Below are 68,128 nucleotides of genomic sequence, written 5' to 3'. Positions count from 1 at the left end.
TCACCCTCCTCTGCTGTCCTGTCTCCTCCCCTTGCTCCATCAGCTCCCCGGTGCCTGCAGCCCCCAACCCCTCACCCTCCCCTGCTGCCCTGTCTCCTCCCCTTGCTCCATCAGCTCCCCGGTGCCTGCAGCCCCCAACCCCTCACCCTCCTCTGCTGCCCTGTCTCCTCCCCTTGCTCCATCAGCTCCCCGGTGCCTGCTGCCCCCAACCCCTCACCCTCCTCTGCTGCCCTGTCTCCTCCCCTTGCTCCATCAGCTGCCCTGGTGACTGCTGCCCCCAACCCCTCACCCTCCTCTGCTGCCCAGTCTCCTCCCCTTGCTCCATCAGCTCCCCGGTGCCTGCTGCCCCCAACCCCTCACCCTCCTCTGCTGCCCTGTCTCCTCCCCTTGCTCCATCAGCTCCCCGGTGCCTGCTGCCCCCAACCCCTCACCCTCCTCTGCTGCCCTGTCTCCTCCCCTTGCTCCATCAGCTCCCCGGTGCCTGCTGCCCCCAACCCCTCACCCTCCTCTGCTGCCCTGTCTCCTCCCCTTGCTCCATCAGCTCCCCGGTGCCTGCAGCCCCCAACCCCTCACCCTCCTCTGCTGCCCTGTCTCCTCCCCTTGCTCCATCCGCTCCCCGGTGCCTGCAGCCCCCAACCCCTCACCCTCCTCTGCTGCCCTGTCTCCTCCCCTTGCTCCATCAGCTCCCCGGTGCCTGCTGCCCCCAACCCCTCACCCTCCTCTGCTGCCCTGTCTCCTCCCCTTGCTCCATCAGCTCCCCGGTGCCTGCAGCCCCCAACCCCTCACCCTCCCCTGCTGCCCTGTCTCCTCCCCTTGCTCCATCAGCTCCCCGGTGCCTGCAGCCCCCAACCCCTCACCCTCCTCTGCTGCCCTGTCTCCTCCCCTTGCTCCATCAGCTCCCCGGTGCCTGTAGCCCCCAACCCCTCACCCTCCTCTGCTGCCCTGACTCCTCCCCTTGCTCCATCGGCTCCCCGGTGCCTGCTGCCCCCAACCCCTCACCCTCCTCTGCTGCCCTGTCTCCTCCCCTTGCTCCATCAGCTCCCCGGTGCCTGCAGCCCCCAACCCCTCACCCTCCTCTGCTGCCCTGTCTCCTCCGCTTGCTCCATCAACTCCCCGGTGCCTGAAGCCCCCAACCCCTCACCCACCTCTGCTGTCCTGTCTCCTCCCCTTGCTCCATCAGCTCCCCGGTGCCTGCTGCCCCCAACCCCTCACCCTCCTCTGCTGCCCTGTCTCCTCCCCTGGCTCCATCAGCTCCCCGGTGCCTGCAGCCCCCAACCCCTCACCCTCCTCTGCTGCCCTGTCTCCTCCCCTTGCTCCATCAGCTCCCCGGTGCCTGCTGCCCCCAACCCCTCACCCTCCTCTGCTGCCCTGTCTCCTCCCCTTGCTCCATCAGCTCCCCGGTGCCTGCTGCCCCCAACCCCTCACCCTCCTCTGCTGCCCTGTCTCCTCCCCTTGCTCCATCAGCTCCCCGGTGCCTGCTGCCCCCAACCCCTCACCCTCCTCTGCTGTCCTGTCTCCTCCCCTGGCTCCATCAGCTCCCCGGTGCCTGCAGCTCCCAACCCCTCACCCTCCTCTGCTGCCCTGTCTCCTCCCCTTGCTCCATCAGCTCCCCGGTGCCTGCTGCCCCCAACCCCTCACCCTCCTCTGCTGCCCTGTCTCCTCCCCTTGCTCCATCAGCTCCCCGGTGCCTGCAGCCCCCAACCCCTCACCCTCCTCTGCTGTCCTGTCTCCTCCCCTTGCTCCATCAGCTCCCCAGTGCCTGCAGCCCCCAACCCCTCACCCTCCTCTGCTGTCCTGTCTCCTCCCCTGGCTCCATCAGCTCCCCGGTGCCTGCAGCCCCCAACCCCTCACCCTCCTCTGCTGCCCTGTCTCCTCCCCTTGCTCCATCAGCTCCCCGGTGCCTGCAGCCCCCAACCCCTCACCCTCCTCTGCTGTCCTGTCTCCTCCCCTTGCTCCATCAGCTCCCCGGTGCCTGCTGCCCCCAACCCCTCACCCTCCTCTGCTGTCCTGTCTCCTCCCCTGGCTCCATCAGCTCCCCGGTGCCTGTAGCCCCCAACCCCTCACCCTCCTCTGCTGCCCTGTCTCCTCCCCTTGCTCCATCAGCTCCCCGGTGCCTGCTGCCCCCAACCCCTCACCCTCCTCTGCTGTCCTGTCTCCTCCCCTTGATCCATCAGCTCCCCGGTCCCTGCAGCCCCCAACCCCTCACCCTCCCCTGCTGCCCTGACTCCTCCCCTTGCTCCATCGGCTCCCCGGTGCCTGCTGCCCCCAACCCCTCACCCTCCTCTGCTGCCCTGTCTCCTCCCCTTGCTCCATCAGCTCCCCGGTGCCTGCAGCCCCCAACCCCTCACCCTCCTCTGCTGCCCTGTCTCCTCCGCTTGCTCCATCAGCTCCCCGGTGCCTGCAGCCCCCAACCCCTCACCCTCCTCTGCTGTCCTGTCTCCTCCCCTTGCTCCATCAGCTCCCCGGTGCCTGCTGCCCCCAACCCCTCACCCTCCTCTGCCCTGTCTCCTCCCCTGGCTCCATCAGCTCCCCGGTGCCTGCAGCCCCCAACCCCTCACCCTCCTCTGCTGCCCTGTCTCCTCCCCTTGCTCCATCAGCTCCCCGGTGCCTGCTGCCCCCAACCCCTCACCCTCCTCTGCTGCCCTGTCTCCTCCCCTTGCTCCATCAGCTCCCCGGTGCCTGCTGCCCCCAACCCCTCACCCTCCTCTGCTGCCCTGTCTCCTCCCCTGGCTCCATCAGCTCCCTGGTGCCTGCAGCTCCCAACCCCTCACCCTCCTCTGCTGTCCTGTCTCCTCCCCTTGCTCCATCAGCTCCCCGGTGCCTGTAGCCTCCAACCCCTCACCCTCCTCTGCTGTCCTGTCTCCTCCCCTGGCTCCATCAGCTCCCCGGTGCCTGTAGCCCCCAACCCCTCACCCTCCTCTGCTGCCCTGTCTCCTCCCCTTGCTCCATCAGCTCCCCGGTGCCTGCTGCCCCCAACCCCTCACCCTCCTCTGCTGTCCTGTCTCCTCCCCTTGCTCCATCAGCTCCCCGGTGCCTGCAGCCCCCAACCCCTCACCCTCCCCTGCTGCCCTGTCTCCTCCCCTTGCTCCATCGGCTCCCCGGTGCCTGCTGCCCCCAACCCCTCACCCTCCTCTGCTGCCCTGTCTCCTCCCCTGGCTCCATCAGCTCCCCGGTGCCTGCAGCCCCCAACCCCTCACCCTCCTCTGCTGCCCTGTCTCCTCCCCTTGCTCCATCAGCTCCCCGGTGCCTGCAGCCCCCAACCCCTCACCCTCCTCTGCTGCCCTGTCTCCTCCCCTTGCTCCATCAGCTCCCCGGTGCCTGCAGCCCCCAACCCCTCACCCTCCCCTGCTGCCCTGTCTCCTCCCCTTGCTCCAACAGCTCCCCGGTGCCTGCAGCCCCCAACCCCTCACCCTCCCCTGCTGCCCTGTCTCCTCCCCTTGCTCCATCAGCTCCCCGGTGCCTGCAGCCCCCAACCCCTCACCCTCCTCTGCTGCCCTGTCTCCTCCCCTTGCTCCAACAGCTCCCCGGTGCCTGCAGCCCCCAACCCCTCACCCTCCTCTGCTGCCCTGTCTCCTCCCCTTGCTCCATCAGCTCCCCGGTGCCTGCTGCCCCCAACCCCTCACCCTCCCCTGCTGCCCTGTCTCCTCCCCTTGCTCCATCAGCTCCCCGGTGCCTGCAGCCCCCAACCCCTCACCCTCCCCTGCTGCCCTGTCTCCTCCCCTTGCTCCATCAGCTCCCCGGTGCCTGCAGCCCCCAACCCCTCACCCTCCTCTGCTGCCCTGTCTCCTCCCCTTGCTCCAACAGCTCCCCGGTGCCTGCAGCCCCCAACCCCTCACCCTCCCCTGCTGCCCTGTCTCCTCCCCTTGCTCCAACAGCTCCCCGGTGCCTGCAGCCCCCAACCCCTCACCCTCCTCTGCTGCCCTGTCTCCTCCCCTTGCTCCATCAGCTCCCCGGTGCCTGCAGCCCCCAACCCCTCACCCTCCTCTGCTGCCCTGTCTCCTCCCCTCCTCACCCTCCCCTGCTGCCCTGTCTCCTCCGCTTGCTCCATCAGCTCCCCGGTGCCTGCTGCCCCCAACCCCTCACCCTCCTCTGCTGCCCTGTCTCCTCCCCTCCTCACCCTCCCCTGCTGCCCTGTCTCCTCCGCTTGCTCCATCAGCTCCCCGGTGCCTGCTGCCCCCAACCCCTCACCCTCCCCTGCTGCCCTGTCTCCTCCCCTTGCTCCATCAGCTCCCCGGTGCCTGCAGCCCCCCAACCCCTCACCCTCCTCTGCTGCCCTGTCTCCTCCCCTCCTCACCCTCCCCTGCTGCCCTGTCTCCTCCGCTTGCTCCATCAGCTCCCCGGTGCCTGCAGCCCCCAACCCCTCACCCTCCCCTGCTGCCCTGTCTCCTCCCCTTGCTCCATCAGCTCCCCAGTGCCTGCAGCCCCAACCCCTCACCCTCCCCTGCTGCCCTGTCTCCTCCCCTTGCTCCATCAGCTCCCCGGTGCCTGCAGCCCCCAACCCCTCACCCTCCTCTGCTGTCCTGTCTCCTCCCCTTGCTCCATCAGCTCCCCGGTGCCTGCTGCCCCCAACCCCTCACCCTCCCCTGCTGCCCTGTCTCCTCCCCTTGCTCCATCAGCTCCCCGGTGCCTGCAGCCCCCAACCCCTCACCCTCCCCTGCTGCCCTGTCTCCTCCCCTTGCTCCATCAGCTCCCCGGTGCCTGTAGCCCCCAACCCCTCACCCTCCTCTGCTGCCCTGTCTCCTCCCCTTGCTCCATCCGCTCCCCGGTGCCTGCAGCCCCCAACCCCTCACCCTCCTCTGCTGCCCTGTCTCCTCCCCTTGCTCCATCAGCTCCCCGGTGCCTGCTGCCCCCAACCCCTCACCCTCCTCTGCTGCCCTGTCTCCTCCCCTTGCTCCATCAGCTCCCCGGTGCCTGCAGCCCCCAACCCCTCACCCTCCCCTGCTGCCCTGTCTCCTCCCCTTGCTCCATCAGCTCCCCGGTGCCTGCAGCCCCCAACCCCTCACCCTCCTCTGCTGCCCTGTCTCCTCCCCTTGCTCCATCAGCTCCCCGGTGCCTGCAGCCCCCAACCCCTCACCCTCCTCTGCTGCCCTGTCTCCTCCCCTTGCTCCATCAGCTCCCCGGTGCCTGCAGCCCCCAACCCCTCACCCTCCTCTGCTGCCCTGTCTCCTCCCCTTGCTCCATCCGCTCCCCGGTGCCTGCTGCCCCCAACCCCTCACCCTCCTCTGCTTCCCTGTCTCCTCCCCTTGCTCCATCAGCTCCCCGGTGCCTGCAGCCCCCAACCCCTCACCCTCCTCTGCTGCCCTGTCTCCTCCCCTTGCTCCATCAGCTTCCCGGTGCCTGCTGCCCCCAACCCCTCACCCTCCCCTGCTGCCCTGTCTCCTCCCCTTGCTCCATCAGTTCCCCGGTGCCTGCAGCCCCCAACCCCTCACCCTCCTCTGCTGCCCTGTCTCCTCCCCTTGCTCCATCAGCTCCCCGGTGCCTGCAGCCCCCAACCCCTCACCCTCCTCTGCTGCCCTGACTCCTCCCCTTGCTCCATCGGCTCCCCGGTGCCTGCTGCCCCCAACCCCTCACCCTCCTCTGCTGCCCTGTCTCCTCCCCTTGCTCCATCAGCTCCCCGGTGCCTGCAGCCCCCAACCCCTCACCCTCCCCTGCTGCCCTGTCTCCTCCCCTTGCTCCATCAGCTCCCCGGTGCCTGCAGCCCCCAACCCCTCACCCTCCTCTGCTGCCCTGTCTCCTCCCCTTGCTCCATCAGCTCCCCGGTGCCTGCAGCCCCCAACCCCTCACCCTCCTCTGCTGCCCTGACTCCTCCCCTTGCTCCATCGGCTCCCCGGTGCCTGCTGCCCCCAACCCCTCACCCTCCTCTGCTGCCCTGTCTCCTCCCCTTGCTCCATCAGCTCCCCGGTGCCTGCAGCCCCCAACCCCTCACCCTCCCCTGCTGCCCTGTCTCCTCCCCTTGCTCCAACAGCTCCCCGGTGCCTGCAGCCCCCAACCCCTCACCCTCCCCTGCTGCCCTGTCTCCTCCCCTTGCTCCATCAGCTCCCCGGTGCCTGCTGCCCCCAACCCCTCACCCTCCTCTGCTGCCCTGTCTCCTCCCCTTGCTCCATCAGCTCCCCGGTGCCTGCAGCCCCCAACCCCTCACCCTCCTCTGCTGTCCTGTCTCCTCCCCTTGCTCCATCAGCTCCCCGGTGCCTGCAGCCCCCAACCCCTCACCCTCCCCTGCTGCCCTGTCTCCTCCCCTTGCTCCAACAGCTCCCCGGTGCCTGCAGCCCCCAACCCCTCACCCTCCCCTGCTGCCCTGTCTCCTCCCCTTGCTCCATCAGCTCCCCGGTGCCTGCTGCCCCCAACCCCTCACTCACCTCTGCTGCCCTGTCTCCTCCCCTTGCTCCATCAGCTCCCCGGTGCCTGCAGCCCCCAACCCCTCACCCTCCTCTGCTGCCCTGTCTCCTCCCCTTGCTCCATCAGCTCCCCGGTGCCTGCAGCCCCCAACCCCTCACCCTCCTCTGCTGCCCTGTCTCCTCCCCTTGCTCCAACAGCTCCCCGGTGCCTGCAGCCCCCAACCCCTCACCCTCCTCTGCTGCCCTGTCTCCTCCCCTTGCTCCATCAGCTCCCCGGTGCCTGCTGCCCCCAACCCCTCACCCTCCTCTGCTGCCCTGTCTCCTCCCCTTGCTCCATCAGCTCCCCGGTGCCTGCAGCCCCCAACCCCTCACCCTCCCCTGCTGCCCTGTCTCCTCCCCTTGCTCCAACAGCTCCCCGGTGCCTGCAGCCCCCAACCCCTCACCCTCCCCTGCTGCCCTGTCTCCTCCCCTTGCTCCATCAGCTCCCCGGTGCCTGCTGCCCCCAACCCCTCACCCTCCCCTGCTGCCCTGTCTCCTCCCCTTGCTCCATCCGCTCCCCGGTGCCTGCAGCCCCCAACCCCTCACCCTCCCCTGCTGCCCTGTCTCCTCCCCTTGCTCCATCGGCTCCCCGGTGCCTGCAGCCCCCAACCCCTCACCCTCCTCTGCTGCCCTGTCTCCTCCCCTTGCTCCATCAGCTCCCCGGTGCCTGCAGCCCCCAACCCCTCACCCTCCTCTGCTGCCCTGTCTCCTCCCCTTGCTCCATCAGCTCCCCGGTGCCTGCAGCCCCCAACCCCTCACCCTCCTCTGCTGTCCTGTCTCCTCCCCTTGCTCCATCAGCTCCCCGGTGCCTGCTGCCCCCAACCCCTCACCCTCCTCTGCTGCCCTGTCTCCTCCCCTGGCTCCATCAGCTCCCCGGTGCCTGCAGCCCCCAACCCCTCACCCTCCTCTGCTGCCCTGTCTCCTCCCCTTGCTCCATCAGCTCCCCGGTGCCTGCTGCCCCCAACCCCTCACCCTCCTCTGCTGCCCTGTCTCCTCCCCTTGCTCCATCAGCTCCCCGGTGCCTGCTGCCCCCAACCCCTCACCCTCCTCTGCTGCCCTGTCTCCTCCCCTGGCTCCATCAGCTCCCTGGTGCCTGCAGCTCCCAACCCCTCACCCTCCTCTGCTGTCCTGTCTCCTCCCCTTGCTCCATCAGCTCCCCGGTGCCTGTAGCCCCCAACCCCTCACCCTCCTCTGCTGTCCTGTCTCCTCCCCTGGCTCCATCAGCTCCCCGGTGCCTGTAGCCCCCAACCCCTCACCCTCCTCTGCTGCCCTGTCTCCTCCCCTTGCTCCATCAGCTCCCCGGTGCCTGCTGCCCCCAACCCCTCACCCTCCTCTGCTGTCCTGTCTCCTCCCCTTGCTCCATCAGCTCCCCGGTGCCTGCAGCCCCCAACCCCTCACCCTCCCCTGCTGCCCTGTCTCCTCCCCTTGCTCCATCAGCTCCCCGGTGCCTGCAGCCCCCAACCCCTCACCCTCCTCTGCTGCCCTGTCTCCTCCCCTTGCTCCATCGGCTCCCCGGTGCCTGCTGCCCCCAACCCCTCACCCTCCTCTGCTGCCCTGTCTCCTCCCCTGGCTCCATCAGCTCCCCGGTGCCTGCAGCCCCCAACCCCTCACCCTCCTCTGCTGCCCTGTCTCCTCCCCTTGCTCCATCAGCTCCCCGGTGCCTGCAGCCCCCAACTCCTCACCCTCCTCTGCTGCCCTGTCTCCTCCCCTTGCTCCATCAGCTCCCCGGTGCCTGCAGCCCCCAACCCCTCACCCTCCCCTGCTGCCCTGTCTCCTCCCCTTGCTCCAACAGCTCCCCGGTGCCTGCAGCCCCCAACCCCTCACCCTCCCCTGCTGCCCTGTCTCCTCCCTTTGCTCCATCAGCTCCCCGGTGCCTGCAGCCCCCAACCCCTCACCCTCCTCTGCTGCCCTGTCTCCTCCCCTTGCTCCATCAGCTCCCCGGTGCCTGCAGCCCCCAACCCCTCACCCTCCTCTGCTGCCCTGTCTCCTCCCCTTGCTCCATCAGCTCCCCGGTGCCTGCAGCCCCCAACTCCTCACCCTCCTCTGCTGCCCTGTCTCCTCCCCTTGCTCCATCAGCTCCCCGGTGCCTGCAGCCCCCAACCCCTCACCCTCCCCTGCTGCCCTGTCTCCTCCCCTTGCTCCAACAGCTCCCCGGTGCCTGCAGCCCCCAACCCCTCACCCTCCCCTGCTGCCCTGTCTCCTCCCTTTGCTCCATCAGCTCCCCGGTGCCTGCAGCCCCCAACCCCTCACCCTCCCCTGCTGTCCTGTCTCCTCCCTTTGCTCCATCAGCTCCCCGGTGCCTGCAGCCCCCAACCCCTCACCCTCCTCTGCTGCCCTGTCTCCTCCCCTTGCTCCATCAGCTCCCCGGTGCCTGCTGCCCCCAACCCCTCACCCTCCTCTGCTGCCCTGTCTCCTCCCCTTGCTCCATCAGCTCCCCGGTGCCTGCAGCCCCCAACCCCTCACCCTCCTCTGCTGCCCTGTCTCCTCCCCTTGCTCCATCAGCTCCCCGGTGCCTGCTGCCCCCAACCCCTCACCCTCCTCTGCTGCCCTGTCTCCTCCCCTTGCTCCATCAGCTCCCCGGTGCCTGCAGCCCCCAACCCCTCACCCTCCTCTGCTGCCCTGTCTCCTCCCCTTGCTCCATCAGCTCCCCGGTGCCTGCAGCTCCCAACCCCTCACCCTCCCCTGCTGCCCTGTCTCCTCCCCTTGCTCCATCAGCTCCCCAGTGCCTGCAGCCCCCAACCCCTCACCCTCCTCTGCTGCCCTGTCTCCTCCCCTTGCTCCATCAGCTCCCTGGTGCCTGCAGCCCCCAACCCCTCACCCTCCCCTGCTGCCCTGTCTCCTCCCCTTGCTCCATCAGCTCCCCGGTGCCTGCAGCTCCCAACCCCTCACTCACCTCTGCTGCCCTGTCTCCTCCCCTTGCTCCATCAGCTCCCCGGTGCCTGCAGCCCCCAACCCCTCACCCTCCCCTGCTGCCCTGTCTCCTCCCCTTGCTCCATCAGCTCCCCGGTGCCTGCAGCCCCCAACCCCTCACCCTCCTCTGCTGCCCTGTCTCCTCCCCTTGCTCCATCAGCTCCCCGGTGCCTGCTGCCCCCAACCCCTCACCCTCCTCTGCTGTCCTGTCTCCTCCCCTTGCTCCATCAGCTCCCCGGTGCCTGCAGCCCCCAACCCCTCACCCTCCCCTGCTGCCCTGTCTCCTCCGCTTGCTCCATCAGCTCCCCGGTGCCTGCAGCCCCCAACCCCTCACCCTCCTCTGCTGCCCTGTCTCCTCCCCTTGCTCCATCAGCTCCCCGGTGCCTGCAGCCCCCAACCCCTCACCCTCCTCTGCTGCTCTGTCTCCTCCCCTTGCTCCATCAGCTCCCCGGTGCCTGCTGCCCCCAACCCCTCACCCTCCCCTGCTGCCCTGTCTCCTCCCCTTGCTCCATCAGCTCCCCGGTGCCTGCAGCTCCCAACCCCTCACTCACCTCTGCTGTCCTGTCTCCTCCCCTTGCTCCATCAGCTCCCCGGTGCCTGCAGCCCCCAACCCCTCACCCTCCTCTGCTGCCCTGTCTCCTCCCCTTGCTCCATCGGCTCCCCGGTGCCTGCTGCCCCCAACCCCTCACCCTCCTCTGCTGCCCTGTCTCCTCCCCTGGCTCCATCAGCTCCCCGGTGCCTGCAGCCCCCAACCCCTCACCCTCCTCTGCTGCCCTGTCTCCTCCCCTTGCTCCATCAGCTCCCCGGTGCCTGCAGCCCCCAACCCCTCACCCTCCTCTGCTGCCCTGTCTCCTCCCCTTGCTCCATCAGCTCCCCGGTGCCTGCAGCCCCCAACCCCTCACCCTCCCCTGCTGCCCTGTCTCCTCCCCTTGCTCCAACAGCTCCCCGGTGCCTGCAGCCCCCAACCCCTCACCCTCCCCTGCTGCCCTGTCTCCTCCCCTTGCTCCATCAGCTCCCCGGTGCCTGCAGCCCCCAACCCCTCACCCTCCCCTGCTGCCCTGTCTCCTCCCCTTGCTCCATCGGCTCCCCGGTGCCTGCAGCCCCCAACCCCTCACCCTCCTCTGCTGCCCTGTCTCCTCCCCTTGCTCCAACAGCTCCCCGGTGCCTGCAGCCCCCAACCCCTCACCCTCCTCTGCTGCCCTGTCTCCTCCCCTTGCTCCATCAGCTCCCCGGTGCCTGCTGCCCCCAACCCCTCACCCTCCTCTGCTGCCCTGACTCCTCCCCTTGCTCCATCAGCTCCCCGGTGCCTGCAGCCCCCAGCCCCTCACCCTCCTCTGCTGCCCTGTCTCCTCCCCTGGCTCCATCAGCTCCCCGGTGCCTGCAGCCCCCAACCCCTCACCCTCCTCTGCTGCCCTGTCTCCTCCCCTTGCTCCATCAGCTCCCCGGTGCCTGCAGCCCCCAAACCCTCACCCTCCTCTGCTGTCCTGTCTCCTCCCCTTGCTCCATCAGCTCCCCGGTGCCTGCAGCCCCCAACCCCTCACCCTCCTCTGCTGCCCTGTCTCCTCCCCTTGCTCCATCAGCTCCCCGGTGCCTGCAGCTCCCAACCCCTCACCCTCCCCTGCTGCCCTGTCTCCTCCCCTTGCTCCATCAGCTCCCCAGTGCCTGCAGCCCCCAACCCCTCACCCTCCTCTGCTGCCCTGTCTCCTCCCCTTGCTCCATCAGCTCCCTGGTGCCTGCAGCCCCCAACCCCTCACCCTCCCCTGCTGCCCTGTCTCCTCCCCTTGCTCCATCAGCTCCCCGGTGCCTGCAGCTCCCAACCCCTCACTCACCTCTGCTGCCCTGTCTCCTCCCCTTGCTCCATCAGCTCCCCGGTGCCTGCAGCCCCCAACCCCTCACCCTCCCCTGCTGCCCTGTCTCCTCCCCTTGCTCCATCAGCTCCCCGGTGCCTGCAGCCCCCAACCCCTCACCCTCCTCTGCTGCCCTGTCTCCTCCCCTTGCTCCAACAGCTCCCCGGTGCCTGCAGCCCCCAACCCCTCACCCTCCTCTGCTGCCCTGTCTCCTCCCCTTGCTCCATCAGCTCCCCGGTGCCTGCTGCCCCCAACCCCTCACCCTCCCCTGCTGCCCTGTCTCCTCCCCTTGCTCCATCAGCTCCCCGGTGCCTGCAGCCCCCAACCCCTCACCCTCCTCTGCTGTCCTGTCTCCTCCCCTTGCTCCATCAGCTCCCCGGTGCCTGCAGCCCCCAACCCCTCACCCTCCTCTGCTGCCCTGTCTCCTCCCCTTGCTCCATCAGCTCCCCGGTGCCTGCAGCTCCCAACCCCTCACCCTCCCCTGCTGCCCTGTCTCCTCCCCTTGCTCCATCAGCTCCCCAGTGCCTGCAGCCCCCAACCCCTCACCCTCCTCTGCTGCCCTGTCTCCTCCCCTTGCTCCATCAGCTCCCCGGTGCCTGCTGCCCCCAACCCCTCACCCTCCCCTGCTGCCCTGTCTCCTCCCCTTGCTCCATCAGCTCCCCGGTGCCTGCAGCTCCCAACCCCTCACTCACCTCTGCTGCCCTGTCTCCTCCCCTTGCTCCATCAGCTCCCTGGTGCCTGCTGCCCCCAACCCCTCACCCTCCTCTGCTGTCCTGTCTCCTCCCCTTGCTCCATCAGCTCCCCGGTGCCTGCAGCCCCCAACCCCTCACTCACCTCTGCTGCCCTGTCTCCTCCCCTTGCTCCATCAGCTCCCCGGTGCCTGCAGCCCCCAACCCCTCACCCTCCTCTGCTGTCCTGTCTCCTCCCCTTGCTCCATCAGCTCCCCGGTGCCTGCAGCCCCCAACCCCTCACCCTCCTCTGCTGTCCTGTCTCCTCCCCTTGCTCCATCAGCTCCCCGGTGCCTGCAGCTCCCAACCCCTCACCCTCCCCTGCTGCCCTGTCTCCTCCCCTTGCTCCATCAGCTCCCCGGTGCCTGCTGCCCCAACCCCTCACCCTCCTCTGCTGCCCTGTCTCCTCCCCTTGCTCCATCAGCTCCCCGGTGCCTGCAGCCCCCAACCCCTCACCCTCCTCTGCTGCCCTGTCCCCTCCCCTTGCTCCATCTGCTCCCCGGTGCCTGCAGCCCCCAACCCCTCACCCTCCTCTGCTGCCCTGTCTCCTCCCCTTGCTCCATCAGCTCCCCGGTGCCTGCAGCCCCCAACCCCTCACCCTCCTCTGCTGCCCTGTCTCCTCCCCTTGCTCCATCAGTTCCCCGGTGCCTGCAGCCCCCAACCCCTCACCCTCCTCTGCTGCCCTGTCTCCTCCCCTTGCTCCATCAGCTCCCCGGTGCCTGCAGCCCCCAACCCCTCACCCTCCCCTGCTGCCCTGTCTCCTCCCCTTGCTCCATCAGCTCCCCGGTGCCTGCTGCCCCCAACCCCTCACCCTCCCCTGCTGCCCTGTCTCCTCCCCTGGCTCCATCAGCTCCCCGGTGCCTGCAGCCCCCAACCCCTCACCCTCCTCTGCTGCCCTGTCTCCTCCCCTTGCTCCATCAGCTCCCCGGTGCCTGCAGCCCCCAACCCCTCATCCTCCTCTGCTGCCCTGTCTCCTCCCCTTGCTCCATCAACTCCCCTGGTGCCTGCAGCTCCCAACCCCTCACCCTCCCCTGCTGCCCTGTCTCCTCCCCTTGCTCCATCAGCTCCCCGGTGCCTGCAGCCCCCAACCCCTCACCCTCCCCTGCTGCCCTGTCTCCTCCCCTTGCTCCATCAGCTCCCCGGTGCCTGCAGCTCCCAACCCCTCACTCACCTCTGCTGCCCTGTCTCTTCCCCTTGCTCCATCAGCTCCCCGGTGCCTGCAGCCCCCAACCCCTCACCCTCCTCTGCTGCCCTGTCTCTTCCCCTTGCTCCATCAGCTCCCCGGTGCCTGCAGCCCCCAACCCCTCACCCTCCTCTGCTGTCTTGACTCCTCCCCTTGCTCCATCAGCTCCCCGGTGCCCCAATGCCCTTCCCCCCTCCTCTCCCCACATCACCCTGTCCCCCTCCCACGGACACCTCCCCTCCTGCCCTTTTCCTCAGTGTCTGCACTTGGCCCCCTGGCATTTCTCTCTCCTCCATCCTGTCCCTTGGTGCCTCCCCCTTTCTTCTCCTGACCTGCCCCGTCCCCTCCACACAAGCCCCTTCCTCTTCCCCCCCTTTCCCCTGTTTTTCCCCCTCCCCTACCTTCTGCCTTCCACTTTGCGGGGCCGCGGGGCTGGAGTCTGCGATCAGGCCCTGCCGCCCCTCTGTCTGTCGAGGGGGCGTAGGCTGCTCTGGCGTCCGCTGCCCGTTCCTTCTGGGGCTGCGGAGTCTGGGCGTCCCTGGCACCCCTGTGATTCTCAGCGTGTTTGTCTCCTGCAGGTGATCAGGTCCATCAGCAGCATCCTGCTGCTCAGTCGTGCGCCTGGCCGACGGGGGATTTGGCGCCCTGGGCTTTGCTAACAGTGGGCGTGGGGGGCTATTGACGGGACCCACATCCCCATCCGTGCCCCAGGGCACCGGGCATCACTCGACACCAATGGGAAGAGACTCTCGGTGGTTCCGCAGGCCGTGACGGGCCACAGGGCCCATTTTACAGACCTCTAGGGCGGGCGCTGGGGGAAGGCGCACGCCGCACGTGTGTTCCTTCATTCGAGCGCATTCGGGAGGCTGCACGCTCCAACTTTCTTCTCCGTCTGCAGCAGCAGGGTGGGGCCGCGGAGATGCCCATCAGCCTGGTGGGAGGTGCAGCCCGTCCCCTGCAGCCCTACGCTGGCCACCTCAACACCTCCCGGGAGGTATTTAATGGCCGGCGGAGCGGGGCCCGCAGGGCGCTCCAGGGCACCGTCGGTCACTTGAAGGGGCGGGTCAGATGCCTGCTCCTCCCCCCGGACCTCGGGGAGCACAACACCCCACATGTGGTCGCTGCGGGCTGTGTCCCCACACCGCCTGCAAAGGGAACGGGGAGGCCGTCCTGCCGGGGGAGGTGGGCTGTTTAGGCAGGGTCTATGAGCAGCCATGCTCGGCTCCCATCCGCAGAGCCACCGGGGGCTGGGCACATCTGGGAGGCCCTGACACTCTCACCTGGGCTGCCCCGTACGGGAGCCTTCTGCGTCATCCCCCCGCCCCTCTGCCCCCTTCACCGATGACAAAATGAAGGGCACATCTGCTTTGGGAACACTCAGAGCTCTGCATTCACTGTGGGGGGCCACAGAACTGGGGAGAGCCTGGGAGGGGGGGAAGCGAGAGGGGACTGGGGGGTGAGAACCTCCATGGAGGGAGGAGGGAGCCGGAAGGGGGACTTGCTACCTGCCAGCCCTGTGCTCTTGGGGGGCCAGGCAGTGACACTCGGGGAAACCATCCCCCTCCCCCAGCCGCTGCTGGAACCAAAGACAAAGCAGGGAACAGGCCGGGGAGACCCAGCTGAGCCCTCCAGACAAGGGCGATGGGGCTGAGACACACCCCAGACTCAGCTGCACTGGGATGGAGCAGAGAGACCTCCCCACTAGCAGACAGCGCGGAGACCAGCTCTTCCGGAGCAGGGACCGCACTGAACTCTGGGATAGCGAAAGGGGAGAAGCACGGCATGATGGGAAATCTCTGCTCCAGGGGCTAATGAACCCAGGCCGGCTCCCCCCCAAACGAGCCGTTATCAGACCAGCTCTAGATTGGATCCTATTGGCCCCCCAGCACTGAGCCTGCCCCGCTGCGTTGTGAGCTCCTTCCTGGGGCACCCCCCAGCCGGGCGTGACCAGACTCAGGTGTGTCACCTCCGTATGCCCAGGGACAAACCCAGTGTCCCCCTCTCCCTGCAAAAACACCCCCCCTTGCCCAGGGAAACCGGTTCTGGTGCCAGGATGTGAACCCTGCATCAGATCCATTGAGACTCCATCCTCCCCTGCCTGATCGTCTGGGGGCTCCCTCCAGACCCCCGGCTCCCATCACCCCCTGGGAACCCCGACCAGTGCAAGGTCTGCAGAGGGGTGAGATCTCTCCCGCCCCACCTCTCTCTAGGCCTCCTGACCCTGACTGGTGTTACCAGGTCTGTGGGTCGCCGTCTCGAATGTCATTAGATTTCGTATTGTCACTCTTGGATCTCTCCCGGCCTCATCTCTCTCTAGGCCTCCTGACCCTGACTGGTGTTACCAGGTCTTTGGGTCGCCGGCTCGAATGTCATTAGATTTCGTATTGTCACTCTTGGATCTCTCCCGGCCGCACCTCTCTCTAGGCCCCGTGACCCCGCCTGATGGAACCAGTTCTATGGGCTGCAGGCTCTGAATATTTTTCATCGGATTTAATATTATCACAAAATATTGTGTGTGTGTTTGGCTCCCCGTCCGCAGATCCACTCACTGCCCCGACGCCAGGAACTGTCCTGGTTACGCTGGTGGCTTCGCTCTCTTTTCCTTTCTCTCTCGCTCTCACTTCCTCAGGGGAGGTTCTGGCTTCCACACTCGCTCCCCAGGAATGCTCCTTGTGCCCCAGCTGAAGATCCCTGCGGTGCCCAAACACCCCAGGGGGTTGCTCTTCCCGTGGGTTACCCTCAGGACGACTGTGGGGTGGGAGTGGGGATCGGCAAGTGCTGAACCCGGGGGCAGGGGAGGACGGCAGTTGAAGGTGCTGTGAAAGCAGCCCATGGAGTCCAAGGGCGCCTGAGCTTGGCAAAGGGCCACGCAGGGAGAGGCAGGGACGCTTTGTACAATCATGCAAGTGGTGCATGCCAGCGCCAGACTCCTCCAAGAAGTCCTGCAGTCAGCTCGTCGTGGGACGTTATCTCTGATCAGAAGAACAACCCCACCCAGCCAGGGAACCACCAGCTAAGCACAGTTTGGAAACATCCTAAGTAAGAGGACGCGCCTACCAGGTACCCCACCCAACACGTGATCCACTGGCGCAGCGACCAATCTGGCTCTGTTATACAATGAGCTCAGGATACCTCTATTCTGCAGGTTTCTTCCCGAAGACGCTTTTCCGGAAGGTAATTCCAAAGAGACTTCTTCCGGAAGAGCGCGTCTTGGCAGGGATAGTGCATCACAAGCGAGCCTCCGCGCGGATTGGAGGCTCTCTTGCATAGAAGGTCCCTGGAACGTCTTCAGCCAGGGAATTCGCTCACCAGTGCAACGATGCAGAGTTAGCTCACCAGTTGTTTCTGGGTGCTGTTGCCACAAGCTGGCTGAGAGACACACTTAAAGGGATCCCAGGGTATGTCTACACTACAAAGTTAGTTCGAACTAACGGACGTTAGTTCGAACTAACTTTAATAGGTGCTACACTAGCGCTCCGTTAGTTCGAATTTGAATCGAACTAGCGGAGCGCTTAGTTCGAACTAGGTAAACCTCATTTTACGAGGACTAACGCCTAGTTCGAACTAGCTAGTTCGAACTAAGGGCTGTGTAGCCCTTTAGTTCGAACTAGTGGGAGGCTAGCCCTCCCAGGTTTCCCTGGTGGCCACTCTGGCCAACACCAGGGAAACTCTATGCCCCCCTCCCGGCCCCGGACCCCTTAAAGGGGCACGGGCTGGCTACGGTGCCCGTGCCAGGTGCAAGCCTGCCAGCACCCAGCTAGCAGACCCTGCACCTGGCACGGCACAGAGCCACCCACCCGATGCCCCCCAGCTCACCCCCTCTTGCCGGGACCAGGCTGGCGGCTCCCGGGAGCTTCCCCTGGACTGCAAGAGGCGGGCACCTTCCTGGGCTAGTGCGGACATCGTGGACCTCGTCCACGATCTCCGCACTAGGCACAGGAAAGTGGCCGTCTAGGGCAGGAGAGCTGCCAGCCTGGCCACCCAGGACCAGGTGTGCATGAAAATCAAGGGGGTCCACTGAGACCCCCGACACTGAGCCCTGAGCTTACAATGGCCGTCCTGGGTCAGACCAAAGGTCCATCTAGCCCAGTAGCCTGTCTGCCAACAGCGGCCAACCCTAGAGACCCTGGAGGGGATGGACCGAAGACAATGACCAAGCCATTTGTCTCGTGCCATCCCTCTCCAGCCTTCCACAAACTTTGGGCAGGGACTCCACTCCTACCCTCTGGCTAATAGGACTCCATGGACCCAACCTCCATCACTTTATCTCACTTCCCTTTAAACTCTGTTCTAGTTGTAGCCTTCACAGCCTCCTGCAGCAAGGAGTTCCACAGGTTAACTATTTGCTTTGTCAAGAAGAACAACAACTTTCTCTTACTAGTTTCAAGCCTGCTACCCATTCCTTTCCTTTCGTGGCCTCTAGTCCTTCTTTATGGGAACTCAGGAAGAACTTTTCTGAATGCACCCTCTCCACCCAACCCCTGCTTTTAGAGACCTCTATCCTGTCCCCCCTCCGTCTCCTCTTTTCTAAGCTGAAAAGTCCCAGTCTCTGTAGCCTCTCTTCATCTGGGACCTGTTCCCAACCCCTGATCATTGTAGTTGCCCTCCCGTCTCCCAGCCTCTCTCTTCCCCTCTCCCACCTCCTTTTCCCAGTCTCCCCCAGTTTTGTTCAATAAAGAGAGTTTCTATTTTTGAACACAATTGTCCTTTATTTTGTACATCAATAAGAAGGGGGGCTAGGGAAGGGTAAGTGGAAGGAGGTGAGGGAGGAATGGGGTACGTGCCCCCGATGGGGAGGACTGGGCTGGCTCTGCGGTCTTCTGGGGGTGGAAGCTCTCCTGCAGCCCCGCAATTGCCCCCTCTCCCCAGATGGCAGCCTGCGGCAAGTGCAGCCGGGCTGATGGCCGAGTGGTGTGATGTGCCCAGTGTGGGCACTCAGGGCACTCCAAGCCAGAACTTCTTTGCAAGCGGGGCACCCCTTAGAACTGTGTGTCCGGGGTGGGGGTCGGGACCCTTTAAGCGCAGCCCTCGGCTAGCCTGAGACAGCATCTCCACGCTCTAAGTCCTCCTCTGATGCCCTGCCGGCACTGCTTCCGGCCATCCTTAAGCCCTGTTCAGAGTCCACTCAATGTGGACTTACTAGTTCGAACTAGCAAAACGCTAGTTCGAACTAGTTTTTAGTTCTAGATGCGTTAGTTCGAACTAGCTTAGTTCGAATTAACTAATTCGAACTAAGTTAGTTCGAACTAGCGCTGTAGTGTAGACGTACCCCCCGGGTGCTCCCGGGCTGCCTCCCGGTGCCGTGTGGTGCACACGGGTGCTGCATGCGGTTCCATGTGCACAGACGGCAGCACAATGTCCAGGCTTTGCTCATCCCCTGGATTACCCGCAGAAGGACTGTGGGGTGAGAGTGGGGAGGGGGAGGTACTGAGCCTGGGGGCACGTGAAGATGGCAGCTGGCAGTGTCGTCAAACCAGTCCACAGAGTCCAAATGCACAGGAGGGGTGTCATCATCAGGAGTGCTGACCAGCACCCAGAGACTAAGGGGTTCACTCATGTCCCTAGCCCAGGTGTCGGGTGGTCAGCCAATAGCAGTGCAGGTAGGAATTTCAAGCTGGGAAAGGGGTTTTCTCTCTCTCCCTTGTCTGAGATCAGAGCAGTTTCTCCCGGGGATCAAGGGAGGTGGGAGGCGCGTCTCTCTCCATGCACGGACTTCTTGAAACGTGTGAGCAGGGAAAGTTCACCTCGTCCCTCAGGGTTTGTTGTTTTCCTTGTCTGGGCATTTGGAAATCATGTCTGAGCTGGCTAGTTGGTTTTTCTCTTTTGTAACTGAGTCTTCAGCCCAGGGACTTTTCCTAAGTCTCAAATGGTGTCAAGTATCAGAGGGGTCGCCGTGTTAGTCTGAATCTGCAAAAGCGGCGAGGAGTCCTGTGGCACCTTAGAGACTAACCGAAGTGTAGGAGCATAAGCTTCCGTGGGCAAAGACCCACTTCGTCAGATGCATGTAGTGGAAATGTCCAGAGGCAAGTATAAATATGCAGGCCAGAATCAGGCTGGAGGTGACGAGGTGGATCCAATCAGGGAGGAAGAGGCCCACTTCTCGTAGCTGATCTGGGGGTGTGAACACCAAAAGAGGAGAAGCTGCTTTTGTACTTGGCTAGCCATTCACAGTCTTGGTTTAATCCTGAGTTGATGGTGTCAAACGTGAAGATGAACTGTAGCTCAGCAGTTTCTCTTTGAAGTCTGGTCCTGAAGGTTTTCTGCTGCCGGATGGCTACTTTTAGATCTGCAATTGTGTGTCCAGGGAGATTGAAGTGTTCCCCTACAGGTTTTTGTATGTTGCCATCCTAATATCTGATTTGTGTCCATTGATTCTTTTACGCAGGGACTGTCCAGTTTGGCCGATGTTTATAGCAGTGGGGCATTGTTGGCACATGATGGCGTATACTACGTTAGTAGATGTGCAGGAGAATGCACCAGTGACGGTATGGCTGATCTGGTTCGGTCCTGTGATGGTGTGGCTGGTGTATAAATGTGATATCAATGGTGGCTCTTTCCATCTAGCCAATTTACTGTGCTTGCAACTGTGCTTTTGTTTTGGTAAGAAATGATTGTTTCTTTTTTGTAATTAGCCTGCACTGGTTGAGTCTTGTGTCCTGGAAGGTCCGTCTGCGTGTGGCTGGAAGCCTCTGACTGAGAGGTCGGCTGCCGGAGATTGCAGCTCGTTTTTCTCTTCTCCTTTTCAAGCTGTTTTGGGGGAAAAGGGTTTGGGAGGTCCCTGGGGTGAGTTCAAGTGTTACCCCATTTGTGTGTGTTTGTTATTTGAGGTTCAAAGCACTTGACGGTGGCAGCGAGCCCCCCAAAATCCGGGTATTAGGGTTTGGGGGAAGTGTTTGTAGCAGAGCCTCTAGAAGAAAGGTTTTGGGGTGCTCTCGTGGGCCCCCAACTTCTGCTTTCGTCATGCCAGAGCGGGGAAAAGCCTTGAGAAGGGCGCAGAGCGGCCGTGCTGTTACACCAGCCCATGGAGCCCAAAGGCACCTGAGGGCACAGCGGGGCACTGCTGTGAAACCAGGCTGCTGGACCAGGGACGTCCTAGGGTCAGCGTGTGCGTGCGGGTGAACCGGTCCCCTCCGTTGTGCTCTGGCAGTGGGTGAGTGCCCTGTCAGCTGATGGTCAGGGCAGTGTGTGCGTGTGTGTTACACCCAAGTCTTCAACTGCTGAGACGCAAGGTCTCGTCGCAGTGGGCAGCCTAGGAGGCTGGAGGGCGCCCCGAAAAAGGGTTTAACGTCTGTGACTTTACTGCTAGGACCGGGGTCCCGTCGCAGAGGGCAGCCAACAGGCTCTCAGACGCCCCGAGTTTATAGGAAGAGCTTATTACACCTCAGATTTTAGCTGCTAGGATACAGGATCCCTTCGCAGCGGGTAGTCTGGGAAAGACTGAGAGATGCCCCAACGGATCTGTCACCTGGGAGTGACATGATCCAAACGCCCAAGCTCTTCCTATACCTGTCCCTCATGACCGGCTGAGGTTCTTTTAAATTGTGCTTGGTTCTGGTACAGCAACTGAAGGAGTCAGGTTAAAACTTAAACAGTTACAGGTTTATTGTTACAGGGTAAACTTAGCTGTTAAATGCTACTACTGTGTTACAGATAACACAGCCACTACAAAGGACAGGACAGAAATTACACTAATAAGTCACTTACAGGTACCATGAAACCCTTTGGTTCTCTGAGCTCTTATTAAATGCATGCAAAATAGACACCTAGCAGGTATAATTCTCACCCCTGCGTTCCAGACTTGGCGTGGCCAGCGTCTTTCTCTCAATCCCTTGGGAAGAAGTAGGACGAGGTTGGGCGTCCCACAGACCTTGGGAGACAATCAATACCTGCCAGCAAGTGTAGATGATTGGAGCTCCAATGGGGTGGGCTACTGAACACCTCTTTATACCCATTGGGTCACGTAGGCTTCTTCCTGGTCTCAAGTGACCAATTAGGAAAAATGGCTTTGAACACCAAGTTTCCCACGAAGGGTGCAAAGCAGAATTCACACCTGGGAAAATGCAGACAATGGGCACCTCTGGTATGTGAGGGGCGAAGATTCCTCTCCTGGGACAGTGCAGGCGTGTCAATTACTGGTACTAGCCATCAGGGCGACGGGAGGCCCCGGGTCGTCAGCTAGCCCATTTACTGTCTGGTTTCTGTTTATGGTAGAGTCAGGGACAGGCAGCCCACCTGCGTTCCCAGGGCATCAAAGGCTGACGGCCTTTCTCTTGCTCCCTGGGGCAGTGGGGGCAGAAAACAAGATGGGGTTCATGTCTGGCTACATGCCCGGGTGTGTCTGAGGGGGAAGATCCCGCCCTGAGGATCATCGCTCCGGCAGGAGAGCCCCACAGGGGAGGTGGGGAATTGGCAGGAGGGAGGATTCAACCAAACCCACAACATCACCTTGTCAGGCCTGCTCTGGCCTTGTCGAAAGCCCGGCTCTGTGACCCGGCAACCCCCCGACATGACTCACGTCTGGGGCGTGTCGCACGCGGGCCAAGCAGGGGAGCGTGGACAGGCAGGGATGCTTTGCACAATCGTGCCAATGGTGCATGCTGCTGCCAGACTCCTCCACAAAGACGTGGAGTCACCTGGGACCGGAATGTTCTCTCTCTGATCAGATAAACAACGCCTCACCCAGCCAGGAAACTGCCACCCAGGCACAGAGTTTGGCAAGAGGCAGAGTAGCAGGATGTCTTCCAAGGATGGGCGACCAGGCACCTCTCCCCACATGTGATCCACTGGGAAAACAAACAAGTCTGGCTTTGCTATGCAATAGACTGCAGGCTTCCTTCCGAAAAATGTTTTCCAGACGAGACCTTCCAGAGAAACGTCTCCCGGAGGAGGGCGTCCGCCCGGCCAAAGCGCACCCACCAAGCGACCTGCTTCTTTGCAAGAGAGCGTGCGCACTGATTGGACGCTCTCCCAGATAAAAGGCCATGGGAACCAGTTCCGCCAGGGCTTAGGTCACCGGTTGCTTCCGAGGGCTGGTGCCGGAGCCGTGCAGAGACACGCGCTTAAAGGGCCCCCGGACAGCCGCTTCTCTGCTGCTCCTGCCTGCTCCCTGCCTCTGCGAGGGAGAGCCAAGCTCCTGCAGTGCCGGGCCTGGTCACCCAGCTTTTGGATGCCTCAGCTTTGTTCTCCGTGCCACGGAGCCGGAGCTGCCCCTGGGCATGAGCTGGCTCCACACGGCCATGCACTTTGTGCTGGCTGCCTTCCTGGCCGTGGAGGTGAGGCCCTCTGGGGCTGCAGACCCTGCAGTGGGGGGAAAGGGGGACCCATGGAAACAGGGGTTGGAGGAAGTCCTGCTGTGCAGGGTCATCTGCCTGGCAGACCTGGACCCAATTGTCACTGGATTTGCCGCCTTGTGGTTCCCCACCTGCAGTGGCGCCATCGATGGAACCCACAGCCCCGTCCGCGCACCACAACATGGAGCGGCCCAGGATATTAACAGGAAGGGCTCCTTCTCCGTGGTGCTGCAGGCCTGGGTCGACCACCGTGGACAGTTCAGGGACCCTTTTGTGGGGTGGTGGGGCAGGGCGCACGAGGCCCGTGGATTTCACAGCTCCAGCCTCTACGGGAAGTGGGAGGCTGGAACATTCTTCCCCCACCGTGACTTTGTGATTGTGGACGTGCAGATGTCACTGAGCATCCTGGGGGCACAGGCTACCCCCCCCCCCCCCCATACTGTGGCTGGTGAAGCCGTACACCAGCCAGGACGGATCAATGTAATTCCCACCTCAGCTGGGCCCGCATGCAGGTGGAGCGTGACTTCAGCCGCCTCCAGACACGATTCAGGTGCCTGCTGACCTGCCTCAACATTGGTGTCAGCGTGTTGTGTCCTTCACCACGTTGCGGAGAGGAAGGGGGAGGCCTTCCTGGGGGTTTACATCCGGGAGGCCCTGAGGGAGAGTTTGTCTCAGGACCCCAGTAACTTTCCCCAGGGCCTCCCTCCTCCGGGCCTGGGCCTTGCTCCACGATCCTTTTCCCACCGCAGCCCCTCCCTTCCCTGAACACTCAGTAAACACCTGTTGTGATTTCAACACAATGAACTTTGTGTTTTTCTTTCAGTAAATAAACTGGGGAGGAGGAGGAGTGAGAGCCTGGAGGGGGGACGGAGAAGGGGGCTCAGGGCTGGGGGGTGGCTGGAAGTGCCACCTTGGGTGGCGAATTTGGGGTTGGGCAGGGATGGGACCACAGGGTGGGTGGGTAGGAGGGGGACAGGGTAGGGGGAGGGGGCATAGGCATAGCAAGGGGACAGATAATAGGTGTAGCAGGGGAGGGAGCAGAGGCATCACTTGAGGGGCAGGGTGAGGGGGAATAGGCAGAGCAGGGGGGCAGCAGGCTGGGGGGCAGGAGCCGGTCCCACATGAGGGTCTGTCACTCGGCGTCCTCCTGGACCTAATGCGCCAATTTCGGCTGCGTGTCGCGCAGGACACCCACATGCTGCCCCGTCAGGTTCTCCTGGATCCTGGCCCGCTGCCGGGTCCCCTGGGCTCTGGGGGGTGGGGCGGTGGTGCAGCTCGCCCCTCTGCCACAGCTGGTCCGGCTGTGGAGAGCACACGAGAGGGAGAGGGTTTCGGTCATCCCTGGGAACACCCTCCCGGAGGCCGTGCCCTCCTCTGTGAGCAGCAAGCAACAGTCCTCGGGCCAGAGGGGCAGCTCCCAGGAGCAAGGCCACGTGTGGCCAGCACAGCAGTCCCTGCCTCACAGGGGCCCTCAGGTGCCCAGGGGACCGTGTTTCCTCCACTACCACCCCCGTCCTATGGGCGAGCCGGCATGGGAAGCGGCCACAGGGGGACCCCATGGGCAGCAGAGGGGCCCGCACACACACCTGTGCCCGGCAGCGCTGTCCGTGGGAGCGGGTGGTGCCTCGTGTAGGCAGCCATGCCCATGTGCTGTGTGCGGCACTCCTCCGTCTGTGCCCTTCCGCCCAGCCCCCCTCCAGCAGTGACTGGTGGTCGGAGGGCCCCCCCCATGTGCATGGCCTCCCCTGAGCCAGTGAGCAGGATCCTGGGGGTGCCCCCCATCCTGAGGCCGCGTGGCGCAGACTGGCGCTGCACACGGTTCCACCTGCACCGACGGCAGCCCGATGTCCAGGGCGAGCGACGATCACACCCCATCCCCGCTGCGCCCGCCTCCCCGCCCTGTGTGTGTGGAGAACTGAGCATCGTCGCTCCCCACCCCCAGAGGATGCCTGCAGCACGTCTAGGCCCTGGGGTACCCGCCTGAGGATCAGGGTGACCGGCCAGGCGTGGCGGGCGAGGCGTGGGAGGGGAAATCCAGGAAGCCAGAAGAACTGGGTCAGCCGCTCTTCCTGGTCTCCTCTGATGCCAAGCTGCAGCCCAGCAGGTTGGGCCTGGCCAGGGAGCCGGCAGGACACGGGCTCCCCCGGCACAGAGAATCATAGAACACTAGGACTGGAAGGGACCTCGAGAGTCATCGAGTCCAGCCCCCGCCCTCACGGCAGGACCCAGCACCATCTAGACCATCCCTGATAGACGTTTATCCAACCTGCTCTTCAGTATCTCCAGGGATGGGGATTCCACAACCCCCTGGGCAATTTATTCCAGTGTTTGACCCCCCGACAGGCAGGAAGTTTTTCCAAATGTCCAACCTGAACCTCCCTTACTGCAGTTTAAGCCCATTGCTGCTTGTTCTATCCCCAGAGGCCAAGGAGAACAAGTTTTCTCCCTCCTCCTTGTGACACCCTGTTAGATACCTGAAAACCACTTCATGTCCCCCCTCAATCTTCTCCTTTCCAAAATGAACAAACCCAATTCTTTCAGCCTTCCCTCACGGCTCGTGTTTTCTAGACCTTGAATCATTCTCATTGCTCTTCTCTGGGCCCTCTCCAATTTCTCCACATCTTTCCTGAAATGTGGTGCCCAGAACTGGACACAATCCTCCAACTGAGGCCTAACCAGCGCAGAGCAGAGTGGAAGAACGACTCCTCGTGTCTTGCTCACAACACGCCTGTCCATGCCGCCCAGAATCATGGTTACTTTTTTTGCAACAGCATCACACGTCTGACTCATATTCCCTCATCTCAGGGCGCGCCCAGGAATGGCAGAGTAGTGCGGGTAGCAGTGGCAGGCACAGACTTCACCCCTGGGGAACTGCCTCGGTGCCAGCCTGCCAGGACCCTGGGAACTTCCCGAGGCCGGCGGCCTGGTCCGACATCCAGGCCTCTTTGTCTCCACTGCTGGTTTGGCCTGTGCTAGCCCTGCTCTTGCGGTGTCGTGTGTGTACGCCGAGGACACTCCCCGACCCCGTCCAAATCCTGGAAACTCGCAGTTCTCCTGTGCCCCTCACGCCCGACCCGCAGCCCCCTGCCAGCCCAGCCCTGCCCCCCCCCATCCCCACAGCCTCATCTGTCCCTTTGCAAAGGATTCCCAGAATTCCGTTGGCTTTCCGGCCGGCCGCTGCCCCCTGCACCGAAGCTTTCCCGGACCGACCCACCGCCAGCCCAAAGTCGCTCTGTACGTGTGCGGGGCAGGAAACGTGCGCAGGTACCCGCCCCACGTTCTGCCTGGGGTTTGTCCCGAAGAAGCTCTAAGGGGCTGGGACGGGGCGGCCCTGAGGTACGTGGGGTGGGGTGGGTCAGACGTCACATGGGACACTGTCCTCCTCCAGCAATTGCCCCAGGAACCTCCCTGCACCGTGCTGGGGACCCCCCATAGTTAGTGCTTTTGGCCACGCTAGGGGCTCGGACTCTGCTGGGCCCGTTCAGTGCTGCTCTGGTACACGATGGCACCTTGCCCGCAGAGGAGACAGACGGGTACTCCGTGGCTTCGTGCCAAAAGGAGCTGGGGGTGGAGTGGTCAACTCCGTGTGGTGAGGCGCCAGCGCAGAGCCTACGTCGCGACTACAGTCCCCCTTGGACAGAGGAACGGAAACCAAGGGCTTGGGAGTTGCAAACGAAGCGCTGATTTACAAGCCTCCCCCTTCACTTGCATCCTCGCACCGAGCGCGTTTTCGGAAGAGCTATTTTCCCCAAAAAGCGTTCTGGACGGGGTGCTTTAGAAACCCCCTTTTGTGAAAGATCCCCCGGAGCCCGATGTGTTCAGGGGAACGGGGTCTTTGGAAAAAGGGTGCGTGTCTCTCCGGACGCGCCTTGTCCACAACGCTTCCCCCCCGACAATATCTCGTCTGAAAAAGCGCTCGGCCGCGGGTCTGCAAACGAAGCGGGAGATTTGTAACTCAGCGCTTCACGTGCAGTTTCGAAATCCTTCATTTCCATTCCTCCGTCCAAAGGGGACGGGTCCGGGCGTGGCCTGAGGAGAACAACGGGCTTCCCTCCGCACGGGCGAGGTGATAAAAGTCTCCTGGAGCTGCCTCCATTTCGTCTTCGCTCCTGCCCTCAGCTCCCCAAGCGCCTTTGCTAAGGACAGGGGCCCGGACGGATTCGCTGACCCACCTGACACAGGACGCGCCCCAGAGACTTTTAAACTGGCTCTCGTCCCATCTTTGCTAAGGGCCTGCCCCAGGAAGTTGGGGATTGCTGTGTGTGGTGCCCTCTAACAGCTGGGATTTGTCCTTCCCAGACACGGCGTGCGGTCCGCCTGCCTCTTTGGGCATGGCTCCCAGGTCTGGCCCCTGGCTAGATCAGACCAACCCACTGTCCCTGCTCACAGGCTGGTTACTTCCTCCCGGAGCCCTCCTTCCCCGCAGGCTTTATGCAGCGCGGGGCGCACAGAGAAGGGCCGGCAGGGCCCAGAGTTCAAACTGCTGACGGGAAACCCTGAGACACAGGAACCAGAACACGGGGGCTGTTGGGGAGAGTCCAGATTTATTCAGAATTCACAGCTCCAGCAGCGTGGGACCAGGGGCTGCTGCTTAACTCAAGGGCAAAGTCTGGGATGGACCTTAGCTTGGAGCACCCAGGAAATGACATGGGGCAGCCGAGGGTGGGCGGGGAAGGGGCGGCTATACTGTATAATGGGCACTAGGGGGCAGCAGAGAGTGGGGAGGGAAGGGGCGGCTATACTGTATAATGGGCACTAGGGGGCAGCAGAGGGTGGGCGGGGAAGGGGCGGCTATACTGTATAATGGGCACTAGGGGGCAGCAGAGAGTGGGGAGGGAAGGGGCGGCTATACTGTATAATGGGCACTAGGGGGCAGCAGAGGGTGGGCGGGGAAGGGGCGGCTATACTGTATAATGGGCACTAGGGGGCAGCAGAGGGTGGGCGGGGAAGGGGCGGCTATACTGTATAATGGGCACTAGGGGGCAGCAGAGGGTGGGCGGGGAAGGGGCGGCTATACTGTATAATGGGCACTAGGGGGCAGCAGAGGGTGGGCGGGGAAGGGGCGGCTATACTGTATAATGGGCACTAGGGGGCAGGAGAGGGTGGGCGGGGAAGGGGCGGCTATACTGTATAATGGGCACTAGGGGGCAGCAGAGGGTGGGCGGGGAAGGGGCGGCTATACTGTATAATGGGCACTAGGGGGCAGCAGAGGGTGGGGTGCGGAAGGGGCGGCTATACTGTATAATGGGCACTAGGGGGCAGCAGAGGGTGGGGGGGGGAAGGGGCGGCTATACTGTATAATGGGCACTAGGGGGCAGCAGAGGGTGGGTGGGGAAGGGGCGGCTATACTGTATAATAGGCACTAGGGGGCAGCAGAGGGTGGGTGGGGAAGGGGCGGCTATACTGTATAATGGGCACTAGGGGGCAGCAGAGGGTGGGCGGGGAAGGGGCGGCTATACTGTATAATGGGCACTAGGGGGCAGCAGAGGGTGGGCGGGGAAGGGGCGGCTATACTGTATAATGGGCACTAGGGGGCAGCAGAGGGTGGGCGGGGAAGGGGCGGCTATACTGTATAATGGGCACTAGGGGGCAGCAGAGGGTGGGCGGGGAAGGGGCGGCTATACTGTATAATGGGCACTAGGGGGCAGCAGAGGGTGGGCGGGGAAGGGGCGGCTATACTGTATAATGGGCACTAGGGGGCAGCAGAGGGTGGGTGGGGGAGGGGCGGCTATAGTGTATAATGGGCACTAGGGGGCAGCAGAGGGTGGGGGGGGGAAGGGGCGGCTATACTGTATAATGGGCACTAGGGGGCAGCAGAGGGTGGGTGGGGAAGGGGCGGCTATACTGTATAATAGGCACTAGGGGGCAGCAGAGGGTGGGTGGGGAAGGGGCGGCTATACTGTATAATGGGCACTAGGGGGCAGCAGAGGGTGGGCGGGGAAGGGGCGGCTATACTGTATAATGGGCACTAGGGGGCAGCAGAGGGTGGGCGGGGAAGGGGCGGCTATACTGTATAATGGGCACTAGGGGGCAGCAGAGGGTGGGCGGGGAAGGGGCGGCTATACTGTATAATGGGCACTAGGGGGCAGCAGAGGGTGGGCGGGGAAGGGACGGCTATACTGTATAATGGGCACTAGGGGGCAGCAGAGGGTGGGGTGCCGCCCCCTGTACCTGGCCCCTGCTCAGAGGTAGGTGAGGCGTCCCCGGTGGCCGGCTGGGGGGAGCGGACTAGGGTACGGGCATGAGGTCAGGCTGCACGTGTTTGATGTAGAGCGCCGGGAGCCCCTTCCAGCAGGAGAGGACGATTTTCTGTTTGTCCTTGAGGCCGGTGTAGGAGAGGGTGAAGTGGTTGTAGATGCAGACGATGATGTCGAAGGGGTTCTTGCTCTCGTAGCGGTAGGGCCCCTTGGCCAGCCCCTCCGTGCTGCAGACCTTGTTGATATCCTCGGGCTTCGCGATGATGAAGGTGTTGGAGAGGCGGCCGTACAGCGCCCGCCTCCACATCATCTTGCTGCAGTAGGCGTTGATGCTGGCGACGTTCAGGATGGGAGAAGAGTCCACGTGGCGCTTGCGGAACAGGTCGTTCAGCGGGTTCCAGTTCTGCCCCGCGCTCAGGGCCAGGCTGGCGGCCAGCAGCAGCAGGAGGGGCAGCAGGGAGGCCGGGCGGGGGCCGTGCAGAGCCATGGCTGGGGCGGGCTGCGGGGGCACGAAGGGAAGAGGCATGGAGTCAGTGTGGGGCGGGCAAAGGGGGCAGGTGCTTAGGAGTCCCGGGATTTCATAGGCCCCAGGGTGGGGCCACCAATGCTGCTGAAGGAGGCTGGGGGGGGGGGGAGCAGCAGCATAGGGATTGAGGATAATCGGAAAATCAGGGCGCACACACACAGACAGAGACACACACACACAGACACACACACACACACGCACATACACACACACGCACAGACACACACACACACAGACACACAGACACACACACACACACACGCACACAGACACACCCCAAGAAGGAACTTCCTGACTCCTGCACCCCCGGACCCAAGCTCCCCGCCCCGACTCCTGCACCCCCAGCCCCGAGCCCCCGGCCTCGACTCCTGCACCCCCAGCCCCGAGCCCCCGGCCTCGACTCCTGCACCCCCAGCCCTGAGGCCCCCGCCCCGACTCCTGTGCCGCCAGCCCCGAGCCCCCCACCCCGACTCCTGCACACCTGGCCCAGAGCCCCCCGCCCCGACTCCTGCACCCTCGGCCTTGAAGCATGCTGCAACGCCAGGGAAACCTCCCCGTCACAAAACACGGGGTGGACAAGTGCGATGTGGTGAGACCTTTCTATGTGCTTCATGCTCCCGATTCTGGGGAGAGCCAAGACCCCCCCTTCCGCCTTCCCAGGCCCTGCCCCCACCCTTCTTCCCCCAAGCTCCCTGCAATGCACCTGGGGGACGAGGGGGGCAGGGGTCTGGCACCAGCAGCAGGAGTCGGACTTCCTCACACGCTGGGCACTGGGGGGACCACAGCGAGCGAGGCCCACACTGCCCCACATTCCCCTGCCACTGCTGGTGAGTGTGTGTGTGGGGGGGGGGGTTGGATCAGGCCACACACACACACACACACACACGCACGCACGCACACACACTCACATTCATGCACGCACACAGACACAGACTCACTCATACACATACACTCACTCTCACACATGCACACACTCACTCTCACTCACACACACATGCACACGCACACAGACTCACTCACACACACGCACACACACACACACTCACTCTCACACATGCACACGCACACTCTCACTCACACACATGCACACGCACACAGACTCACTCACACACACATGCACACAGACACACTCACTCACACACTCACACGCGCACACACACAGGGACACAAACACACAGCAGCCGGGGGTCACCTTCCCCCTGGGCCGTCTAGAGGCAAGTTTGGGCGTTTCCATGTCCCCTGGTCCCCCCTTCCCTCCCGTGGCTCCCCACCCCACGGCAGAGCCAGCACCCAGACGTCCTGGCTCTGAGCCCCGCCGCCATAGCCACTAGCTCACGCTGCCTCCCTGCAAGGAGCCCTGGAGAGGCAGCCCCAGGCCAGCTCCCCCCTCCCGCCTGACGGGATCCCCTGCCCCTCACCGGAGTCCTTGCTTGGCTGCTGCGGGTGCGACGGGTCCTGGCCTCTGCAGCGCTGCGCCTGCCTCTGTTCCTCCTGGCCGTCGGCAGCGGGCCATATAGGGCCGGCCGGCCGGGGGAGGGGGTGGAGTGGGAGGGGATGCTAATCAGCAGCTGGGCAGGGCTGCACGCTTGGTATCTGGCAATTAGAAGCCGTGGCCCAGCAGGCAGGGCCGGCGCCAGTCCTGCCAGGGACGTGGGCTCCCCACAAAGCCGCTGGGTGTGTCGGGCCAGCCGGGGCAGGTGCAATCGCTGTGTGGGGGGGCAGAGCCTTCGTCCGCCCGGCCAGGAGCAAGGGGCTCACGTTGCAGGGGGGAGCTCGAGGTGGGGAATTGGGGAAAACGATTTCCCAAGGCGGGCGGGGAAGCGCTGGGCCGGGTTCCCGGGGAGGGGGTGGAGTCTCCGTCCCTAGAGGTGTTTACGTCCCGGCTTGACCACGCCCTGGCTGGGCTGGTTGAGTTGGGTTGGTTCTGCCAGGGAGTCCAGGGATTTCCAGTCCCGCGCTTGGCTTGTTTACCAGGCACGAGCCAACCGCCGCCCTGGCGCGATGGCCGGGGTCCTGCGTGTTCGGGCCCGGTTCGGTCACCTCGCGTTGCACCTTTTCTGCTACGCCTTGATCGCAGGGTGGGCCTGGGCGTTCGGCAAAGGGGTCACTCTTCACCGCAGGGGGATGGGTAGGCCCAGTTTTCCCAACACCTCAGCCAGCGTCCCTCCATCCTGACCCACAACCTCCTGCCAGGGGGATAAAGAAACTGGTTGGAAAGTGGGTGTCTAAATCCCTTTGAAAGTGGCAGACCACGCACATGAACCCCTTGGGCTGCTGTGCTGTCATCAGCGGATGAACGCTCAGCCAGCACTGCTAGACCAGACCCCTCAGGAACTCGTGACCGCGATTGCCGGAGCTGGCATGTGACTCACCGGCCCAGCGAGAGGTGCAGCTGGAAGAGGAGTATCACAACACGGGGGCGAGCTGGCAACATGCATTTCCCCATCCTGGCATCTCCGGGCCGACCTGCTCTTCCGCTGGAGGAGAGGAGAGTTTCTCCGCAGGAAGGACTCCGCCCGTGGACGGCCCTGGGCCTCTCCCCTGTTTCCCAGAGCTCTTGGGATGGGGAGAATGAGCGTAGGAGCTACAGGGAAGGGCCAAAGGACGGGGAGAGATTTGCAGCTGAGCTGTGTCCGTGGACCACGAGCGGTGGCTGGGATTTCCAGAGACAACGTGCTGGTTAGGATGTGGGTCTCGGCAAGGGAGGGAAGGTGGGGTGTGGAGAGAGACACTCAGAACAACGCACTGAGGGGGCCATACAACACCCCCCCCCCCATGAAACCAGCCCCAGAGACTGACGGGGCTCTCCGACTCCCCCGAGCGAGAGGCACAACACGCACACCACACAACAGGCCATGACGGAGAGGCAGGCAAGAGGCGCTTGTGTGCAACACACACTCGCACTCGCACAGGAGAGCCCCCCCACGCCTGGGATTCACGCGCACAGAACCCACAAACTCACGTCACTCAAAACGTGACACACACAAGACAACGCTGCACATGTAACCCCCAAGGAGACGACCTAGATTCCCGGGGCTGTCGGCTGGCAGCTCAGGGGGAGGCGCACTGTCCCTGGTAGGGAGCGGGGAGCCAAGGCAAACTCAGCCGGCAACCAACAGGGAGCGAGATGCCCCTCCCGGGGAGTTAGGAGAGGGGAGAAGCCATTTGGGGGAGTGAGTGTGGCGCCAGCCAGGGCAAGGGGAGGGCTGGCAAGCCCCAGGCCCGCATGCAGGGTTCCCCGACAACTGGCCTCTAGGGACCCAAAAGCAAGATCCCTCTGCTGGGTTTTTCCTTTCTCCACTGCTGTTCCCAGTTTGTAGAGTTTGCTGGGAAACGCCCCCTGCCAGGCTCAGTTAGCCCCCAGCTCCCTCGGTGAGACCAGTCCCGCACGGCCAGCGCCGCTGTCGGCTAGGTCAGGGCTGCTGGGTGTGTTGGGTGCTGGGCTGGATTGTAGCACAGGCGTGCCATCTGCCCCTCGAGCCCGGCGCCCCTTGGCGGGGAGGGGAAAGCCTGGGACGGATGGCGCCTGATTCCTGCCTGAAGAGGATCCCTGCCACAGAGCCCACCCTCGGCAGCGACTGAGTCCAGAGTCCTCTCCGAAGCTGGGGATCGTGAATGGAGGTTGTGGGTGCACCATCTTCTAGCTAGTCAGTCAGGGGATTTGTTTTGGGGGCCCCCTACACCCTGAACGGTGTCCTCACGCCAGGGAGGAAGGGTTTGGGGATTTTATAACCTGCTGCATCCCTGTGGAGGGATCTCCCGCCTTCTCCCGCTTGTGAGTCCTGCGGGCTGTGCCGAACCCCACCAGCCCCACTGCTCCACCGCTGCAGAGAGGAATGTTGTGGTCATAGGTCAAGCGCCCCAACCAAGTACACGGACCCACGGGACACTGACCTTACATTGGCTACATCAAGGCACGTGATTGGAGCAAGTCACCGGTGTCACATTACCGAATTGGAGGGAAGCAGCCAGATCGCTGCTGCACCCCTAAGTGGGGGTGTTGGCACCAGAAATTGGTATGAAAGGGAGCCATGTGGGGTATTGAATGGGAGCTTGTTGTTTGCTGATCCTGTGTACACTGTTTATGTGAGTGTATAATGTCTGTGTGTGTAGGTAGGAATCTGTAATCTGTGTGGAAACTGAATATTTCTCTGAATGTGGTTAAGCATGGCTATGGACAGGCTGAGTAGCCAGGCCCTGTAGGACAATGGCACTCGATGGGCCAAGGACACACCCAAAGAATGGGGGCTGTCACCTGAGAGCAGCCAGCAGGGAACACAGAGATTGGCCTCTGACCAGGTGACCTGCTGCATACCAGAAGAGGCCAGGAAGGAGTATAAAGAGGCCATGTGGTCGATGCCATTTTGTTCTCAGCTCAGCACTTCATCCCAGAGGCAGCATTGCAGGGATTGAAGAGCCCGGAAGACCTGTGAACCCATCCTGATCGTAGGATGTGCAACAAGAACTTCTAAACCAGCAGCTGTAACATCTCTGCTAGAGCCTGCATCGAGAACTGGGAGATTCGGTGCATGTAACGTACTGTACTTTAATAACCTTACTCTCAGGAACATCCCCCATAACCAGGGGTGATCAGTCTCTATTGTCTCTCCTCTTTCTCTTTGAACTATCCCTATAAAAACTCCTCTCCTTGCCCCAAGAAAACTGTTCTGATACCTGGACTTAAACTGCATCAGTTCCATTGAGACGTCTTCATCTCCTGTCTGATCGTGCTGGGGGCTCTGTCCTGCTTCTCTCCTGCCCTCTGGACCCCCGGCTACCATCATCATCTGGGAACCCCGATCAGTGCAAGCTCCGTGGAGTGGTGAGGTCTCTCTCTCTCTCTCTCTCTCTCTCTCTCTCTCTCTCAACTATCTCTCTAAGCATAGCCTCCTGACCCTGCCCTGTGTAAACTGTTATATGGTTACCTAATATTTGTAATCAGCTTCAATTTAGATTTAATATTGTAACTGTTTGATATCTATTCACTACTCAGAAATAAATCACTTTCATTGTTAAGCTGGTTGCTTCTCTCTCTTTCTTTCTCTTTTGCTCACTCTTCCTTAAGGGGTGTTGTTTTGGCTTCCCCATTCGCTCTGCAACAACGCTTCTTGTACCCAAGCAAAAGATCCCTGGAGTGCCCAAAATCCTGTGGGGTTTGCTCATCGTGTGGTTTACCTGTGAATGACTGTGGTGTGACAGTGGGGATAGGGGGTGCTGAACCTGGGGGCTCATGAGGATGGCAGCTTAAAGTGCTGTTTAATCCAGCCCACGGAGTCCAAAGGCACATGAGGGTGCAGTGTGGCATTGCTGTGAAACCCAGCCAGCTGAGTCCAGGGACATATGAGGGGGTCAGCTTGTGAGTGCTGAGTAACCAGTCCTCTCAGACGTGCTCTGTTAGTGGGGGTGAGTGTCTGTGCGTGTTGCTAAGGTGGGAAGAACCCGTCCTGAGGAACCTAGTTCCTGCAGGAGAGCTCCAGTGGGAGGGGGAATTGGCAGCAGGGAGAATTCAGCTCCATATGAGAGCCCAAGTAAGCACCAACAGCACCCTGATAGAACTGTCAACCTCCCCCCAGTCCCATAAGGGTAACCCTGATAAATGAGCATACCCCAGAGTACTGGGCAAATCTGGTAACACTGTGTGCCTGAGAGGGGATTGTCTGTGAATCCACCAGAGGGGCCAGAGATGACTCAGGGAGTAAGGGAATTGCAGGAGGAGTTGGTTGTGGCTCAGCAGGGCAAGGCTGCTGCAGAGCCAGGGAAGGGTGAACTGCTGCTTAAGGAAGCCCATAGGGAGGAGAGTCCTGGCAGTGCTTGTAGCAAGCAGTTTGCTGTGACTGAGGGAGGTGACAGGACCTTGCTGGGAGAAGGCATTCAGGAGAAAGCTCTGCCTGTAAACGGCAGCAGTTTGGTGTGTGAGGCACTTGTTTTGGTGCCTGAGGGACAGAACTTGTCTGTTAGCAGTGACTCCACTGACTTGGGTTCAGGGAAACCCAGTGTGGATGGTGTTGGAGAGGTCTCAGAGGGACTGAGGGTTGTTCCAGATGAGGCAGGAACATCCAGAGAACTGGAGGAGGCTGCTAATCCAGTGACTGTGGGTGACCAGTTTGCTGGGAAGTCAGTGTGTGTGGGACAGGATTGTTCCCAGGTGAAGGAGGAGAGTGGGAAGTTAGTGTCTCAGATTCAGGGGAAGGGCTGTGTAGCCAAGTATGCAGAGCAGAACAGCTGTGTGGTCACTCTCCCTAGGATGCAGGAGATGGCAGTTAAGCTCCCATCTCTGGACACAGTGGACACTCATACTCAATCAGGGAGGTTGATACCTGGTTCCATGTGGAAACAGAGGTTGGAGAGGGACAGAGGAGAGACTTGGGAGTCTACAGCTCACTGCTGTTACCCCACTGAGTGGGGGAAGGGGGAGGATTCCAGGGCCATTGTGAGCCAGGGAGTCACGCCCAGCCAGCCCTTTGTCTTGGTCAGGCCAGAGGTTTCAGGCCTGGAGCCCAGAGGACAAGGGGGAGGGGCAGGACTTGCTTTGGCCAAGAAGATTTGCAGTTTAAACCTGAAGGGCCAAAACTGCAATGGTGTGGGGCCAGAGAAGGGGCATGATGGAGAATTTCAGTATACACCTGGTATAGGATTGTTCTTGTTACTGACGTTAATTCCTGTAACCAATGGATTATTGTTGCAGAGAATTGTAACGGTATACAGGGTGCATGAGCTTATGAAAATACCATGTAATCTGTCTGGAGATGTACCAAACGACAGACGGTATGTAAGGGGACATTGTGATGTTGCTATTTCGTGGTTAACACTTGTAACAGGTCTTGGAACTTCTTACAGGACAAAAAGGGTTCCAGCCAGAAGGTCCAGTGTAAGAAGGGAAACTGAGGCACACCACCATTTTGTTGGGGGAGGCCTGTGATGCCCTCAGTGATGTTACTGGCATCACTTCCTGCATCAATTTTGCGTTGGGGGTGTCACGTTGCTGAATTGGAGGGAAGCAGCCAGATCGCTGCTGCACCCCTAGGTGGGGGTGTTGGCCCCAGAAATTGGTATGGGGGGAGCCATGTGGGGTATTGAATGGGAGATTATTGTTTGTTGATCTTATGTACGCTATTTATGTGAGTGTATAATGTCTATGTGTGTGGGTAGGAATCTGTAATCTGTGTGGAAGCTGAATATTTCTGTGAATGTGGTTCAGCATTTCTATGGACAGGCTGAGTAGTGAAGCCCTGTGGGACAATGGCCCTTGATGGTCCAAAGTAACACCTAAAGCAAGAGGGCGGAGACCCAAGAGCTGCCAGCAGAGAGAGGCTGAGGACCAGGTGTTACCAGATTTGCCCAATACTCTGGGGTATGCTCATTTATCAGGGTTACCCTTATGGGACTGGGGGAAGGTTGACAGTTCTATCAGGGTGCTGTTGGTGCTTACTTGGGCTCTCATATGGAGCTGAATTCTCCCTGCTGCCAATTCCCCCTCCCACTGGAGCTCTCCTGCAGGAACTAGGTTCCTCAGGATGGGGTTCTTCCCACCTTGGCAACACACACAGACACTCACCCCCACTAACAGAGCACGTCTGAGAGGACTGGGTACTCAGCACTCACAAGCTGACCCCCTCATATGTCCCTGGACTCAGCTGGCTGGGTTTCACAGCAATGCCACACTGCACCCTCATGTGCCTTTGGACTCCGTGAGCTGGATTAAACAGCACTTTAAGCTGCCATCCTCATAAGCCCCCAGGTTCAGCACCCCCTATCCCCACTTTCACCCCACAGTCATTCACAGGTAAACCACATGATGAGCAAACCCCACAGGATTTTGGGCACTCCAGGGATCTTTTGCTTGGGTACAAGAAGCGTTGTTGCAGAGCGAATGGGGAAGCCAAAACAACCCCCCTTAAGGAAGAGTGAGCAAAAGAGAAAGAAAGAGAGAGAAGCAACCAGCTTAACAATGAAAGTGATTTATTTCTGAGTAGTGAATAGATCTCAAACAGTTACAATATTAAATCTAACAATTACAATATTAAATCTAAATTGAAGCTGATTACAAATGTTAGGTAACCATAGAACAGTTTACACAGGGCAGGGTCAGGAGGCTATGCTTAGAGATAGTTGAGAGAGAGAGAGAGAGACACCTCACCACTCCACGGAGCTTGCACTGATCGGGGTTCCCAGATGATGATGGTAGCCGGGGGTCAAGAGGGCAGGAGAGAAGCAGGACAGAGCCCCCAGCACGATCAGACAGGAGATGAAGACGTCTCAATGGAACTGATGCAGTTTAAGTCCAGGTATCAGAGCAGTTTTCTTGGGACAAGGAGAGGAGTTTTATAGGGATAGTTCAAAGAGAAAGAGGAGAGACAATAGAGACTGATCACCCCTGGTTATGGGTGATGTTCCTTGAACGAGCTCACAATGCAACTAGGCAGTTTCAGTATTTTAGGTGTCAATAGGATCGTTACTAGAATTGGTCTGATAATGACTAATTTGGGTGTGAGCAGGCCTAGGTTCATTAGCATCTGGAGCAGGGATTTCCCATCAGGCCGTGCTTCTCTGCTTTCGGTGTCCCATAGTTCAGTGCGGTTCCTGCCTTGGAAGAGCTGCTCTCCATTCTGTATGCTAATGAGATGTCCCTCTGTTCCATCTTTAATGCAAATGAGGCTGGGGTGTTTCCTTAATTGTATCACCCTTGTCTGAAGCAGTTTAGGTGTGTCTTCCCCGGCCTTGTCATTGCTTTGTCTTTGATTCTAGCAGAGGCCTGAGGGAGGGGAATGGTTTTCCATGAGTGTCACTCCCTGACTCCCCAAGAGCACAAGGCTGACAGGCGACCATGTTCTGGTTCCCCAAGAATCACAGAGCTGGTGGGTAACACAGGTGACCTGCTGCATACCAGAAGAGGCCAGGAAGGGGGTATAAATAGGCCATGTGAGTGATGCCATTTTGTTCTCAGCTCAGCACTTCATCCCAGAGGCAGCACTGCAGGGATTGAAGAGCCCGGAGGACCTGTGAACCCATCCTGATCGTAGGATGTGCAATAAGAACTTTTAAACCAGCAGCTGCAACATCTCTGCTAGAGCCTGCACCGAGAACTGGGAGATTCGGTGCATGTAACGTACTGTACTTTAATAACCTTACTCTCAGGCTTTTCTTTCCTGTAATAATAAACCTTTAGCTATATATTATAAAGGATTGGCCCAGCGTGATTTGTGGGTAAGGTCCAGAGGGTAAATTGACCAGGGATCTGTGGCTGGTTTCTTGGAACCGGACAGGACTTGTTTGGGGTAGGTGGGATTGGGTGCTAGGACCCCCCACCTGTGTATAGGCCTGGGGCCATCTGGGGCACGGATATTGCTGGGGTGTCAGAGGGGTTTTGCTCGGGAGGCTTCAGGCAGGCAGCTGAAGCGCTCTGTGGGACTGGTTTGTGGCCTGTTTGGAGAGGTTGCCAGTCGGGGGCTGTAAGGAGCCCCGGATTTGAGCAATTCGCCCTGAGCGGACGCCCTCAGCTGTGCCCAGACACGGCCCGGTCCGTCACAGCCCTGCTCCTGAGGGCAGCCTTGTGGGGCTGTGCAGAGAGAGGGGCCTGCCCGTGGGGAAAGCGACCAAGGCCCAGCTGATTGCCTGGCTGGAAGAGAGTGACCCATCCAGGGGCCTGGATCCTGTCCCAGCGGGGAGCAGCCAGACGCCGCCGGAGAGCATCTCAGGCTCTCAGACCGGAGGGAGGACTGGAGCCCACCAGAGGGTTGCGGTGCCCACCAGGCCACGCGCCGCCAGCCGCGGTTCATCCAGGGCGGGTCCATCCCGGCAGAGCTGCCTGTGAGCTGCACCAGATCCCCCAGCGGGCCGGCTGCAACAGCTCCCCCCTTGCTGGATCAGGAGGCCACAGGGGGTTCAAGCAGCTGGAGGATCTGCAGCCGGGCGACTACGAACGGGTCAAACAGGCCCTGCTGCACAAGTCCGGGCTGAGCCCTGAGACGTACAGGAAGAGGTTCCAGGGGGTGCAGAAAGGGCCACGGGAGACCTGTGTGGACCTGGCCTCCCGCCTGGCGCAATCCTGCCGCAAGTGGGTGTGCGGGGCCGGGTCCCAGAGCGCAGAGGAGCTGCTAAGCTGATGATGCTGGAGCAGTGCTATGGAGCGTGCCTGCCCAGCCTGAGGCCAGAGGACCCCCAGGAGGCCGGGAGGCTGGTGGACGAGTTCACGGAGAGCCGGTCCGGGTGTGAACGGGAGTCCTGGGGAGAACGGGAATCGCGCAGGGACCGGTTCTCCGCTGAGCGACGGAGGAAATCACCTACAGGGCGAACCCAAGAGACTGGGGCCAGCCATCCACGCCCCAGAGAGACAGGCAGGGCCCAGACGGAACCGGCCCAAAGTGACCTGCAGGCAAAGGGGCCACAAGAGGGCTCAGTGCCCCAGGCACCAGGGCAGGTCCCATGACCCGAGACTTTCCGGGGTAACTGGCTGGGGCTGGGGAAGGGCAGACTGCCCCGGGGCAGGGGCCGGCAGGCAAACCTCAGCTCAGAGCGGGGGGAAGGCTTCTCATGCCGACCCCTCCCAGAGACCTGATGCTCCGGAGGCAGGTGTCTCCGTGTACCGGGTGGGGGCAGGGCGGCCCCTGCGGAGCGAGAGCCTCGTGCTCCTGGAGGTGGACAGCAGGGAGGTGACGGGTTTCTGGGACACGGGGGCAGAGGTGACGCTGGCCCGGCCCGAGGTCGTAGCCCCAGACCACATGGAGCCCAGCACTCAGCTGACCCTGAGGGGCATAGACGGGTCCCCGTTTAAGGTGCCTGTAGCCCGGGTGCATCTGAAATGGAGGCCAAGGGGGGCCCCAGGGAAGTGGGGGGCACTGGCACTTGCCCACGGACGTGCTGATGGGGGGTGACCTAGAGCAGTGGCCAGATGGACCCCACAGGGCCCTGGTCACCACCAGAGCCAGTGAGGGGCTGGTGACCCTGACCCAGGGGAGGGCTCCCTGCAGGGGGCGCAGGGCCCCATCCCAGCAGACACGGAGCCCGGCCGAGCTGGGACTCTGGACCCAAGTGGGGAGTGGGGGAACAGGTCCCCGTCCCTGCCCCAGCCACTGAATTCCAGGCTGAGGTGCAGGCAGACCCCTCCTTGCGGACCCTGTGGGATCGGGCCGACCTGGGCGCAGCTCAGCCCCTGGTGGGAGGCTGCCAGGAGAGGTTCCTGTGGAGGGGGGATTCCTGTACCGGGAATGGCTTTCCCCCGGGAAGGTAGGGGAGTGGGGGCTCCAGCGGCAGCTGGTGGTTCCCCAAAGGTATTGCCGCAAGCTGCTGTACCTGGCCCATGACATCCCGTTCTCGGGACACCAGGGGATCCGGCGCACCCGGCTGAGGCTGCTCCAACACTTCTACTGGCCGGGGATGTTTGCAGCTGTCCAGCGGTACTGCCGGTCCTGCGACTCCTGCCAACGAGTGGGGAAGGCCCAAGACAGGAAGAAAGCTGCATTGAGACCCCTGCCCATCATAGAGGAGCCTTTCCAGAAGGTGGCGATGGATATTGTGGGGCCCTTCAACAGAGCGAGCCGGACAGGGAAGAAATACATCCTGGTGGTGGTGGACTTTGCCACACGCTACCCTGAGGCCGTGGCCCTGCCCTCCATCGAGGCAGACACGGTGGCAGACGCACTGCTGACCATTTTCAGCAGGGTGGGGTTTCCCCAGGAGGTTCTCATGGACCAGGGGTCCAACTTCATGTCGGCCCTGCTCCGGTGCTTGTGGGAGAAGAGTGGGGTGCAACACACCTGGGCCTCGGCGTATCACCCCCAGACCAACGGGTTGGTGGAGAGGTTCAATGGGACTCTGAAGCAGATGCTAAGGACTTTTATGCACAGGGTTATAATCTCTCCCCTGTGTAAGGGGGCTGGGGGGGCACAGGGAGCACTGGGGTGTGTGAGGGGAGGTGGGGGATGGGTTATAACCTCTCCCCTGGGTGAGGGGGGCTGGGGGGCACAGGGAGCACTGGGGTGTCTGAGGGGAGGTGGGGGGATGGGTTATAACCTCTCCCCTGTGTAAGGGGGGCTGGGGAGCACAGGGAGCACTGGGGTGTCTCAGGGGAGGTGGGGGGATGGGTTATAACCTCTCCCCTGTGTGAGGGGGCTGGGGGGCACAGGGAGCACTGGGGTGTCTGAGGGGAGGTGGGGGATGGGTTATAACCTCTCCCCTGTGTAAGGGGGCTGGGGAGCACAGGGAGCACTGGGGTGTCTGAGGGGAGGTGGGGGGATGGGTTATAACCTCTCCTCTGTGTAAGGGGGGCTGGGGGGCACAGGGAGCACTGGGGTGTGTGAGGGAGGGTGGGGGATGGGTTATAACCTCTCCCCTGTGTAAGGGGGCTGGGGAGCACAGGGAGCACTGGGGTGTCTGAGGGGAGGTGGGGGGATGGGTTATAACCTCTCCTCTGTGTAAGGGGGGCTGGGGGGCACAGGGAGCACTGGGGTGTCTGAGGGGAGGTGGGGGATGGGTTATAACCTCTCCCCTGTGTAAGGGGAGCTGGGGGGGGCACAGGGAGCACTGGGGTGTCTGAGGGGAGGTGGGGGGATGGGTTATAACCTCTCCTCTGTGTAAGGGGGGCTGGGGGGCACAGGGAGCACTGGGGTGTCTCATGGGAAGTGGGGGATGTGGGAGGCTGGGGGGGGGCAACCCAGAGGAACAGGGGATCTCCGGGGGTTGCTCATGAGGTTTCTGGAGATGTGGGGTCGATCCGGGGTCTCTGTGTGAGGTTTGAGGGCTTACAGCGATGGACCCCCAGGCTTGGGCAGGAAGTGGCCATGTCTCTGAGCACTTTGCCTGGTTTAACCCTCTCAGTGGATCCTCCAGACACATCCCCCCCTGGGTTCCTGTGGCAGACGCGCCGCCGGGTGCCAATGGGTCTCATGCTGTGGGAGGGGAGGGCACTTGGGAGGCCCTGGCCCTGAGCCCCGACCCCCTTCCCTCTGGGGCCCTCCCCCCCCCCCCGCCCCACACACACAAATTCGCCCTCGTGCTGCGTGCGCAGGGAAGGGTTTTATTGGCAGGAGCCGCGAGAAAATTCAGCAAAGCGGCAGCTTCCCCCGGGCTCAGCAGAGCCAGCGGCTGTCGAGCAGGCTGGGGGGCTGGGGACCCCGGCTCAGGACAGGTACTGCGGGTCTAAGTGCACCGGCAGGTTCTGGGTACAGGCCACGCGGACGCGGGTGTTGCGGCCAGAGGCCCGGTACCGGCACCGCCCTGGGCGGGAGCCCGGCACCTCGCGACAGATGGTGACCGGGAACCTTCTCAGGCTGTCGCGCAGGTTCCTGAAGACGGGCCTCCCGCCGCGGCCGCACACGGCCCGGAGCTGGCCGGAGGGCGCGTGGATGAAGGTGTTGGTGGGTTTGCAGCTGCGACGGGTCAGGCCCCGGCGCGCCATCAGGATATCGCAGTAGTTCCGGTTGCCGGGGACTCTGGACTTGGGGAAGTCGATGTGGCGGTTCACAAAGTCCTGGTAGCTGGCCCCTTCGCTGGGCTGGGCCAGGCAGGCGGCCAGCAGGGCCAGCGGCAGGAGGAGCCAGGGCCGGGGTCCTCTCGTGGCCATGGCGGGTGGGTCACTGGATCCTCCTGTAAGGAGATGGAGGGAGATGGATGGAGACAGGACGGGGCGGGATCTGCCTCCTGCATGGACCCTCCTGGCTCCAAACCTCCTGCTATCCAGAGGCAATTTGCCCTGATTTGTAATATAATCCCACCTCCTGCCTCCCTGTAATTTAATCCCACCTCCTGCCCCCTGTAATTTAATCCCACCTCCTGCCCCCTGTAATTTAATCTCACCTCCTGCCCCCTGTAATTTAATCCCACCTCCTGCCTCCCTGTAATTTAATCTCACCTCCTGCCCCCTGTAATTTAATCTCACCTCCTGCCCCCTGTAATTTAATCTCACCTCCTGCCTCCCTGTAATTTAATCCCACCTCCTGCCCCCTGTAATTTAATCCCACCTCCTGCCTCCCTGTAATTTAATCTCACCTCCTGCCCCCTGTAATTTAATCTCACCTCCTGCCTCCCTGTAATTTAATCCCACCTCCTGCCCCCTGTAATTTAATCCCACCTCCTGCCCCCTGTAATTTAATCCCACCTCCTGCCCCCTGTAATTTAATCTCACCTCCTGCCCCCTGTAATTTAATCCCACCTCCTGCCCCCTGTAATTTAATCCCACCTCCTGCCCCCTGTAATTTAATCTCACCTCCTGCCCCCTGTAATTTAATCCCACCTCCTGCCCCCTGTAATTTAATCCCACCTCCTGCCCCCTGTAATATAATCTGCCAGCTGCCCCCTGTAATTTAATCTCACCTCCTGCCTCCCTGTAATTTAATCCCACCTCCTGCCTCCCTGTAATTTAATCTCACCTCCTGCCTCCCTGTAATTTAATCCCACCTCCTGCCCCCTGTAATATAATCTCACCTCCTGCCCCCTGTAATTTAATCTCACCTCCTGCCTCCCTGTAATTTAATCCCACCTCCTGCCTCCCTGTAATTTAATCTCACCTCCTGCCCCCTGTAATTTAATCCCACCTCCTGCCCCCTGTAATATAATCTGCCAGCTGCCCCCCTCAGCTCCTCCACAGCCCGTGGTCCCGTCCCGACGGAGCGCCAGGGTCTCATGCCTGCCAGCCCGCCCTGCCCCACACAAGGCGGAGTCATTATTCTATTCACAAGGCAGGTGACTATCCTTGGGAAGACGTGAACCCCATGGCACAAGGCGCTACACAGAGCCCCAGGGAACCTTCTATTCCCTGCTGCTCTCCTCGTGGTCCTGGAATCCTGGCTCCCCGTCCCCCTCAGCTCTACCCACTAGCTCACGCTGCCTGCCAGACGCCACCCCATGCAAAGTTCTCCTCCGGTGTGCAGGCTCCCCTGCGACTCACCCGCGTCCTGTTCCTTCGCTGGCGTTGGTGGCACGGATCCCAGCCTCTGTGGAGCCAGACCTCGCCCCATGCTCCTGGGAGCAGGTTTTATAGAGCCCGGCCAGGCGTGGCGGGCGAGGCGTGGGAGGGGAAATCCAGGAAGCCAGCAGAACTGGGTCAGCCGCTCTTCCCAGTCTCCTCTGATGCCAAGCTGCGGCCCAGCAGGTTGGGCCTGGCCGGGGAGCCGGCAGGACACGGGCTCCCCCGGCACAGAGAATCATAGACCACTAGGACTGGAAGGGACCTCGAGAGTCATCGAGTCCAGTCCCCTGCCCTCACGGCAGGACCCAGCCTCATCTAGACCCTCCCTGATAGACGTTTATCCAACCTGCTCTTCAATGTCTCCAGAGACGGGGATTCCACAACCTCCCTGGGCAATTCATTCCAGTGTTTGACCACCCTGACAGGCAGGAAGTTTTTCCTAATGTCCAGCCTAAACCTCCTTTAAGCCCATTGCTGCTTGTTCTATCCTCAGAGGCCAAGATGAACAAGTTTTCTCCCTCCTCCTTGTGACACCCTTTTAGATACCTGAAAACCACTTCATGTCCCCCCTCAGTCTTCTCTTTTCTAAACTAAACAAACCCAGTTCCTTCAGCCTTCCCTCATAGCTCATGTTCTCTAGACCTTTCATCATTCTCATTGCTCTTCTCTGGACCCTCTCCAATTTCTCCACATCTTTCCTGAAATGCGATGCCCAGAACTGGACACAATCCTCCAACTGAGGCCTAACCAGCGCAGAGCAGAGCGGGAGAACGACTCCTCGTGTCTTGCTCACAACACACCTGTTCATGCCGCCCAGAATCATGGTTACTTTTTTTGCAACAGCATCACACGTCTGACTCATATTCCCACATCTCAGGGCGCGCCCAGGAATGGCAGAGTAGTGTGGGTAGCAGTGGCAGGCACACACTTCACCCCTGGGGAACTGCCTCGGTGCCAGCCTGCCAGGACCCTGGGAACTTCCCGAGGCCGGCGGCCTGGTCCGACATCCAGGCCTCCTTGTCTCCACTGCTGGTTTGGCCTGTGCTAGCCCTGCTCTTGCGGTGTCGTGTGTGTACGCCGAGGGCACCCCCCCGACCCCGTCCAAATCCTGGAAACTCGCAGTTCTCCTGTGCCCCTCACGCCCGACCCACAGCCCCCTGCCAGCCCAGCCCTGCCCCCCCCTTCCCCACAGCCTCATCTGTCCCTTTGCAAAGGAGTCCCAGAATTCCGTTGGCTTTCCGGCCGGCCGCTGCCCCCTGCACCGAAGCTTTCCCGGACCGACCCACCGCCAGCCCAAAGTCGCTCTGTACGTGTGCGGGGGAGGAAACGTGCGCAGGTACCCGCCCCACGTTCCGCCTGCCCTCCCCCTGCCCCCTCCCCTTCTGTGAGCTCCCTTGGCCCCCCAGGCAGTCAGCTTTGGACTTCTCCATCGTGAGCCTCCTGAACAAGCCACCCTTTGAGACCTTGCTCCCCCTGCCTCGAAACCAGCTCCTGCCCCCGGGAGCAGACCGAGCACAGATGCAGGTAGGAGCTGGCTGTGGGGCTCAGGCCTGGCTTGAACTGGATCAGGGTTCAGACGTGGGGCGGGTGCAGACTCCCTCTAGCTCCCCGGCCCACCCAGCCTGCTGCAGACAGCGGCGGCTCGTCAGGAGGAACTGCAGACACTTCCTTCTCCTCTGAACAGCAGGGATTCCAGGGGAGGAGATGGCAACGCCCTTCACCAGGAACATGGAGGCCCTGGACGCAAGTGGAAAATGGGGCGTCTATAGCCCCTGGGCGGTTTTGAAGCTGCTGGTCACAGCCCATCTACCCCAGGGGCTGCCGGAACTGGAACAGAGGAGAGGGGCGGGTTGCCTGGAGCTCAGATGCAGACTTGAACTCCTAGCCCCCGTTCCACAAGGACAGCCCGCTGGCCACGGAGCAGTGAAGCCACATCCTGGCATGTTAACAGGCAGCAGCTTTCAAACCAACCAAAGGCAGTCTTTCTTCATGGAGCACACGGTCAACCTGTGGAACTCCTCGCCAGAGGACATTGTGAAGGCCAGGACTTTAACGGGGTTCAAAAAAGAGCTAGATCGATTCATGGAGGTTGGGTCCGTCAATGGCTGTTAGCCAGGGTGGGCAGGGATGGGGTCCTGGCCTGTTTGTCAGGGGCGGGATCACTAGGTGATCCCCTGTTCTGTTCCCTCCCCTCTGGGCACCGGGCACTGGCCACTGTGGGCCGACAGGACCCTGGGCTGAACGGGCCTTTGCTCGGACCCAGCCTGGCCGTTCACAGGCACGATCAAGGCGCCTGCACATTAGGAAAGCTCTAATCTACGAGCTCCATCAGGTACAGAACCTGCTCCCCTGCGTGCCACGCCTCCCTAGGCGCGCCTGCCCCCTGTGTAATTCCATTCGTGCCCGTCTCCGTGTGGGAGCGACTGGCAGCGGCGGCAGGGCCGTGGCCGGTTGTTTGCAGGAGCAGCCTCGGCAGGAAGGGCAGGAGGAAAGGCCAAGCGGGGCAGGGCAGGTGGGGCTGCCTGGAGCACCGGCAACCTGGGGCCACCTTTCCTTGTTCTCCGTGACTGCCTGAGTCCCTGGCGTCGGGCGGGGACGTGGGACCCGAACGGGGCCCAGAACTCTGGGGTTTGTCCCGCAGAAGCTCTAAGGGGCTGGGACGGGGCGGCCCCGAGGGACGTGGGGTGGGGTGGGTCAGACGTCACATGGGACACTGTCCTCCTCCAGCAATTGCCCCAGGAACCTCCCTGCACCGTGCTGGGGAACCCCCATAGTTAGTGCTTTTGGCCACGCTAGGGGCTCGGACTCTGCTGCGCCGTTCAGTGCTGCTCTGGTACACGATGGCACCTTGCCCGCGGAGGAGACAGACGGGTACTCCGTGGCTTCGTGCCCAAAAAGGAGCTGGGGGTGGAGTGGTGAACTCCGTGTGGTGAGGCGCCAGCACAGAGCCGACGTCGAGACTACAGTCCCCCTTGGACGGAGGAACGGAAACCAAGGGCTTGGGAGTTGCAAACGAAGCACTGTTTTACAAGCCTCCCCCTTCACTTGCATCCTCGCACCGAGCGCGTTTTCGGAAGAGCTATTTTCCCCAAAAAGCGTTCTGGACGGGGTGCTTTAGAAACCCCCTTTTGTGAAAGATCCCCCGGAGCCCGATGTGTTCAGGGGAACGGGGTCTTTGGAAAAAGGGTGCGTGTCTCTCCGGACGCGCCTTGTCCACAACGCTTTCCCCCCCGACAATATCTCGTCTGAAAAAGCGCTCGGCCGCGGGTCTGCAAATGAAGCGGGAGATTTGTAACTCAGCGCTTCACGTGCAGTTTCGAAATCCTTCATTTCCATTCCTCCGTCCAAAGGGGACGGGTCCGGGCGTGGCCTGAGGAGAACAACGGGCTTCCCTCCGCACGGGCGAGGTGATAAAAGTCTCCTGGAGCTGCCTCCATTTCGTCTTCGCTCCTGCCCTCAGCTCCCCAAGCGCCTTTGCTAAGGACAGGGGCCCGGACGGATTCGCTGACCCACCTGACACAGGACGCGCCCCAGAGACTTTTAAACTGGCTCTCGTCCCATCTTGGCTAAGGGCCTGCCCCAGGAAGTTGGGGATTGCTGTGTGTGGTGCCCTCTAACAGCTGGGATTTGTCCTTCCCAGACACGGCGTGCGGTCCGCCTGCCTCTTCGTGACCAAACCAGCGCACTGTCCTTGCTCACAGTGGCCCCCGGGCTGGTTGCTTTCCCTCCAGAGCCCTCCTTCCCGCAGGTTTTATGCAGCGCGGGGCGCACAGAGAAGGGCCGGCAGGGCCCAGAGTTCGAACTGCTGATGGGAAACCCTGAGACACAGGAACCAGAACACGGGGGCTGTTGGGGAGAGTCCAGATTTATTCAGAATTCACAGCTCCAGCAGCGTGGGACCAGGGGCTGCTGCTTAACTCAAGGGCAAAGTCTGGGATGGACCTTAGCTTGGAGCACCCAAGAAATGACATGGGGCAGCAGAGGATGGGTGGGGAAGGGGCGGCTATACTGTATAATGGGCACTAGGGGGCAGCAGAGGGTGGGTGGGGAAGGGGCGGCTATACTGTATAATGGGCACTAGGGGGCAGCAGAGGGTGGGCGGGGAAGGGGCGGCTATACTGTATAATGGGCACTAGGGGGCAGCAGAGGGTGGGTTGGGGAGGGGCGGCTATACTGTATAATGGGCACTAGGGGGCAGCAGAGGGTGGGGTGGGGAAGGGGCGGCTATACTGTATAATGGGCACTAGGGGGCAGCAGAGGGTGGGTGGGGAAGGGGCGGCTATACTGTATAATGGGCACTAGGGGGCAGCAGAGGGTGGGGGGAAGGGGCGGCTATACTGTATAATGGGCACTAGGGGGCAGCAGAGGGTGGGCGGGGAAGGGGCGGCTATACTGTATAATGGGCACTAGGGGGCAGCAGAGGGTGGGTTGGGGAGGGGCGGCTATACTGTATAATGGGCACTAGGGGGCAGCAGAGGGTGGGGTGGGGAAGGGTCGGCTATACTGTATAATGGGCACTAGGGGGCAGCAGAGGGTGGGGAGGGGAAGGGGCGGCTATACTGTATAATGGGCACTAGGGGGCAGCAGAGGGTGGGTTGGGGAGGGGCGGCTATACTGTATAATGGGCACTAGGGGGCAGCAGAGGGTGGGTTGGGGAGGGGCGGCTATACTGTATAATGGGCACTAGGGGGCAGCAGAGGGTGGGGTGGGGAAGGGGCGGCTATACTGTATAATGGGCACTAGGGGGCAGCAGAGGGTGGGTGGGGAAGGGGCGGCTATACTGTATAATGGGCACTAGGGGGCAGCAGAGGGTGGGTGGGGAAGGGGCGGCTATACTGTATAATGGGCACTAGGGGGCAGCAGAGGGTGGGCGGGGAAGGGGCAGCTATACTGTATAATGGGCACTAGGGGGCAGCAGAGGGTGGGCGGGGAAGGGGCAGCTATACTGTATAATGGGCACTAGAGGGCAGCAGAGGGTGGGTGGGGAAGGGGCGGCTATACTGTATAATGGGCACTAGGGGGCAGCAGAGGGTGGGTTGGGAAGGGGCGGCTATACTGTATAATGGGCACTAGGGGGCAGCAGAGGGTGGGTGGGGGCAGCTATGTGGTATAATGGGCCCTAGGGGCAGAGGGTGGGGTGCCGCCCCCCTGTACTTGTGCCCCTGCTCAGAGGTAGGTGAGGCATCCCCGGTGGCCGGCTGGGGGGAGTGGACTAGGGTACCATCATGCCTTCAGGCTGCATGTGTTTGATGTAGAGCGCCGGGAGGCCCTTCCAGCAGGAGAGGACGATTTTCTGGTTGGTCCTGAGGCCGGTGTAGGAGAGGGTGAAGTGGTTGTAGATGCAGACGGTGATGTCGAAGGAGTTGTTGCTTTCGTAGCGGTAGGGCCCCTTCACCTTCCCGTCCGTGCTGCAGACGTTGTTGATCACCGCGGGGGGCGCGTTGATGAAGGTGTTGGTGTGGCGGCCGTACAGCGCCCGCCTCCACATCATCTTGGTGCAGTAGTCGTTGATGGTGGCGCTGTCAAAGCTGCGGGGATTGTCCACGTGGCGCTTGCGGAACAGGTCGTTCAGCGGGTTCCAGTTCTGCCCCGCGCTCAGGGCCAGGCCGGCGGCCAGCAGCAGCAGGAGGGGCAGCAGGGAGGCCGGGCGGGGGCCGTGCAGAGCCATGGCTGGGGCGGGCTGCGGGGGCACGAAGGGAAGAGGCATGGAGTCAGTGTGGGGCGGGCAAAGGGGGCAGGTGCTTAGGAGTCCCGGGATTCCACAGGGTGGGGCCACCAATGTTGTTGAAGGAGGCTGTGGGGGGGGGGGGAGCAGCATAGGGATTGAGGATAATCGGAAAATCAGGGCGCGCACACACAGACAGACACACACACAGAGACACCCCCCCCCTAAGAAGGAACTGCCTGACTCCTGCACCCCCAGCCCCGAGCCCCCCGCCCCAAATCCTGCACCCCCGGCCCCGAGCCCCCCGCCCCAAATCCTGCACCCCCGGCCCCGAGGCCCCCGCCCCGACTCCTGCGTCCCCGGCCTTGAAGCATGCTGCAACGCCAGGGAAACCTCCCCGTCACAAAACACGGGGTGGACAAGTGCGACGCGGTGAGACCTTTCTATGTGCTTCATGCTCCCGATTCTGGGGAGAGCCAGGACCCCCCCTTCCGCCCTCCCCGGCCCTGCCCCCACCCTTCTTCCCCCAAGCTCCCTGCAATGCACCTGGGGGACGAGGGAGGCAGGGGTCTGGCACCAGCAGCAGGAGTCGGTCTTCCTCACACGTTGGGGACTGGGGGGACCACAGCGAGCTAGGCCCACACTGCCCCACATTCCCCTGCCACTGCTGGTGAGTGTGTGTGTGTGGGGGGGGGGGTTGGATCAGGCCACACACACACACACACACACACACACACACACTCACATTCATGCACACACACACAGACACACACATACACTCACTTACCCACACATGCACACAGACACACACATGCACACAGACGCACTCACTCTCACACATGCACACGCACACGCTCACTCTCACTCACGCACATGCACACGCACACACACACACACTCACTCTCACTCTCACACACATGCACACGCACACACTCACACACACACAGACACTCTCACACATGCACACGCACACGCTCACTCTCTCACACACACGCACACGCACACAGACTCACTCGCGCACACACACACACTCACTCACACATGCACACAGACACACTCTCTCATACATGCACACGCACACAGACTCACTCACACACACATGCACACAGACTCACTCACACACATGCACACACTCACTCTCACTCACACACACTCATGCACACGCACACAGCCCCCCCCCCCACACACAGGGACACAAACACACAGCAGCCGGGGGTCACCTTTCCCCTGGGCCGTCTAGAGGCAAGTTTGGGCGTTTCCATGTCCCCTGGTCGCCCCTTCCCTCCCGTGGCTCCCCACCCCGCGGCAGAGCCAGCACCCAGACGTCCTGGCTCTGAGCCCCGCCGCCATAGCCACTAGCTCACGCTGCCTCCCTGCAAGGAGCCCTGGAGCGGCAGCCCCAGGCCAGCTCCCCCCTCCCGCCTGACGGGATCCCCTGCCCCTCACCGGAGTCCTTGCTTGGCTGCTGCGGGTGCGACGGGTCCTGGCCTCTGCAGCGCTGCGCCTGCCTCTGTTCCTCCTGGCCGCCGGCAGCGGGCCATATAGGGCCGGCCGGCCGGGGGAGGGGGTGGAGTGGGAGGGGATGCTAATCAGCAGCTGGGCAGGGCCGCACGCTTGGTATCTGGCAATTAGAAGCCGTGGCCCAGCAGGCAGGGCCGGCGCCAGTCCTGCCAGGGACGTGGGCTCCCCACAAAGCCGCCGGGTGTGTCGGGCCAGCCGGGGCAGGTGCAATCGCTGTGGGGGGGGGGCAGAGCCTTCGTCCGCCCGGCCAGGAGCAAGGGGCTCACGTTGCAGGGGGGAGCTCGAGGTGGGGAATTGGGGAAAACGATTTCCCAAGGCGGGCGGGGAAGCGCTGGGCCGGGTTCCCTGGGGAGGGGGTGGAGTCTCCGTCCCTAGAGGTGTTTACGTCCCGGCTGGACCACGCCCCGGCTGGGCTGGTTTAGTTGGGCTGGTCCTGCCTTGGGCAGGGGGCCGGACTCGGTGACTCCTGAGGTCTCTGCCCACCCTGAGGTTCTAGGATTCATCTCCCACACTCGTTTTCCTCCCCATCTCGCCCCTTTTAAGAGCCCCCAAGGGGGCGCCGGGTGGAACATCCCCTCCCCTCACGTACCCCTCAGTCAGTCCCAATTCCTCCCGCGCCTGTCGGGCTCCAGGGATTTCCGGTCCCGCGCTTCACTCGTTTACCAGGCATGAGCCAACCGCCGCCCTGGCGCGATGGCCGGGGGCCTGCGTGTTCGGGCCCGGTTCGGTCACCTCGCGTTGCACCTTTTCTGCTCCACCTTGATCGCCGGGTGGGACTGGGCGTTCGGCAAAGGGGTCACTCTTCACCGCGGGGGGATGGGTAGGCCCAGTTTTCCCGACACCTCAGCCAGCGTCCCTCCATCCTGACCCTCAGCCTCCTGCCAGGGGGATAAAGAAACTGGTTGGAAAGTGGGTGTCTAAATCCCTTTGAAAGTGGCAGACCGCGCACATGAACCCCTTGGGCTGCTGTGCTGTCATCAGCGGATGAACGCTCAGCCAGCACTGGTAGACCAGACCCCTCAGGAACTCGTGACCGCGATTGCCGGAGCTGGCATGTGACTCACCGGCCCGGCGAGAGGTGCAGCTGGAAGAGGAGTATCACAACACGGGGGCGAGCTGGCAACATGCATTTCCCCATCCTGGCATCTCCGGGCTGACCTGCTCTTCCGCTGCAGGAGAGGAGAGTTTCTCCGCAGGAAGGACTCCGCCCGTGGACGGCCCTGGGCCTCTCTCCTCTTTCCCAGAGCTCTTGGGATGGGGAGAACGAGCGTAGGAGCTACAGGGAAGGGCCAAAGGCCGGGGAGAGATTTGCAGCTGAGCTGTGTCCGTGGACCACGAGCGGTGGCTGGGATTTCCAGAGACAACGTGCTGGTGAGGATGTGGGTCTCGGCAAGGGAGGGAAGGTGGGGTGTGGAGAGAGACACTCAGAACAACGCACTGAGGGGGCCATACAACACACACACACCCATGAAACCAGCCCCAGAGACCGACGGGGCTCTCCGACTCCCCCGAGCGAGAGGCACAACACGCACACCACACAACAGGCCATGACGGAGAGGCAGGCAAGAGGCGCGTGTGTGCAACACACACTCGCACGTCACGAGACACAGGAGAGCCCCCCCACGCCTGGGATTCATGCGCACAGAACCCACAAACTCCTGTCACTCAAAACGTGACACACACAAGACAACGCTGCACATGTAACCCCCAAGGAGACGACCTAGATTCCCGGGGCTGTCGGCTGGCAGCTCAGGGGGAGGCGCACTGTCCCTGGTAGGGAGCGGGGAGCCAAGGCAAACTCAGCCGGCAACCAACAGGGAGCGAGATGCCCCTCCCGGGGAGTTAGGAGAGGGGAGAAGCCATTTGGGGGAGTGAGTCTGGCGCCAGCCAGGGCAAGGGGAGGGCTGGCAAGCCCCAGGCCCGCATGCAGGGTTCCCCGACAACTGGCCTCTAGGGACCCAAAAGCAAGATCCCTCTGCTGGGTTTTTCCTTTCTCCACTGCTGTTCCCAGTTTGTAGAGTTTGCTGGAAAACGCCCCCTGCCAGGCTCAGTTAGCCCCCAGCTCCCTCGGTGAGACCAGTCCCGCACGGCCAGCGCCGCTGTCGGCTAGGTCAGGGCTGCTGGGTGTGTTGGGTGCTGGGCTGGAGGAAGGGTTTGGGGATTTTATAACCTGCTGCATATTAAACCTGTGGAGGGATCTCCCGCCTTCTCCCGCTTGTGAGTCCTGCGGGCTGTGCCGAACCCCACCAGCCCCACTGCTCCACCGCTGCAGAGAGGAATGTTGTGGTCATAGGTCAAGCGCCCCAACCAAGTACACGGACCCACGGGACACTGACCTTACATTAGCTACATCAAGGCACGTGATTGGAGCAAGTCACGGGTGTCACATTACCGAATTGGAGGGAAGCAGCCAGATCGCTGCTGCACCCCTAAGTGGGGGTGGTGGCACCAGAAATTGGTATGAAAGGGAGCCATGTGGGGTATTGAATGGGAGCTTATTGTTTGTTGATCTTATGTACGCTATTTATGTGAGTATATAATGTCTGTGTGTGTAGGTAGGAATCTGTAATCTGCGTGGAAGCTGAATATTTCTCTGAATGTGGTGGAGCATGGCTATGGACAGGCTGAGTAGCCAGGCCCTGTAGGACAATGGCACTTGATGGGCGAAGGACACACCCAAAGAATGGGGGCTGTCAGCTGAGAGCAGCCAGCAGGGAACACAGAGATTGGCCTCTGACCAGGTGACCGGCTGAGACCAGAAAAGGCCAGGAAGGAGTATAAAGAGGCCATGTGGTCGATGCCATTTTGTTCTCAGCTCAGCACTTCATCCCAGAGGCAGCACTGCAGGGATCGAAGAGCCCGGAAGACTTGTGAACCCATCCTGATCGTAGGATGTGCAACAAGAACTTCTAAACCAGCAGCTGCAACATCTCTGCTAGAGCCTGCATCGAGGACTGGGAGATTCGGTGCATGTAACGTACTGTACTTTAATAACCTTACTCTCAGGCTTTTCTTTCTTGTGATAATAAACCTTTAGATATAGATTCTAAAGGATTGGCCCAGCGTGATTTGTGGGTACGGTCCAGAGGGTAAATTGACCAGGGATCTGTGGCTGGTTTCTTGGAACCGGACAGAACTTGTTCGGGGTAGGTGGGATTGGGTGCTAGGACCCCCCACCTGTGTATGAGGCCCGGGGCCATCTGGGGCACGGATATTGCTGGGGTGTCGGAGGGGTTTTGCTCGTGAGGCTTCAGGCAGGCAGCTGAAGCGCTCTGTGGGACTGGTTTGTGGCCTGTTTGGAGAGGTCACCAGTCTGGGGGCTGTAAGGAGCCCCGGATTTGAGCAATTCGCCCTGAGCGGACGCCCTAAGTTGTGCCCAGACACGGCCCGGTCTGTCACAGTGGCGTAGTCGGCAGGATCCACAGATCTCGGTCAATTGAGCTTTGGGATCAGGACCCCACGCTGTCTAAATTTGATTTGTGGTACTGAGAGTGCAGTTGGTTAAAGGGCAGCCGCAATGAGTCAGTGACAGTATGAGAGCCTAAATAGAGAGGCTCTGAAGGATTTGTGCTTGGGGCCAGGCATTGCCTTTAGGAAAAGGGCCTCTAAACTAGATCTGGTAGTGCTGTTACTAACCAGAGATGTGGATGAAAGGGATCAGAAGCGAGTCAAGGAAGCTGCTGAAAGAAGGCAGAAGGCAGATGAAGAAATTGCTAAGAGACAGAAGGAGATGGATCGGGAACTTGAGGAGAAAAAGGCAGAATATGCTGAGAGACAGCGGAGGGAAGAGGTAGAGCATGTGAAGAAGATGGCCCTAGCCAAGGAGGAACATGCTAGACTTGACCTCCAGCTTAAGAGACTAAAAGAACAAGAGAGACTGTATTCTCCTGAAGGTTCAATGTATAACTCTGTGGGTATGCGGTGTGCTTATGATATGGCAGACGTATTTTGCCCAGCTGATGTGATGACCCAACCCCAAAGCATGTGTGAATGCAAACCTTTTGTGTTACCTGTAGCTAACAGGGAGGTTTGGGTAGGGGGTGCATGTGGGTATGGAAAGTTTCCTGGAGCTGGTCAGTCTCCCTGTAACCAAGGGGAAAGTGTCTCTACATGTGTGCCTGTGGCAGATGGCTGTGTGTCTGTGCAGGGGGGCAGTGAGCCTGTGGGTGAGGGCCCGTCTGATGCCTCAGAGGTGAGGCTGGAATCAGAACCAGGGCAAGAAGAGCCCAGAAGTCAGGGAAATGTTTTTCTGAGGCAGCCTGGAGTGGCTGGCCAGAGTGAAGTTTTAGTTGAGAAGTTGGTGGCTGGTGAGGTTTGTGGAACTGAACCTGCAGAAGCTGAAATTGAGTTGTGTGAAGCACAGTGGGTGCAAGCTGGCAATTTGGCTGGTGGAAGTAGCAGTGGGGCAGTGAAGGAAGCTGTCCCAGTGGCTAGCTGTATGCCTGAGATTAGCCAGGGGTGTTGGGACAAGGGAGAAGCTGTCTCTGGTTGTGTGTGGGGAAGAGTTTCTTCCTGTGGCTGAGGAAGGTGCCCCACAGCCCGTGTTGGCTGAGAGCAGGGCTGTTGTCCCAGTGTTGGGTCTGGATACAGAGAAGGCCCAGAAAGGAGGTGGCTCTAAGTTCGTCATCAGCAGTGGGAAGTTAGTGGGAAGTCAGAGGAGAGTGGGAAGTTAGTGTCTCAGATTCAGGAGAAGGACTGTGTAGCCAAGTATGCAGAGCAGAACAGCTGTGTGGTCACTCTCCCTAGGATGCAGGAGATGGCAGTTATGCTCCCATCTCTGGACACGGTGGACACTCATACTCAATCAGGGAGGTGGATATCTGGTTCCATGTGGAAACAGAGGTTGGAGGTGGACAGAGGAGAGACTTGGGAGTCTACAGCTCACTGCTGTTACCCCACTGAGTGGAGGAAGGGGGAGAATTCCAGGGCCATTGTGAGCCAGGGAGTCACGCCCAGCCAGCCCTTTGTCTTGGTCTGGCCAGAGGTTTCAGGCCTGGAGCCCAGAGGACAAGGGGGAGGGTCAGGACTTGCTTTGACAAAGAAGATTTGCAGGTTGGACCTGAAGGCCCAAAACTGCAATGGTGTGGGGCCAGAGAAGGGGCCTGATGGAGAATGTCAGTATACACCTGATATAGGATTGTTCTTGTTACTGATGTTAATTCCTGTAACCAATGTATTATTGTGGCAGAGAATTGTAACGGTATACAATGGGCATGATCTTATGGAAACACTTTGTAACTTGTCAGGAAATGTGCCCAGTGACAGACTGTACGTAAAAGGACATAGTGATGTTGATATTTCATGCTTAACACTTGTAACTGGTCTTGGAACTTTTTACAGGACAAAAAGGGTTCCAGCCAGAAGGTTCTGTGTGAAAAGGGAAACTGAGGCACGCCACCATTTTGTTTTCATGGCTAAATGCAAAAATGCCTACATGATTTGGGGTGAGAATACCTGCATTCGCACAGTGTTCATTGTTGTTCAGAGAGTTGCCAAAGCTGGCCTGAATAAATTCACTACTTTCGTCAGCTTGGGGCAAAATCACCTGACACACTTATGGATCATGCCGCAGAAGCAGATCCAAGTAGCTGTGGTTCTTACCAAGTTCTACCTTGGGTTGGTGAGACAGTGCAAGGCCATGGTTGTCAATAGGGCAGACCTTGCAATAATGAAGTCTATTTTAGGCTCACTGAGTTCTCATACTCTCATCCAGCTCTGTACTGTTGTTTCTGCCATTGGGTAGAACATGTGATGACCCAGAGCCAAAGCATGGGGAGGCCTGAGATGCCCTCAGTGATGTCACTGGCATCACTTCCTGCATCAATTTTGCGTTGGGGGTGTCACATTACTGAATTGGAGGGAAGCAGCCAGATCGCTGCTGCACCCCTAGGTGGGGGTGTTGGCCCCAGAAATTGGTATGAAAGGGAGCCATGTGGGGTATTGAATGGGAGCTTGTTGTTTGCTGATCCTGTGTACGCTATTTATGTGAGTGTATAATGTCTGTGTGTGTAGGTAGGAATCTGTAATCTGTGTGGAAGCTGAATATTTCTCTGAATGTGGTTGAGCATGGCTATGGACAGGCTGATTAGCCAGGCCCTGTGGGACAATGGCACTTGATGGGCCAAGGACACACCCAAAGAATGGGGGCTGTCACCTGAGAGCAGCCAGCAGGGAACACAGAGATTGGCCTCTGGCCAGGTGACCTGCTGCATACAAGAAGAGGCCAGGAAGGAGGTATAAAGAGGCCATGTGGTCGATGCCATTTTGTTCTCAGCTCAGCACTTCATCCCAGAGGCAGCAGTGCAGAGATTGAAGGGCCCGAAAGACCTGTGAACCCATCCTGATCGTAGGATGTGCAATAAGAACTTTTAAACCAGCAGCTGTAACATCTCTGCTAGAGCCTGCATCGAGGACTGGGAGATTCGGTGCATGTAACGTACTATTCTTTAACAACCTGACTCTCAGGCTTTTCTTTCTTGTGATAATAAACCTTTAGATATAGATTCTAAAGGATTGGCTCAGCATGATTTGTGGGTAAGGTCCAGAGGGTAAATTGACCAGGGATCTGTGGCTGGTTTCTTGGAACCGGACAGGACGTGTTCGGGGTAGGAGGGATTGGGTGCTAGGACCCCCCACCTGTGTATAGGCCCGGGGCCATCTGGGGCATGGATATTGCTGGGGTGTCGGAGGGATTTTGCTCGTGAGGCTTCAGGCAGGTTGCTGAAGCGCTCTGTGGGACTAGTTTGTGGCCTGTGTGGAGAGGTCACCAGTCTGGGGGCTGTAAGGAGCCCCGGATTTGAGCAATTCGCCCTGAGCGGACGCCCACAGCTGTGCCCAGACACGGCCCGGTCTGTCACACATGGGCAGCAGAGGGGCCCGCACACACACCTGTGCCCGGCAGCGCTGTCCGTGGGAGTGGGTGGTGCCTCGTGTAGGCAGCCATGCCCATGTTCTGTGTGCGGCACTCCTCGGTCTGTGCCCTTCCGCCCAGCCCCCCTCCAGCAGTGGCTGGTGGTCGGAGGGCCCCCCATGTGCATGGCCTCCCCTGAGCCAGTGAGCAAGATCCTGGGGGTGCCCCCCATCCTGAGGCCGTGTGGCGCAGACTGGCGCTGCACACGGTTCCACCTGCACCGAAGGCAGCCCGATGTCCAGGGCGAGCGACGATCACACCCCATCCCCGCTGCGCCCGCCTCCCCGCCCTGTGTGTGTGGAGAACTGAGCATCGTCGCTCCCCACCCCCAGAGGATGCCTGCAGCACGTCTAGGCCCTGGGGTACCCGCTTGAGGATCAGGGTGACCGTACTGGACGTGTCCTCCTCCTCCACATGTGGGGACAGGGCACCCCCACTCCCGAGGATCTCATGGAGACCCTGGTAATAGGGGCAGGAGTGCGATCCTGACCCGGAGCAGGTGCTGTGCTCCCTGGCCCTGGCGAGCTCTTTCACTTTACTCCGGACCTGTTCTAAGGTCCAGGGGAGAGGTCACCCCACTCCGCCAGGGACTCAGCCCTGCGCCCATAGACGTCTGCATTTCGGCACCGGGAGCGGAGATCCTGTAGGGTCTCCTCCTCCCCACACAGCTCGAGGAGGATCTCTGCTCCGGACCAGGAGGGTACATGCCGCTTGCTACCCCGGGCAGGTTCCTGGGAGCCCTGGGGTGCTCTCTGTGAGGGCCAGGGGAGCCTCGGGGGCTTGAGGCTGGGACCTGTTGGCAATGCCTGTGGCAGGGAGAGCCGCGTGGTCAGGTGTGGCTGCCAGGACCGGCTCCCTACCACAGGCTTTCCCAGGGTGCCTGCAGCTTGAAGAGGTGGCCGGAGACAGGAACGATGGAGTGCTCATGACTTTAGATGGAGTGGCCCCCCGGGCACCTCTCTGATTTCCTGGGGCCTCTTCTTTCGAAAACCTTCTTCCCCGTCCACACACACGTTCTTCCGAAAGAGCTCGTTGGGGCCAGGCTTCTTCCTCGCAGAAAGAGGGTTGCCACTGTCAGACAAGCCCCCCCGGCCTTTCGAAACAAGGTGCCAGCTGTGGGGACGTAATTGAACGGCCCTTTTCCGAAAAACCCTCTGCAGCGTAGACACACCCTATGGGCGAACAATCGACAGGAGGGAGCCAGGTGGACCCACAGCACCTGCCCTTGTAACTAGAAGTGACGGGCCCTTCACACCGGTGTCCCCAGTGCCCGGCGTCCCCACGGGTGGGACTCCGAGGGACCACGACCCCCTGCCGGGTACTGTGGGTGGCATATGGGCAAAGTGTAAGTGAAGTAGCTTAATTCTTGTATTATAATAATCTATTTATTGCCTTTGCATTTGTGACGTAGTGGGGGTACTTGCTGGGCTGTGGTGACCCCTGCTGTCTGGAGCAAGACCCAGCAGGGAAAACCTCGCTAGGCAGAGGTAAGGCCAAACTTGTTGAACCAGTGGCCAGACACCCCCCATGGAGAGGAACAAAGGGAGGTGGATGCTGCCCTGGCTGGGGGGCAGGGCTGCAAGGGAATTTAGTTAGTTACTGTGGGAGAGCATGGAGGAGAGCCTAGGAGAAGGGGCTGGAGTTTAGGGGCCCAGTCTCCCCCATCTCAAGGGGGCCTGAGGCATCCTAGCCCAGCTCTGGGACCAGACTACATCTGTGCTGGGCTGTATCCTGGAGAGGCAATAAACTTCCTCTATTCCACCGGCTGGTGAAGTCTGTTTGTGCCATTTCGGGGTGCAGGAGACGGGGAACCCCCAACGCGCCGTCACAGCATTGCTTTGTCCTGTACTGGGATAGGTTATTACCTGTATCAAAAAGGCAATAACAAAATGTTTTTTAAGTGCATCAGAAGCAGGAAGCCTCCTAAACAACCAGTGGGGCCCCCGGACACTTGAGATACACAAGGACACTTAAAGACGATAAAACCATTGCGGAGAAACTAAGTGAATCTTTGCTTCAGTCTTCACGGCTGAGGATATCGGGGAGATTCCCAAACCTGACCCGTCCTTTGTAGGTGACAAATCTGAGGACTTGTCTCACACTGAAGTGTCATTAGAGGAGGTTTTGGAATTAACTGATAAACTGGCCAGTAACAAATCACCGGGACAGGATGGCATTAGCCCAAGAGTTCTGAAAGAACTCAAATGTGAAATTGCGGAACTATTAACTATGGTTTGTAATCCTCGGGGTGGACGCTCTCCCTCAGGGCCTCCTGGACCCTGACAGCCCCTCGATGGATCCCCGGATGGCAGCCTGCAGCAAGTGCAGCCGGGCTGATGGCAACAACCCCACCAGATGCACCGATGTGCCCAGGGGCAGCTCTGGCTCCATGTGGCCGAGTGCTGTGGTGTCCCGAGTGCGGGCACTCAGGGCACTCCAAGTCAGGACTGCTTTGCTGTCCCCCATTGAATTAGACAAGCAAGCAGGAACCCTGAGAACTGTCTGTCCGGGGTGGGGGGTTGGGTCCCTTTAAGCACAGCCCTCGGCTAGCCTGAGACAGCAGCTCCACACACTCAAGTCCTAACCTGATGCCCTGCCGGCACTGCTTCCGGCCAGCCTTAACCCCGGTTCAGGGTCCACTCAGTGTGGACGCGCTATTATGAAATAGTTTTTATGTCTAGATGCATTATTTCAAATTAGCTTAATTAGAATGAACTATTTCGAATTAAGTAATGTAGACATACCCTAACAGGGTTTAAAAGAGAACTAGATCAATTCATGGAGGTTAAGCCCATCGATGGCTACTAGCCAGGGGGTAGGAATGGAGCCCCGGCCTCTGTGTGTCAGAGGGTGGAGACGGACGGCAGGAGAGAGATGGCTTGATCATTCCCTGTTCGATTCCCTCCCTCTGGGCACCTGGCGCTGGCCACTGAGGGCAGACAGGACCCTGGGCTGGACAGGCCTTTGGTCTGACCCCGTCTGGCCGCTCTGAGGTTCTTGTGTTTTCATGTATTAATTGCTTTGCAGTTGATAGGAATTAAGGCTTCAATGGCAGAGTAATGGCTGTTTACATTTCACAAGCTTTAAATCAATGTGAACTTAACGAGTGCGATAACGATGTGGTTAAGTCTCTGGAGTGTCCCGGTTTCCCTTGGATCTAAAATAAATCGAACCGTAATACAAGGGGAGGAGGGGGATGGGTTATAACCTCTCCCCTGTGTACGGGCGGGCTGGGGGGCGCAGGGAGCGCTGGGGTGTCTGAGGGAGGTGGGGGATGGGTTATAACCTCTCCCCTGTGTAAGGGGGGCTGGGGGGCGCAGGGAGCGCTGGGGTGTCTGAGGGGAGGTGGGGGATGGGTTATAACCTCTCCCCTGTGTGAGGGGGGCTGGGGGGCGCAGGGAGCGCTGGGGTGTGTGAGGGGAGGTGGGGGATGGGTTATAACCTCTCCCCTGTGTACGGGCGGGCTGGGGGGCGCAGGGAGCGCTGGGGTGTCTGAGGGGAGGTGGGGGATGGGTTATAACCTCTCCCCTGTGTGAGGGGGGCTGGGGGGCGCAGGGAGCGCTGGGGTGTGTGAGGGGAGGTGGGGGATGGGTTATAACCTCTCCCCTGTGTACGGGCGGGCTGGGGGGCGCAGGGAGCGCTGGGGTGTCTGAGGGGAGGTGGGGGATGGGTTATAACCTCTCCCCTGTGTGAGGGGGGCTGGGGGGCGCAGGGAGCGCTGGGGTGTGTGAGGGGAGGTGGGGGATGGGTTATAACCTCTCCCCTGTGTGAGGGGGGCTGGGGGGCACAGGGAGCACTGGGGTGTGTGAGGGGAGGTGGGGGATGGGTTATAACCTCTCCCCTGTGTAAGGGGAGCTGGGGGGCACAGGGAGCACTGGGGTGTGTGAGGGGAGGTGGGGGATGGGTTATAACCTCTCCCCTGTGTAAGGGGAGCTGGGGGGCACAGGGAGCACTGGGGTGTGTGAGGGGAGGTGGGGGATGGGTTATAACCTCTCCCCTGTGTGAGGGGGGCTGGGGGGCACAGGGAGCACTGGGGTGTCTAAGGGGAGGTGGGGGAGGGGTTATAACCTCTCCCCTGTGTGAGGGGGGCTGGGGGGGCACAGGGAGCACTGGGGTGTCTGAGGGGAGGTGGGGGATGGGTTATCACCTCTCCCCTGTGTAAGGGGAGCTGGGGGGGGCACAGGGAGCACTGGGGTGTCTGAGGGGAGGTGGGGGATGGGTTATAACCTCTCCCCTGTGTAAGGGGGGCTGGGGGGCACAGGGAGCACTGGGGTGTGTGAGGGGAGGTGGGGGATGGGTTATAACCTCTCCCCTGTGTAACGGGGGCTGGGGGGCACAGGGAGCACTGGGGTGCCTGAGGGGAGGTGGGGGATGGGTTATAACCTCTCCCCTGTGTAACGGGGGCTGGGGGGCACAGGGAGCACTGGGGTGTCTCATGGGAAGCGGGGGATGTGGGAGGCTAGGGCGGGAGTGACCCAGGGGAACAGGGGATCTCCAGGGGTTGCTCGTGAGGTTTCTGGGGAGCTGGGGTGGATCTGGGGGTCTCTGTGTGGGTTTTGGGGCCTTACAGCGACCGACCCCCAGGCTGAGGTGGGAAGTGGCCGTGTCTCTGGGCTCTTTGCCTAGTTTAACCCGCTCAGTGGATCCTCCAGACACATTCCCCCCTTTCCCCGGGTTCCTGTGGCAGACACCCTGCCGGGTGCCAATGGGTCTCGTGCTGTGGGGTGGGGGTGGGGGGCAGGGGGCAGAGGGGCTGCCGGTTCCACCAGCCATAGCGGGTGCCTGGGTAATCCCACCTCCTGCCCCCTGTAATTTAATCCTGCCAACTACCCCTCTGCAGCCCGTGGTCCCGTCCCGACGGAGCGCCAGGGTCTCATGCCCGCCAGCCCGCCCTGCCCCACACAAGGCGGAGTCATTATTCTATTCACAAGGCAGGTGACTATCCTTGGGAAGACGTGAACCCCATGAACAAGTTTTCTCCCTCCTCCTTGTGACACCCTGTTAGATACCTGAAAACGGCTTCATGTCCCCCCTCAATCTTCTCTTTTCTAAACTAAACAAACCCAATTCCTCCAGCCTTCCCTCATAGCTCATGTTCTCTAGACCTTTCATCATTCTTGTTGCTCTTCTCTAGACCCTCTCCAATTTCTCCACATCTTTCCTGAAATGCGGTGCCCAGAACTGGACACAATCCTCCAACTGAGGCCTAACCAGCGCAGAGCAGAGCGGGAGAACGACTCCTCGTGTCTTGCTCACAACACACCTGTTAATGCCGCCCAGAATCATGGTTACTTTTTTTGCAACAGCATCACACGTCTGACTCATACTCCCTCATCTCAGGGCGCGTCCAGGAATGGCAGAGTAGTGTGGGTAGCAGTGGCAGGCACAGACATCACCCCTGGGGAACTGCCTCGGTGCCAGCCTGCCAGGACCCTGGGAACTTCCCGAGGCCGGCAGCCTGGTCCGACATCCAGGCCTCCTTGTCTCCACTGCTGGTTTGGCCTGTGCTAGCCCTGCTCTTGCGGTGTCGTGTGTGTACGCCGAGGACACTCCCCGACCCCGTCCAAATCCTGGAAACTCGCAGTTCTCCTGTGCCCCTCACGCCCGACCCGCAGCCCCCTGCCAGCCCAGCCCAGCCCAGCCCTGCCCCCCCATCCCCACAGCCTCATCTGTCCCTTTGCAAAGGAGTCCCAGAATTCCGTTGGCTTTCCGGCCGGCCGCTGCCCCCTGCACCGAAGCTTTCCCGGACCGACCCACCGCCAGCCCAAAGTCGCTCTGTACGTGTGCGGGGCAGGAAACGTGCGCAGGTACCCGCCCGCGTTCCGCCTGCGGTTTGTCCCGAAGAAGCTCTAAGGGGCTGGGACGGGGAGGCCCCGAGGGACGTGGGGTGGGGTGGGTCAGACGTCACACGGGACACTGTCCTCCTCCAGCAATTGCCCCAGGAACCTCCCTGCACCGTGCTGGGGACCCCCCATAGTTAGTGCTTTTGGCCACGCTAGGGGCTCGGACTCTGCTGGGCCGTTCAGTGCTGCTCTGGTACACGATGGCACCTTGCCCGCGGAGGAGACAGACGGGTACTCCGTGGCTTCGTGCCAAAAGGAGCTGGGGGTGGAGTGGTCAACTCCGTGTGGTGAGGCGCCAGCGCAGAGCCGACGTCGAGACTACAGTCCCCCTTGGACGGAGGAACGGAAACCAAGGGCTTGGGAGTTGCAAACGAAGCGCTGATTTACAAGCCTCCCCCTTCACTTGCATCCTCGCACCGAGCGCGTTTTCGGAAGAGCTATTTTCCCCAAAAAGCGTTCTGGACGGGGTGGTTTAGAAACCCCCTTTTGTGAAAGATCCCCCGGAGCCCGATGTGTTCAGGGGAACGGGGTCTTTGGAAAAAGGGTGCGTGTCTCTCCGGAAGCGCCTTGTCCACAACGCTTCCCCCCCGACAATATCTCGTCTGAAAAAGCGCTCGGCCGCGGGTCTGCAAATGAAGCGGGAGATTTGTAACTCAGCGCTTCACGTGCAGTTTCGAAATCCTTCATTTCCATTCCTCCGTCCAAAGGAGACGGGTCCGGGCATGGCCTGAGGAGAACAACGGGCTTCCCTCCGCACGGGCGAGGTGATAAAAGTCTCCTGGAGCTGCCTCCATTTCGTCTTCGCTCCTGCCCTCAGCTCCCCAAGCGCCTTTGCTAAGGACAGGGGCCCGGACGGATTCGCTGACCCACCTGACACAGGACGCGCCCCAGAGACTTTTAAACTGGCTCTCGTCCCATCTTGGCTAAGGGCCTGCCCCAGGAAGTTGGGGATTGCTGTGTGTGGTGCCCTCTAACAGCTGGGATTTGTCCTTCCCGGACACGGCGTGCGGTCCACCTGCCTCTTTGGGCACGGCTCCCAGGTCTGCACCCCTGGCTAGATCAGACCAACCCACTGTCCCTGCTCACAGGCTGGTTACTTCCTCCCGGAGCCCTCCTTCCCCGCAGGCTTTATGCAGCGCGGGGCGCACAGAGAAGGGCCGGCAGGGCCCAGAGTTCAAACTGCTGACGGGAAACCCTGAGACACAGGAACCAGAACACGGGGGCTGTTGGGGAGAGTCCAGATTTATTCAGAATTCACAGCTCCAGCAGCGTGGGACCAGGGGCTGCTGCTTAACTCAAGGGCAAAATCTGGGATGGACCTTAGCTTGGAGCACCCAGGAAATGACATGGGGCAGCCGAGGGTGGGCGGGGAAGGGGCGGCTATACTGTATAATGGGCACTAGGGGGCAGCCAAGGGTGGGCGGGGAAGGGGCGGCTATACTGTATAATGGGCACTAGGGGGCAGCAGAGGGTTGGTGGGGAAGGGGTGGCTATACTGTATAATGGGCACTAGGGGGCAGCAGAGGGTGGGTGGGGAAGGGGCGGCTATACTGTATAATGGGCACTAGGGGGCAGCAGAGGGTGGGGTGGGGAAGAGGTGGCTATACTGTATAATGGGCACTAGGGGGCAGCAGAGGGTGGGTGGGGAAGGGGCGGCTATACTGTATAATGGACACTAGGGGGCAGCAGAGGGTGGGAGGGGAAGGGGCGGCTATACTGTATAATGGGCACTAGGGGGCAGCAGAGGGTGGGAGGAAGGGGCGGCTATACTGTATAATGGGCACTAGGGGGCAGCAGAGGGTGGGTGGGGAAGGGGCGGCTATACTGTATAATGGGCACTAGGGGGCAGCAGAGGGTGGGTGGGGAAGGGGTGGCTATACTGTATAATGGGCACTAGGGGGCAGCAGAGGGTGGGCGGGGAAGGGGCGGCTATACTGTATAATGGGCACTAGGGGGCAGCAGAGGGTGGGGTGGGGAAGGGGCGGCTATACTGTATAATGGGCACTAGGGGGCAGCAGAGGGTGGGGTGGGGAAGGGGCGGCTATACTGTATAATGGGCACTAGGGGGCAGCAGAGGGTGGGCGGGGAAGGGGCAGCTATACTGTATAATGGGCACTAGGGGGCAGCAGAGGGTGGGGGAAGGGGCGGCTATACTGTATAATGGGCACTAGGGGGCAGCAGAGGGTGGGGGAAGGGGCGGCTATACTGTATAATGGGCACTAGGGGGCAGCAGAGGGTGGGTGGGGAAGGGGCGGCTATACTGTATAATGGGCACTAGGGGGCAGCAGAGGGTGGGTGGGGAAGGGGCGGCTATACTGTATAATGGGCACTAGGGGCAGCAGAGGGTGGGGTGGGGAAGGGGCGGCTATACTGTATAATGGGCACTAGGGGGCAGCAGAGGGTGGGTGGGGAAGGGGCGGCTATACTGTATAATGGGCACTAGGGGGCAGCAGAGGGTGGGGTGGGGAAGGGGCGGCTATACTGTATAATGGGCACTAGGGGGCAGCAGAGGGTGGGTGGGGAAGGGGCGGCTATACTGTATAATGGGCACTAGGGGGCAGCAGAGGGTGGGTGGGGAAGGGGCGGCTATACTGTATAATGGGCACTAGGGGCAGCAGAGGGTGGGGTGGGGAAGGGGCGGCTATACTGTATAATGGGCACTAGGGGGCAGCAGAGGGTGGGGTGCCGCCCCCCTGTACCTGGCCCCTGCTCAGAGGTAGGTGAGGCGTCCCCGGTGGCCGGTGGGGGGAGCGGAGTGGGGTGCGGGGAGGCTGTGGGGCCGCGCCGGCTCTGGGTCTAGAGGTGTTTGATGTAGAGCGCCGGGAGCCTCTTCCAGCAGGAGAGGACGATTTTCTGGGTGCTCCTGAGGCCGGTGTAGGAGAGGGTGAAGTGGTTGTAGATGCAGACGGTGATTGGGAAGGTGGCGATGCTTTCGTAGCGGTAGGGCCCCTTCACCAGCCCGCCCGTGCCGCAGACGTTGTTGATATCCTCGGGGGGCGCGTTGATGAAGGTGTTGGTGTGGCGGCCGTACAGCGCCCGCCTCCACATCATCTTGGTGCAGTAGTCGTTGACGGTGGCGGTGCCAAAGCTGGGGGGATTGTCCACGTGGCGCTTGCGGAACAGGTTGTTCAGCGGGTTCCAGTTCTGCCCCGCGCTCAGGGCCAGGCTGGCGGCCAGCAGCAGCAGGAGGGGCAGCAGGGTGGCCGGGCGGGGGCCGTGCAGAGCCATGGCTGGGGCGGGCTGCGGGGGCACGAAGGGAAGAGGCATGGAGTCAGTGTGGGGCGGGCAAAGGGGGCAGGTGCTTAGGAGTCCCGGGATTCCACAGGGTGGGGCCAGCAATGCTGTTGAGGAGGCTGGGGGGGGGGAGCGGCAGCGTAGGGACTGAGGATAATCGGAAAATCAGGGCGCGCACACAGACACACAAACACACACACACACACACACACAGAGAGACACCCCCCCCAAGAAGGAACTGCCTGACTCCCGCACCCCTGGCCCCGAGCCCCCTGCCCCTACTCCTGCGGCCCTGAGCAACCCGCCCCGAGCCCCCGGCCCTGAGCCCCTCGCCCCGACTCCTGCACCCCCAGCCCTGAGCCCCCCGCCCCGACTCCTGCACCCCCAGCCTTGAAGCATGCTGCAACGCCAGGGAAACCTCCCCGTCACAAAACATGGGGTGGACAAGTGCGACGCGGTGAGACCTTTCTATGTGCTTCATGCTCCCGATTCTGGGGAGAGCCAGGACCCCCCCTTCCGCCTTCCCAGGCCCTGCCCCCACCCTTCTTCCCCCAAGCTCCCTGCAATGCACCCTGGGAGACGAGGGGGGCAGGGGTCTGGCACCAGCAGCAGGAGTCGGACTTCCTCACACGTTGGGGGCGGGGGGACCACAGCAAGCTAGACCCACACGGCCCCACATTCCCCTGCCACTGCTGGTGAGTGTGTGTGTGTGTGGGGGGGGTTGGATCAGGCCACACACACACACACACACACACACACACATGCACACGCATGCACACACTCAATCTCACTCACACACATGCACACGCACACAGACTCACTCACACACACATGCACACAGACACAGACTCACTCACACACATGCACACACATGCACACACTCACTGTCACACACACTCATGCACACGCACACAGCCCCCCCCACACACACACAGCGACACAAACACACAGCAGCCAGGGGTCACCTTCCCCCTGGGCCGTCTAGAGGCAAGTTTGGG

The 68,128-nt window shown here is 61.1% G+C and overlaps 4 protein-coding genes across 5 annotated transcripts in view; all 4 read right to left on the bottom strand.

Moving 5' to 3' along the window:
* Positions 1-26,830: 26,830 nt before the first annotated feature.
* LOC142821207 (ribonuclease pancreatic-like) lies at positions 26,831-30,625 on the bottom strand. Its single transcript, XM_075912054.1, has 2 exons — positions 30,474-30,625; positions 26,831-29,028 (listed from the first exon to the last, which is right to left on the bottom strand). The coding sequence occupies exon 2, from the start codon at positions 29,014-29,016 to the stop codon at positions 28,561-28,563; it is 456 nt and encodes a 151-aa protein (XP_075768169.1). The 5' UTR covers positions 29,017-29,028; positions 30,474-30,625; the 3' UTR covers positions 26,831-28,560.
* Positions 30,626-42,053: 11,428 nt separating this feature from the next.
* Positions 42,054-44,090, bottom strand: LOC142821044 (ribonuclease-like). Of its 2 annotated transcripts, none has more exons than XM_075911818.1 (2): positions 43,937-44,090; positions 42,054-42,636 (listed from the first exon to the last, which is right to left on the bottom strand). In XM_075911818.1, the coding sequence occupies exons 1-2, from the start codon at positions 44,004-44,006 to the stop codon at positions 42,170-42,172; spliced, it is 537 nt and encodes a 178-aa protein (XP_075767933.1). In that variant the 5' UTR covers positions 44,007-44,090; the 3' UTR covers positions 42,054-42,169. The 2 variants fall into 2 exon arrangements, with proteins under 2 accessions (XP_075767933.1, XP_075767934.1); XM_075911819.1 differs by having other exon boundaries at positions 42,054-42,633; positions 43,937-44,080.
* A 3,714-nt stretch (positions 44,091-47,804) lies between these two features.
* On the bottom strand, positions 47,805-51,210 carry LOC142821045 (ribonuclease pancreatic-like). The gene is made up of 2 exons (XM_075911820.1): positions 51,069-51,210; positions 47,805-49,637 (listed from the first exon to the last, which is right to left on the bottom strand). The coding sequence occupies exon 2, from the start codon at positions 49,623-49,625 to the stop codon at positions 49,170-49,172; it is 456 nt and encodes a 151-aa protein (XP_075767935.1). The 5' UTR covers positions 49,626-49,637; positions 51,069-51,210; the 3' UTR covers positions 47,805-49,169.
* Positions 51,211-65,120: 13,910 nt separating this feature from the next.
* The window catches only part of LOC142821046 (ribonuclease pancreatic-like), a 3,344-nt gene continuing 336 nt past the window's right edge, over positions 65,121-68,128 (bottom strand). The window contains exon 2 of the mRNA XM_075911821.1: positions 65,121-67,136. Coding sequence (XP_075767936.1) covers positions 66,693-67,124 — 432 coding nt within the window. The 5' untranslated portion in view covers positions 67,125-67,136 and the 3' untranslated portion in view covers positions 65,121-66,692. The remainder of the gene's footprint in view (positions 67,137-68,128) is intronic.

This window comes from Pelodiscus sinensis, chromosome 30, assembly GCF_049634645.1.
Source record: "Pelodiscus sinensis isolate JC-2024 chromosome 30, ASM4963464v1, whole genome shotgun sequence".
NCBI classification, from domain to species: domain Eukaryota; kingdom Metazoa; phylum Chordata; order Testudines; family Trionychidae; genus Pelodiscus; species Pelodiscus sinensis.
Note: the sequence above shows the minus strand (reverse complement) of the source record. Positions and strands in the feature narration are given on the sequence as shown.

What these genes read in the sequence shown, in the direction of transcription:
- LOC142821045 (XM_075911820.1), bottom strand. Translation starts at nt 49,625, where the DNA reads ATGGCTCTGCACGGCCCCCGCCCGGCCTCCCTGCTGCCCCTCCTGCTG.
- LOC142821044 (XM_075911818.1), bottom strand. Translation starts at nt 44,006, where the DNA reads ATGGGGCGAGGTCTGGCTCCACAGAGGCTGGGATCCGTGCCACCAACG. An exon ending in AGCGAAGGAACAGGACGCGG is followed by an intron (nt 42,637 to 43,936) that starts GTGAGTCGCAGG and finishes ATCTCCTTACAG; the next exon opens with GAGGATCCAGTGACCCACCC.
- LOC142821207 (XM_075912054.1), bottom strand. Translation starts at nt 29,016, where the DNA reads ATGGCTCTGCACGGCCCCCGCCCGGCCTCCCTGCTGCCCCTCCTGCTG.